Consider the following 60,948-nt stretch of genomic DNA (forward strand, 5'->3'; position numbering starts at 1 on the left):
GAGAGAGAGACACACTAGAGGCATCCTTGATTTCTTCCTCTTTCCCACCTTTTGTATGTAATCTATCAACAAATCCTGTTGATTCGTGTTCATAGTACGTCTAAGATTTGTTGTTCATCACCGCCCTCATCACTACCACTCTAATACAAACTATCATCTCTTGCCCAGACTACTACAAAAGCTTCCAGATTGGGCAAGGTTGTTCTGTTCTCGCTACATCCCACAACCTATTTTGTCATTAAACAGCCATACTGATTCTTTTAAAATGTAAATCAGATGGTATGTTTCCACACTCCTAATCCTTTCATGGCTTCCCATTATACTGAGCAAATAATAGCAAGGTTTTGTGATCTGAATCTGAGCTAGTTCTCTGACCTCTGTTCTGAGTACTCTCCCCCTTGTTCACTTTTCTCCAGGCACATTGGCCCCCTTCACTCATAAGTCCCAGGCTGGAAAATACCTCACACTCTCCACAGCCATTGCTATTCCTTGGTCAGATGTTCTTTCTCCAGATACTCACATACCTTCTCCCTCCCTTTAATCAGATTGCTGTTGAAAACACCAACCTCTCAGAAAGGTCAATATAAAATATCATTTTTTTCCTCTTACGTTGATTTATAATTCTTTATTGCAGTTACCAGTATTTGACATTTTAGTACAGTGCTCTATGTTGATTTTTTATCAGTCTTCCCCACTTTCCTACATGTAAGCTCCATGAAGTCAAGGACCACTTTTGATTACTTTTATATTTCTAGTGTTCAGAATAATGCCTAGCACACAGAAGACACTGAATAAACATTTGTTGAATGAATGAATGTAAACAATTAATGTGGATTTATTTTTAAGCCCTTACCCACTTGTTAGCATGAGAAAATATAAGCTAAATGACTATAATATCCAATTTCATTTCAACTTAGTCTGAGACAATACTTTTAAAAGTCCCTTTAATTTATAGTTCCCCATTTGGACAAAATACTAAGTCTTTCAACTGCCTGCCTCTATCTCTGCTTCTCCCCCTAAAAAGGTGACTAGGGATGTGGATGATAGAATGAGGCTTGCATATCCTTGTGATATACAGAGACAGGTAGCCCCTGGCTAAGAAATTTAGTAAGCCTTGTACCTAGAATATTTTCTGTAAATATTCTCTCTTGTTTGATACTTTCTTCTTCATGCTATCTCTATTTGATTAGAATGGAAAATATCACAATTACAAATATTTTATTATGTAAAAATAAGCCAAAAGCTATTTTTTGGTACATTAGAAGTTCCAGTCAGAAGTAGTTATAAGTTACATATTGTTATAAAAAATTAAATAGAAACTTTATGGTAATTTCTGATTTAAATAAGCAAGAACTTGAGTTGAATATGATCACAGAAATTGATTCTGCAGAAACTATTCCTTAAAATTTGATTTGTGAGTATTTAAACTTGTTTAGGCAGATGAAAAAAATCAGTATGCATTTTAGGGATTATCTAATGATGAATATTACTGTTTTAATTTTTTCTTCTTTGAAAAAAATGCGCAGAATATGCTACTATTGATATTTAGATCATCGAGCTGTTTTATGACCAAAAGTATATCAGAAAATTTTGTTCTGATCATCATTTGCTGATAGATAGATATTCTGAGTTCCAATTCAATGAAATGTTTTCATCTTAAGTAATGTAAAATGATTTATCCGTTGGAGATGAACTTTCCCCTTTATAATATCAAAAAAAAAAATCAGTCTTGCTTTGATAGATCAAAGTGGGGGACATATATCAACCCAGAAACAAAAGATGAGGCTGCTACAGTCCACATCATATTTGTTTAGATGGTGTCTCAGTCCATTCCTGGTGCTCTAACAAAATACCACAGACTGGGTAATTTATAAATAACAGAAATTTATTCCTCACACTTCTGGAGGGTAGGAAGTCCGAGATCAAGGCACCAGCAGATTTGCTGTCTAGTAAGGGCTCACTCACAACTTCCAAGATGGCACCCTTGTTGCTGAATCCTCTGGAGGGGATGAATGCTGTACCCTCACATGGCAGAAGGGACAGAAGGCACAAACTTGCTCTCTCAAGTGCTTTCATAAGGGCACTAATCCCAGCCCTTTCATAGGGCACAATGAGGTCTCTGCCTTCATGGCCTAATCAACACGTAAAGACCCCATCTCTTAACACTGTTGCATTGGGGATTAAGTTTCAACATGTATTTTGGAGGGGTACAAACACTTAAACCACATAGCAGATAGTGATTTGAGAACCAACTAAAACCATACCTTTTCCCCTCATGTAAGCAAGGAAAGTTATAAAAATGGGGACCACCAGCACCTAAATCTTGGTCCAGGAAAGATGACTGCCTACTGACAGCTTCATATATCCAAAATCATGAGATTCTTCTACCTTGGGACCACATAAAGGATGGTTGGTGCCATTCCCATTTTTTGCTGTGTTTCCATTACATCTAATAAATGGATTTTCATAAATTCCTACTAAATGCTATTAAAAAGTTCTTAATTCATATGAATGAAGTTGCTGAACCAAGAAAAATTAGAAAAGACTTTCTATAATTAACCCCCAGAAGCCACCAACAGCTAATAAATACATAGAAGTAATCCAGAAATCATGAGAAATATTACAGACTAGGGGAGAAAAAAAACAAGAGAACAAAAATGTGATTAAGTAAATGGGATTGAAGGAGCATACCTTGGCTTCCAATGATCTATACAAAAAGTTGTAGTACCTTTAAGGACTTTGAACAAAACAAAACCTAGCAAAATAACACAAACTATAAAGATAATTTCTTTTAAGACAGATGGCCCAAAGAATAAGGACTAACTAAAAAATTTTTTATAGTTTTCAATGTCTAAAATAATGTACTAAAAGTATATGTGAATTATTCGCCTTTGTTCTCATTAATTCCTAAAGTTGTTAGTAACAACTTTTAAAATAGTCTTTCAAATTACTTGAAAATTGAGTCACAGAATAAAGTAGTCATTTACAACTTCATAGACAATGCTATTGTTCAAATAAAGCTGAACTTAAGTCACACTACATAATTGGTCTTCCTTTGCATGAACTCTCTAAACTATGTGGTGTTAATGAAAATTAAGATAAAGGGTCAGTAATTCTAAAAAAAAAATTGTAATTGATAGTTTCCCCTAAATATATAACATAATTTTCTAAATATATTCATTAACTTACTAGTGAACTAGTTCTCTAATAATTTTTGAAATTTTATTTTTTTTAATTTTGATTTTTCAGCAGATTTACTATGGAATTTAGTTGGGGATTTATTAGGCTGGTTCCATAAATATCACTTACATGTATATTTTCACACATCATACACAAACTTATCTCAGATTCTCCAAGTGGAGCTCTTTATATAGAGAGTTTTTCTATACTGATATAAACAGATAATTTCAAATAAATATGTACTTAAGCAAACATCCAACAACATTGAAAAGTTAATTTCATTAAAATTACATATTTCATTTGAAATATATGAGTTTAAGAACTTCTAGCAGTTTTCTAAATGACAATATTATGCCTCTTACTATCAGAGAAGATGTTTGTATAGTGCCTATAGATGAATTCACTGCATTTAAAAAATTTTAAAGTAATATTATAAAATAAATTTTTATTTATCTCTAGTTTATCAATTTATACTTTTGCATTTATAAGAATTCTTTGAAGTGTAGTTTGCCTTCACATAAGAAATATGGCATATCAGTTGCACATTTCATTATTCTTCAATTTCAGCCTTATATTTTAATACTGGATAATGACTATTAATCTAAGGGGAGAATGAGTTAACTAAAATTATAAACTGATGGGTACATTATTATTTAGTATAATTAATATTTGTCAGGAAACAATTCTATTTCACACTGAAATAAGTATAAGAAAAATATAAGTTATATAATGTTAAGAATAAAGTTATCACATAAAACCTGTCATTATGCCGACTTACACAAATTTTATGTGGTCTGTGCCATGCTCCTCAAATTTTAACGTGCATAAAAATAGTTTAACAGAATGTGTTAAAATGCACTTTCTGACTCAGTAGGTCTAGGTTGGGGGCTGAAATTCTGTATTTCTAACAAGTTTCAGTGATGCCAGTGCTCATACACTATGTAACACAATTTGAGTATCAAGAAAAGATTCTAGGAAATTCCTAACACACTGTATTTTAATCATTGTAAATATTATCCTATGACAGGCCATGCTACTCTTCTAAATATTAATCCAAGTTGGTATTTGTGCTGGATGCAAGTTGGAGCAACTACCCAGCACACACTGATCCTTCCAGTCTCTTTGTCAGTATCAATATCAGTTCCCATCCACCTCCACCACTGCCATAGAATATTGATTCAATTGGAGACACCTAATGCAAGAGGACTACAAGATTCTTTCTGGATGATTATTAGACCTTAGTCACTTAATAACAGCCCCTCAAAATTATCAGGCTCCTGCTACCAAGGTCCTTAGATATGCCTTGTGCCTGCCTTTCTGAAGGTTAATCAACTCTTCTTTCAATACTCTTTCAATAAATCTTTCTCTTAATTTAAGATAAAGTTGGTTTCTGTTGCTTGGAAAAAAAAACCAGTGAACCTCAATAACACAAGTTATCAGAGAAAAGATCAAAATGTAATTATATAAACATCTCCCCTGAGATGAATACCACTGAATACTACAAAAAAGAGTAAGTGTTGCTGTGTTGTCAATAGAGTAGCCACTCTATTTAAACACCAGTGACTATTTAAATTTAAGTAAACTAAAGTTAAATAAAATGAAAAATTCAGTTTTACTGTCTCATTAGCCACATTTTAAGTGCTCTATAGCCACATGTGGCCAGTACCTGTCATATTAGTGCAGATACCCTTCACCATTGTAGTGCTATCCCATAGACACCTAGAGCCTGGGCAGCAGATAATTTAATTGAGGTCTATTAGGTATAGCAATGTCTGGAAGATTACCCACACATGGTAAGAAACTCCTCCATTGACTATTGTACTAAGATAAAACTTATAAACTATGTCTCTGCATTCTTATTTCTCTTTTCAGAAAGAAACTGTTCATAAACTACCCATTGCTCTAGGAATGCTATGAAATTCTTGACTAAATTTCTATGAAACTTTGGTCACTATACTGATCTAATTTGTTAGTCATTAGTAGGCCACATTGAGTTTTCCTTAACATGATAAAAATTAAGTCTAAAATGAGAATGATAAATGAATCAAAGAGAAAAACATTAAAGTATTGGACAACACATAATTATTCATTTAACATGAACATTCATATTAAGTAAATATGCTAAAATATTCATATTAAATAAGATATGCTAAAATGAGGCCATTCTCAAAGACATTAAAACAAATCAATCTCATGGAATCATTGCAGACTGATGAGGAGGTCCTCATAGATCATTCACCATCCATTAGTCAATGAAATCTTTCAGTGCTACTATACAATATCATCTTTGTATTTTATCTTATTTAAATCTGAAGTCATATATCACAATATATTTCTACATTAGCCACACACGGAAAGTAAAATATTACAATGTTTATTTTAGAGACTAAAGATGTACCATAACATCCCCCTAATGGGCATGTACTACTTCAAGTATAGCATCAACCTTACAAAGAGGAGGATTACCTCTGTACATATTAGTCTATTCATACATACACAAATCTGAATTCAGACTTATTTCTTTTAATCTTCCACTGTGTGCTTTCCAGTCACCTAGTTTACTTCCTATATAAGAAAGCAATAGCATCAAAATAACTACTCTTGGTTTTCTTATTTTCAAACTCTACTGCATCTAAGAGGCAATAATAAATTCTAAAAAAACCCTTATTAACAATAATAACAAACGTACAGCCTGTACCCACGTGTAAATGAATCATTGTAAGAATATCCAGAATATTCTGAAGTAAATTAATACTGACAACACCTATAGGCTGATGTGTTCCATGACAACTTAGAAAGCAATTCTTTTTCTGTGTAACATTTCATATAAAATATGCTCATTTTAATCCAACTTTTTTGATTAAAATATGTTGACCATTAATAGATTTTTGTATGGAACATTTAATAACCATACTACAATATAAAAAATATGTAAACTATGAAAAATTCTGACTTTGAAATTTAACTCTTCAAGCCTTTGCATAATGCAAAAAAGGAGAGTATAAATGATGAATTAACTAGTTGATAAGAGCAGCATGCTAATGAAACTTTGGTTCACTTATGCATCAGTTAACTTCAGTCTCTTGTATACCTCCAGAACATACCCTTAAGTCTTAAAACTGTGTGTTTGTGTCTCTATTTGTATATGCGTAATGTGCATGTGTATGTATATGTGTATGTCTGTGTGTGTGAAAGTGAGAAAGAGAGACAGAAACAGAGAGTGCAAGACAAAAAGTGAGCACACTGAATGAGGATAAATGATTCCGATATGAAGAAGAAAAGCTATGAGTACATGTGTTACTGACATTGGATCAATAGTATTGCTTATTTGAAAATGATATTTAATCATATTGCTTGTTAATTAAATTTCAACATCTTCTACATCTGGAGTCTATTACAGTCTCCATTGTATCATGTGCAATTCTATAATTGATAAAATAATTTTGGTAGGTCTTCTCAGCAAATTTACCAGTGCCAATTCCAGGAATTACACCAATCTATTTAATTCCATCTAGTTGCCCTGTGCTCTAAGTCAAAAAACTACATGAATTAAGCTGAAATACATCTTATTACCTTGATATAATACAAGTATCAAAGTGCTGCAGTGAAACAAAATACTCTCTTCCCTTTTGGAGACTGTAAGGAAACCAAATCTTATAGGCGGAGAGAGAATCCATGGGGGAAGCTCAGAATAGTAAACCAATACGGGTGGTGCTGCTCTGCAGAATTATGACCCTGTTAAGAGCAATTTCTCTGTAGAATATCACATAACTATTATCAATGACTGTTATACTTGTTCACATTACAATAGCTGCACTGTGTGACAAACGAAAAGCATATCTGTTTCAAGTATGCAATGTCATATTAAAAGACTGATGCTTTGCCATTCCTCAGCTATCTCATTTTTCTCCTTAAAGTTAAAACGTGTCATGATGTTATTATTAATATTTCATGATTACACTACTTTGCATTTTCCTAATAAAACTATTTAGTAGTATGTCTACTTTTTATTTATCACTTATACAAATTTTATTTCATACTGACGTCAATATGATTAATCAACACTATTTTGCTATACCACCATTACTACTGATTATAGCATTCACAAATATCCAAAGTAAGTTATTGCAAGGAAGCCAGTAGCAGGCATTTCTACTGCACCAAAATGCTAGTGTGTTTTTGTTCATGTAAATTTGTAATTTGTTAATGTAAATTAATACATGGACATAAATTAAAATGTTTTAAGAGTATATTTCAGTTCAATCTACTTAAACATGTTGAATTATAGTTGGTGAGCTGTAGAAGAACAAGATGGGAGGCTTTAGAGAGAAGAGAATGGTAGCGTGGAAGTACATAAAGACAGCAGTAGAAAACTAAGAAAGTTAAATCACAATCACATGAGTTTTTAATCTTAAAATCAATGTTCTTGTAGTAAACAGTCCCTTTTCCACTAGGAGGTGGAGGAAATGGGGGAGGAAAAATGTTTACCAGATGTTGGGTATTACAAACAAGGAAGGGAAGATACCGCTGCTTTTCTCTGCCTCTAGAACAGAGGTGCTATTCTTCTTTTTGAGATTCATTTGTTCATTCAACAACTATTTATTGTTCACCTATGATATTTCAGGCAATGTAATCTGGGATAAACTTACTATTCAAACTTCCTGATAAACATGAATTTTAAGTCCCTTGCTTTTTGTACTTACATATAATAGGTACCTTCTGAGTTCAACCTGTGAAAAATGTTTAAAAGGTGGATGAAACATAATGATAGAACAAGAACATCTATATAACTTTAAAAATATATAAAGAAACTTTGAATTCAAACATTTGACTTTGGAAACCAGGCAGAGAAGTGCTTGTACAGGGCTACATTTTCAGTTTGGAAGAACATCTACTCTGCCCATTTGCCACACCTGAGAGATGTCTAGGCTATTTACATACCTCATTAACAATTTCACAGATCTACAACCACCATAGTGATCAAAAATTCTTTCCTCAGGCATTTTTTCAAAACAAAATTTATATTTACTATTATGTGAGAAAATGTTAATTAGGAGAATAGTTGAAAGTATAATTTCTCATTTAGAGTCTATCAGAGGTCATAGTGTGGAAAACACATCAATGGAAATTTGTAATGATTTGTGCTCAGAGAAAAAAATCATCTTCACTGTAAAAATGATAATAATTAATATGAAGACAATTATTATATATCATATCATCTGTTGGCAGCTGGGTCTTAATATTTAAGAAAAGCTTCAGGTTTTTTTGGTTGTTATTGACTATATTTAAACTGCCTGTTTTCAGATACTGTGACCAGATTCAATAACCTTTATACTATGTTCAAAATTATTTGTAGATAATCTACATATTAGGATAATTAGTTAATAATTAATATTCCAGGGGCTATTTTGTGGTATTACACAAAAAGCAACATGGTGAACGTATTTCTGCTCTTTTCAACTTAGATGCTTTTCTCCCAAATTAGCAAAATTCTGTACTCCTCTTATTGCCTTAATGGAAGTAGATCACCTGGACAGCAACACAAAGAATACAGAAAATATATAGTAGAAAAAGAAATAGGTGCAACACACTTTCTCTAAAAAGAAAAATACACTATACCTGGAACCATAATAAAACTACACTAAGCATTTTATAAAGAATATAAGAAAGATGTCAATCTTTTTAGAAATATAACTAATAAATATAATGCTTAAAACTAACTTTGAAGACTTGGAGTAAGAATTACAAAAATTTATAAAACCAATATGGAACATAAGCATTAAGAGATACAACACAATAGCTAATGAATTTGGAAATTACAAGAAATGAACTCAGATTGACCAAAAAGAAGGCAACATCCTTACATATATCACGATAAATTTTATTGCAATTTCTTAGTTAAAAAAAGGAATCTGGAAACCCACTGCTGGACATAATTATGGTCCTAGTTGATTGCATAGTAAAATTTACATAGTTTTCATTTCACAGTGACTTCAATGGTTCTAAACATAAACATAAGTCTTCATAAATTGCAAATAAAAGAATCTTCCCAGGCATATTCAACAATCACCCCTATGTAATTATTCTGACAAAATTCCAATGCCAGGAGTAGAAAAACAAAATAAGCAGAAACTTCGCATAGATGAATGTTGTTCACAAGGCATATTTTTGTTTGGGTGCTCTATTACGTATGCATGCCTGGTCTCTTGTGAAACTAAAGCCTTATAAGAATGTCAAGGTTAGAAGTGAGGCTCTGTAATTTTCCATTAGTCATCTGTTAGTAGATTTAAGCAGCAGATTGTGTCTTTCAATTGGTTTACTTAGCTGGTGCCAAAGCCTGTTCAAATGTTCCCTGCATTTTGTTTACTTTTGTATTTGTGTCTCAAAGTACTGCTGCCAAGTATTCTACGAACCCTTTGAAATATTCCAATGAAAATACTTTGGTGAATGTCATGGGAATGATTATATTAAGAAAAAAGTTCAAGTAAATCTATAAGCAAGTGGGAGAAAAGTGTACTTCCATGTAAATCATTAATTTTTAATAATAAGGATAATAAAAGTAAGACACTGATAATGTACTATGTACTTAAAAGTACTGGGTAAGAGATGATTAAAAGCAGTAAAAACACACAAAACAGCAATAGGAAGGTAATGAGCACATTCAAAGCAGAAAGCAGAACAGCAATGAACCACAGAGGCAGGAAGAACAAGTCAGGAAAGGCACAGGAAGAACAAGGACTGAAGAATTCTGGCAGAGTGTTTGTGGTTGGATTCCCTAGCAGAAGCCATCAGTCCCCTGTTAAGCAGCCACTCTGGCCCATATGCCTAGGGTCATACACTGTGAGGCTAAAAGCTGCAACAAAGTGGCCAGCTGAACAAAAGGGCACGCTTGTGTGGAATTAATCCACCAACTCTGCAGGACACAGTTCTCATTTGTTTTTTCTGGTATCTTTAGTCAATTTTGAAGATTTTTCAGTTTTTACTTTTTCAAATATTTCTTCTGTCTTCTTTCTTTCTATTCCTTGGATCTCAAGTGGTTGTACACTAGACGATTTGATATTGTCCTACAAATGTTATTAATAGATACTCTTTTCCATTTGCCCCTGTTTTTGTTCTCTGTATTTAGTTTGCATAATTTCTATTGACCTGTCTCAAGTTTACAGATTTCTTCCTCTGCTGTGTCCAATTTGTTGATAATACTATCAAGTGGACTTTACGTGTCTAATATTTTAATTTCTAGTATTTCATTTTTTTAAACAGTTCCCATTTCTTTACTAAAATACTCTGTCTATTCATGCATATTTTGACTTTTTCTACAGACCCTGTAACATATTTATCATAGTGATTTTAAAGTGTATCAGTTAATTCCAAATCAGGGCCATTTCTGTGTATTGCCCATATTACCTATTTCCTGTTGTGACCATGGCTCATATTTTCTTATTCCTTCACGTCTCATAATTTTTATTATATGCTAGATATTGTATAAAAGAGAACAGTAAATAATAGGTACCTTAAAATATATCTTGCCACTTTTTCTACCTGTCTTGTTTGTAATGCTGAGTCAATCAAATCTTTGGATTTGCTGAAATTGGGTTTTGTTGAAGTTTTAATTAGATCCAGTTCACCATTTCTTTATACCTTATAGCTCATACCACTAAACTATCTGATATTTCTTAGCTCAGAAGCCCAGCTTCCACTAGATCCATGGGTTGTTCTCCAGTCCTGCCTGTCTTTCTGTGCCTCAGGAGAACGTTGCCCAGGCTTTGGAGAATGGCTGCAGTTCACTGGATAGAGGCCTGGAATCTACAAATAAATTTTTCTCACCAATCCTGCCCTGCACCCTGCCTTTAGCATACTACATTTGAGCACTAGGTGAAAGCCTTTGGGCAAGAGTTGGAGGATGGGTGCAGACTCACTCTATGACTGGAATGCCATGAGATTATAATGTATCATTCCAGCCCCACACAGCCATTAAACATTGGCTGTCTCCCTTCGCCCCTGTTTATGGTCCATTCCTCCTTCTTCTACTGTTTTGTAAGAGGTAAAAGCAGCTATAATACTATTCTTTTTTAGAAACTTCACATTATCTTTTGGATTTAAGTTTATTTAAACTTACTTGTATCTTCATCTCTCTGGTAAGTTTTTTTGTTTTTTTTTTTTAAGTCTCTAGCTTGTGTTTGCTGTGAAACGGAGAAATAGTCTCTTATAACTTACAAATCCTGATTGGACTTTGTGTTTTTCTTATTTTATATTCATTTCAAAACACTGCCTCAAGGATTTCTGGACCCAATTCTCCTTTTTTCAACAGCAGTGATGATCACTTAGAAAAAGAGCAAAAATATTCTCTTATTTTTGCCCTCAACAACTTAACTCATGGTCATCACTTGCGTTCATGTAGTAAAAAGCTACTTGATCTCTTTGTGGCTGTTACTTCACTTCTTAACTTTCATTATGTTGGTTCTTCACTCCCATAACTCAGTACAAATAAAATAAAATAAAATAAAATAAAAATAATTAAAAATGTGCAAAATTTTTAATTTGAGAAAGTAAGGTACGAGGATCACTTGAGGCCAGGAATTTGAGATCAGCCTAACACAGTGAGACCCTATCTCTACAAAATATTTAAAAATTACCCAGGTATGGTACACCTGTAGTCCTAGCTACTTGGGATGCTGAGCCAGGAAGATGGCTTGAGCCACACAGCTGGAGGATACAGTAAGCAGTGATTGCACCACTCCCTTCTAGTCTTGGCAACAGAACAAGACCCTATCTCAAAAAAAAGTGGGGGGGGAGACAAAATTTTGAACAGATACTTCACCAAAGATGATGTGATAATGGAAAATAAGTACTTGAAGAGATGCTTATCATCATTAACCATTAGGGAAATGTAAATTAAAACCACAATAAGAAACCACTACCAACTATTAAATCGCTAAAATTAAAAAGAATAACCATACCAAGTGTTGGTAAGTATGGGTCAATAGAAACTCTCAAACTCTGCTCGTGGCAATGTAAAAATGGTAACACTACTTTGGAAAATAGTGGTTACCAGTTTCTGGAAACTTTAAACATACATCTACCATATCATTCAGCCATTCTACTCCTAGGTATATTCTCCAAAGAAATGAAAGCAATATGTCCTTGGAAAGACCTGTACATTAATGTTTATAGCAGCTTTGCCACAAAGTGCAAATAACTCAAATGTCCATCAAGAGATGAATGGATAAACATATTGTGGTATATATTATTGGGAAATACTGCTCAGCAATAAAGAGATGGACTATTGTATTGGTTCTTGCACAAGATGGATGAATCTCAAAGTAAGCAGATGGAATAAAAGAAGCCAAAGAAGTGTACATAACACTGGACTACGTTATTATAAAATTCTAGAAGATACAAGTTAATATATAATGACAGAAGCCATGTTAGTGGAGGAGTGGCAAAAGTGCCAGGTTACTAAGAAACACAAGAAAATTTTTGCAGGTATGAATATGTTTACTGTTTGATTATTGCTATGGTTTCACAAATATATTTTATATTAAGCTTGTGAAATTGCATAAACATGTATGGTTTAAGATTTGTTAATTGTACCTCAATAAGCTATAATAAGTAAATAAATAAATAAATAACTCCTACCCGTTCTTCACCTTCTCCTAGGAATCTTCTTCAATCTTTTAGTACCAGTTAGATAGGCATACTTGCATCATTCATTTATTTTACCAGATATTAAAGAGAGGATATGGGAAAACTACCAAAAAGAAGAAGATAAATTCATTTGGTTTTCTGCAAAGATATGTGGGATCAACTGGTGTTGAGATGCCACAAGCAAATCCTATCTATCTATAATTCATAATTGTTTCCAAAACCACCTTTGAAAAGGAAGAGAAATAATTGCTAGCAAATATAACATCATTGTCATAATACTTGAGGTCTAAATAAAGCCATCTTTATCTATTAGGGTTTTATAATCAATTTCCTTGCCACATTAATCCTTAGCTATTTTACAGGCAGGGTTCCTAATTTGGTCTTCATAAACAACTTCAAGGGAATCTGTGAACCCTTTGAAAATGTATACAACAGATTTTTGGTTTTTTTTTTTTTTGCATGGCTCTTTTTATTTTCTTAGGAAAGGGAAGCCCATATCATATTTTAGATTATTAAAGAGATCTGTGACCTAAAAAATTATTAACAACACTGCTCTGGAATATATTTTGAATGAACTCCAATTTGCTAGATCCTGTTATCTCTTAAAAGAAGAACTTATGGTAGTATCATATGTGAAGTATTAAGATAAGATTTGAAAACAGAAAGAATAGTAAGATCCTAAAGCTATTGGGAAAGAATATGTGAAAAAAGTAGAAATGTCTGCACGTATATTTGCTTAAGACCCTTTTTCTCTAAGAAGTTTAAAAAGTTATTCTTGCTGCCTTTATCATTCTCTTCTATAAAAGTCTATAGCAATTATATTCTCTTCAGTCTTTAATATGAAGGTTAAGAGTTAATTTTATGTTGTTATATATCTTTCAGTAGTCATGTATTTTAGCCTTTTTATTTCAAGACAAAATTCATTCTCCCCAACTAAATACAGATATTCATGCCACAGTGGTTAATAGCTGAGGCTCTGCAATCAAAGTATCTGAGTTCTTGTTTTACCATTTGCTAGCTGTGTGGCCATGGGCAAGTCATAATACCTTGAATACTCTACTTAAAAAGATATGGGATAAATAGGCCGGGCGCGGTGGCTCACGCCTGTAATCCTAGCACTCTGGGAAGCCGAGGCGGGTGGATCGCTCGAGGTCAGGAGTTCGAGACCAGCCTGAACAAGAGTGAGACCCTGTCTCTACCAAAAATAGAAAGAAATTGTCTGGCCAACTAAAAATATATATACAAAAAAAAAATTAGCTGGGCATGGTGGCTCATGCCTGTAGTCCCAGCTACTCGGGAGGCTGAGGCAGTAGGATCGCTTAAGCCCAGGAGTCTGAGGTTGCTGTGAGCTAGGCTGATGCCACGGCACTCACTCTAGCCCGGGGAACAAAGTGAGACTCTGTCTCAAAAAAAAAAAAAAAAAAAGATATGGGATAATAATAGAACCTAACCCATAGTGTTTCTATAAAAATTAAATGAGATGATATAAACTACTTCATACAATATCTGGCACAATAAATTCATTCATTCAGCAAACTTTACCAAATTCCTAAATTTATTTTCATTAGAAATTATTATTATGACAACAACTCTATAAAAGATGAAATGAATGAAAAGCCACTAAATAGTTTTAAATTCTTGTTGGGGACAGGTGATTTTAACACATAGGGAGTGAGGAGGTATATAAGATCCTGCCTAAAAAGAAGAGTTCAGAGACATAAGCAAGAGGTTCAGAGAGATGATTTTTTTGCAGGATTTGACAAAGCCCAAAGCTTTTAAAAGGGAGGGCATGACAAAGTTGTGTCAATACAACCAGGATTTTACTGCCAGTAGGTCAGGTGGCTACAGGAAATGGTAGTTTTGCTATATATCTGGGAGCTCTCCCTGAAATCCAGCCAGAAAAACCTCAATTCTTTAAACCCAAGGTTTACAATGTAGTCTTTCCAGCCTGAAAGTGGAAAGGGGTGCTATGAAAGAGACTTATATGTTAACACCTGACAATTCGTGTACTTCAAAAAAATTAAGAAAGCACAATGATTATTAATTACTTGCCTATTTATAATTTTTAACAGCAAATTCCTAGTAATTTTTGCAATATGGCTGACTGCCATTAGGATTTGGGTGACTTACCATTAACAGAGATTAAAGAGAGAAATGGAATGAGAGATAAGGCTGTTTTCAAGATTTAATTTAACATGGAGGAATCGCTTAGGTTCAGCATCTGTGCTGAATATAACCAGAAATCATTGAGGAAGAATGGTCTTCTACTCTAAGTTATCCTGGATGGTTAAAATCACTGCCTTTATATCTGACAGCACACAGATTAGTACTGGACTCATGTCAACAGAAAAGAAGCCAAATTCTGTAAAATAATTATTCTGTAAAATAATTTAAATTTAATAATTTAAAATTATTCTGAGCCAAATTTGAGGACCATAACCTGGAGCCACACCCAAGACGCCTTGAACAAGTGGACTTGCTGTGGCTGGGTTACAGTATGGTTTTATACATTTCAGGGAGACAGGGATTACAGGTAAAAAGTCATAAATCAATACACAGAAGGCAGACATTGGTTTGGCCCAAAAAGCTGGGCCATCTCAAGGTGGGGGGCTTACACACTACAGGTGGGTTTAAAGACTCTTTGACTTGTAACTGGTTAAAAATTTTGTCCAAAGGCTTGGAATGTTTTAAGGAAGTCCTTAATCAGAGACAAGCCATATATTTGTTGTGCAAATTGAGGACTTGCAGGTTTGTCTTGCACAGCCTTAGGCCTGTTAGTGAGTTACAAACGATACCTCCAAGAAGGGAGTGGGGAGTGATGAGGCATGTCTGACTTCCCACCTCATGGCAGGCAATTTAGTTTTAGGATATCCCTTTGGCCACAAGAGGGTCCATTCAGTCAGCTGGTCAGGGGAAGCCTTAAGATTTTATTTTAGTTCACACTCAGAACTCAGGAAATCATTGTTAATCAAATAATTGGAAGGTTTTCAGAAAATTTTCCTTTCAAGATGTGCTTTAATGATGAAAAAGCAGGGTACAGGAGCAAAAGTACTAAGTATTCAATATCTTTCTTTAAAATATTTCTTTGTTATATGGACAGTAAGTGTGTCATGATAACATCTATTATAATATATACTGAGTGCCATGCAGATGTCAGCTCCTGGCTACAACCCTTTGAAATAGGAATTATTACTATCTTCATTTTACAGATAACAAAAATTAGGTATAAAGAAGGTTAAGTATTTTGCCCACTGGTCCATACCCGTATTTTACCACACATACAAAGATGAACTGGTGCCCATCCTACATAAACTATTCTCCAATATGGAGAAGGAGGGAATTCTCCCCAACACATTTTACCAAGCCAATATAACATTGATACCAAAACCAGGAAAGGATGCAACAAAAAAAGAAAACTACAGACCAATTTCTCTCATGAACATAAATGCAAAAATTCTCAATAAAATCCTAGCAAATCGTATCCAAGTGCTTATTAAAAAAATAATTCATCACGACCAAGTAGGCTTCATCCCAGAGATGCAGGGGTGGTTCAACATACGAAAATCTATAAATGTAATTCACCACATAAATAGAAGCAAAAATAAAGACCATATGATCCTCTCAATAGATGCAGAAAAAGCATTTGACAAAATTCAACACCCTTTTATGATAAGAACGCTTAACAAAATAGGCATAAACGGGACCTACCTAAAAATGATACAAGCCATATATGACAAACCCACAGCCAACATCATACTGAATGGGGAAAAATTGAAAGCATTCCCATTCAGAACTGGAACAAGACAAGGCTGCCCACTGTCCCCATTACTTTTCAACATAGTATTGGAAGTCCTTGCGAGAGTTATCAGGCAAGAGAGCAGAATCAAGGGTGTCCAAATAGGGACAGAAGAGATCAAACTCTCACTCTTCGCTGCTGATATGATGCTGTATCTGGAAAACCCCAAGGACTCAACCAAGAGACTCCTGGAATTAATTAATGAATTCAGTAAAGTCTCAGGTTACAAAATCAATACACACAAATCAGAGGCATTCATATATGCCAATAACATTCAATCACAGAACCAAATTAAGGACTCAATACCCTTCAAAACAGCAACAAAGAAAATAAAATATCTAGGTATATATTTAACTAAAGAGGTAAAGGACCTCTATAGAGAGAACTATGAAACACTAAGGAAGGAAACTGCAGAACATGTAAATAGGTGGAAAACCATACCATGCTCATGGACTGGAAGAATCAACATTGTTAAAATGTCTATACTACCCGAAGTAATCTATAGATTCAATACAATTCCTATTAAATTACCAACATCATTTTTCACAGACTTAGAAAAAATAATTATACACTTTGTATGGAATCAGAGAAGACCCCATATAGCAAAAGCAATTTTAAGCAATAAAAACAAAATGGGAGGTATTGATTTGCCAGACTTAAAACTATACTACAAGGCTATGGTTCTTAAAACTGCCTGGTATTGGCACAAGGGCAGGGACACAGACCAGTGGAACAGAACAGAAAATCTAAATATAAAACCATCCTCATATAGCCATCTAATCTTTGACAAAATAGACAAAAACATACTCTGGGGACAAGAATCCCTATTCAATAAATGGTGCTGGGAAAACTGGATAGCCACATGTAGAAGACTGAACCAGGACCCACAGATTTCACATCTTACAAAAATCAAATCACAGTGGATAACAGATTTAAACCTTAAATGGGAAACGATTAGAATTCTAGAAGAAAATGTAGGAAAGACTCTTACAGACATTGGTCTAGGCAAAGAATTTATGAAGAAAACCCCTAAGGCAATCACAGCAACAACAAAAATAAATGAATGGGACCTGATTAAATTAAAAAGCTTCTGCACAGCGAAAGAAACACTCATGAAAATAAACAGACAGCCTACAGAATGGGAAAAAATTTTCGCATACTACCCATCAGATAAGACTGATAACAAGAATCTACTTAGAACTCAGGAAAATCAGCAAGAAAAAATCAAACAATCCTATCAAAAAGTGGGCAAAGGACATGAATAGAAATTTTTCAAAAGAAGATATAAGAATGGCTAACAAACATATGAAAAAATGCTCAACATCCCTAATCATCAGGGAAATGCAAATCAAAACCACAATGAGATACCACTTAACTCCAGTGAGAATGGCCTTTATCAAAAAATCCCAAAACAACACATGTTGGTGTGGATGCGGAGAGACAGGAACACTCATACACTGCTGGTGGGAATGCAAACTAGTGCAACCCTTGTGGAAAGCATTATGGAGATACCTTAAACAGATTCAAGTAGACCTACCATTCGATCCAGCAATCCCATTATTGGGCATATACCCAGAAGAACAAAAGGCATTCTATAACAAAGACACCTGTACCCGAATGTTTACAGCAGCACAATTCACAATTGCAAAGATGTGGAAACAACCCAAGTGCCCATCAATCCACGAAAGGATTAGTAAACTGTGGTATATGTATACCATGGAGTATTACTCAGCTATAAGAAATAACAATGATACGACATGTCTTTGGTTCTCCTGGAGAGAACTGGAACCCATTATATTAAGTGAAGTATCCAAAAAATGGAAAAACAAGCATCCCATGTACTCACCAGAAACTTGGCTTCCCCAATCATCACCTAAATGCACATCGGGGAAGGATACCAATTGGATATCAGACTGAGACGGGGGGGGTGGGGTGGGGGGAGGGGATGGATGCATGCATGTTGCGCACCGTCTGGGGAATGGTCATGCTTGAAGGTGCTGACTCGGGGAGGTGAGGGGGGGGAGGGGATGGAGGTATGACTACATGGTGTATGCCAGCCGCAATGTCTGGAGAATGGACACGCCTGAGGCTCTGACTCAGGGGGATGGGCGGGACACGGACAATGTATATAACCTGAGGTTTTGTACCCCCATGAAGAGCCGAAATAAAAAAAAAAAAAAAAAAGTATTTTGCCCACTGTTACCTCGACTTTGTATGTTATGCTTAAAGAATTCATCCCCCTCAAACTTTCATCCAAACCTCCTGTAAAACCCACCGCTCTCCCCTTCCTAAGGGTGTATTAGGTATGTAGCCTTTGCCAGGCCCCTAGGGAGATAACAGACTGGAATGCAAGAAGGGAACTTACTTTCCTTATCCCTCTTGATAAGAAAGAGGCTTATTCCTCCTCGTTGTTCCCTAGGCAGATAAAAGAATGGAATGCCAGAGGGGAACTTATTTTCTTATCCCTCCCAGTTGTTTGAAAAGAGTTTATTACAGCTGCTGTTCTGGCCCAGTTGCTCACTCCCCCTGGAAAAACCCTCTATAAAACCCAAGGCACTCCCCTCTCCTGGGTGTGGATGCTGTTTTCGGCCTCCACCCATCTACACCCAGATGTTCAAAATAAACAGCATGTTGCTACACGTGAGGCTTTGTGTGTCTCCCTCTTGGCTCCTGTCGTAACAGTATATCCCTGGCTTATCCTCAGGCAATCTGACGTCTAAGGCTGTGATGCCACTAAACTACTTACCAGGATATTTTCCAAGAAAGATTCACTCCTATGTAAATTCCGGTACTTTGGACAAGGACTGTGCTATACCAGTATGTCTTAAGTTAAAGGATAAGGTTAAATGAGAGAATACCAGCTAAGTACTTCCTTTAGAAGTATTTTAAAAAACACTTTGTTTTTTCATAGAAAAGTAATATAAGTTAAATTACAGAAACACTTGCTAATTCAACAATACATATAATGAAGAAAAAACATACATAGGCTCAAACTACAGATGACTATATTTTGTATGTTTCCTTTCATTTCAAAGCAGATACATAATATTTATACCTATATGTTCTAAATGTGAATATGTAATACTTTAATCCTATTATGATACTTCATATCCTATCTAGTGGATATTGATTTAATTTAATGTTATATTATCACTCCTCATACAACAAAACATCTTTATAACATGATTTTTACTCGCTTTATGTAATAGAAAATCATTGCATGGCTATTCCATAATATAAGTAACTTAGTAATTCTAAGAAGAGGAGTGTCATACCTACACAGTCAGAATAAATTTAGGAAATTTTTTCTCCCATGATTCTGATTTGTTTTAACTCAGCTATTTATTACATTTTGATATTTCAAACAATGTTAATGGAGTATACCCCTGTCCGACCCTTTGGAAAATCGGGGCTAAACAAATGTGGCTGAAAAATAACAATTTAATCAGTGTCCCATTATTGACATTTAGTTTATTTAAATGGACACACCCGTACAAGGACACACCTTGTACAGAAATCTTTTTAGAGTTCTCATCAGGTTTAGGATAAATCTCAAAAAGTGCAATTGCTGAGCTCAACGATGTGAACATTTTCAGTAGTCTTGATACACATTGCCTGCCTGCCAGAAAATTTGAGTTTATATCTTCGACATAATTGTGTGCAAAGGCTCATCATCTAACATGTGGATATACAGTGATCATTTTAAACATTAAATTGTATACTGTTTTGATTTGCATTTCTTACTCTTAAGTATCTTCATACTCCATTGGCCAAACACACTGATCCTGTCAGAAGAGAGAAAAAAAATTACTATCCCCGCCTTCCTTAGTTACTATGTTATTTGTGACTATGGTAACAACGACTACCAAGGTTAAACTCTCCGAAGGCAATGAGTCTAGTCAGCCCTTGATAGTTATTACAGGCATCTGGTTGAACCCTCAAAACAACTCTGTATTGTTATTATTTTGTAAGTGAGACACGGGGGAAGACCAGTTGCCCCAACTCACAGGGATGAGTCAAGTCCTGGGATTTGAGCCGGGGTCTCTCCTCACACACCTGGAACTAGCCCCGGAGTTAAGGGGTGAGGAGAGGGACCATGTGAAAAAACATAAAAAACAAAACAAAAAAACAGGGCCCTTACGGCTTGCAGTTTCCTTCTAGTTGGCAACAGTTTCTAAACTAAACTAGACGTAAATTTTCTGCTGCCAGAGGCTCGTGTACCAACCGGTTTATTCTCCCCACAAGGACGAGCCCGTCAGCGACGACTCACAGAGCGTGACCAGGAGGCTGCTCAGCTGAGAGCCGAGTCACACGGTGCACATTTTTTCCCCTTGAAAAAGGAAATGGTCGGATTTGGAAAACAGGGAAGAGGGGATATTCCTAAATTATCCATAGCTAGAGTGGCCACATTTTACTTTGAAGTCTAGGGACGTGAAGGTAAAAGGAAACCCGAAAACACGACAGGACCTGCGCTTCCGGGCTTTAAGCAGACGGAAGACAGACGCATGCGTCCTGCGCGCTCCTCGGCATCTCCTCCCCCGCCCCCAGCCCGTCGGGGAGCGCTCTGCGCAGGCGCGGGCGCAGGTTGCTGCAGCGCCGGGCCTCAGCTGATGCTGTTGTTGACCCGCCCCTCCCCCGACCGAACTCCGCAGCTGCCCCGCGCTCTGGGGCAGTCGCTCCACCCCCAGCACCCGGGACTGCGGACTCCGCGACCCTGTCCTAGGGCCTTTCTGCGCTGAAGGAGCCGTGGACTGCGCAGCGCCCCGCGTGCCGGTGAGCGACCCCGGACGTGCAGTCCCCAGGTCCGTGTCTAGAGCGGGGCTGAGCGGCGGCGCCCTGGGCTGAGCCGGGCCTGACGAGGGGGTGGAGGAGGGGAGGCCGCCGGGGAGCGGGGCCCACAGAAGCCAGTGATGGAGATGCTGTCACGTCCCCCTACCCCGGCCCAGCCTCCTGCCAAGGAGCTCCTGCTTTTGGCCCGAGCCCGGCCCTCGGGGTTGGTTCTAGGCCCCCGACACACACACCTTGAACGCCAGGTGGCCCTTGGTTTCGCTGTTCTTGAATTTTCTTGTACTGTTCCTTGGATCTTATTTTTAACCTTTACAGAATAGACTTTGTGCTGGGTTTTGTTTACGGAGCTTTTGGAAAAGCGCTGGTTTCCTTCGTTTTCAAGCCCTTTCAGAACTAAAACCAGTGTCTGCACAGATCACGACCCACTTAAAATGGATGGAGTAGTGTGTATGTGTGTGTGTATATAAACACAGACACACATATATTACGTGTGTGTGTACGTATATTTTACCCCCCTCTCCAGACTGAATCTGAGATACGTGTTTGTTGGTAAATTAAGAAGAGACTGGTATAAAAACGTTGAGCACAGGCAGGAGGAGAACGTGGCCTAGCACCCCTTTTTAAACCGAGAAGTTTCCAAGAATAGACATGATTAAACTTGTCAGTTTTCTGAAGTAAATTAGTAGGGAAAGCAGGGATTCCAAGTACCTGACATAGTCTGGCACTTGTCCAAACCCCTACCTATAGTAGAATCAATGAAGGTAACTGTTAGATCAGAAGAAAAAGCTGGCCCAGACCAAGAGAGATACACCTTACACCCCAGCTGTGTTGACTGAGATCCCAGAAAGGGTGCTCCTGAAGCCTTGCTGCCGAGGCCCAGTGATCCCAGTTTGTCTCATGTTCCATGTAGACCCCAAGGTCACAGTGTATGGGAACAGTGATGTTAATTCACCCCTGAACCACCTGTGGCTAGAAAGGGTTTGTTTGGCTCAGACAGAATGTAATTGAGCCGTATTAAGATAATGCTTTTTTAGAAGTCATAAATCATGTGTGTTTTTGAATTTGGACAGTGTTTACATAGATCTTTTTTAATAGTGAAAAAATCTTTCTCATTTTACACTTTTAAGTTTGTGTACTAGTTGTATGGTTCTTATTCTGCTGTTTACACTATGTTTGCATCAAATGGATGGCATGCCAATTTTAAAAAGCAAATTTTTCTTCATATTATAGAATGAATTGAATTATTTGGAATGTCAGTTTTCCTTATTCAAATAAATGAGAATTTTTAAAAGAAATGTCTGTATGTCTACAATCTATTTTTAGGAACTGATAGAAGATATATGATCAAACTTAGAGTAAAATTGCGTTATTTTTAAATTTTGCATTCCTCTTTATTAACTTTTCTTCAGAATATCAGCAGATTGGATTATATGACTTTTAAGTTCTTTTCAGCCTTAAGATTGTATGACCTTAACTGCAATGTTACTATTTTACCTACCTGCAGAGGTTATTTATGCATTAGTATTAATACTAAATTACTTATTCTCACTTGGATTTTAAATTTATATTTAATTTTCCTCAGGTTATTTTGATACTATTATCCTAATATTTTGAGGTTAATATTCTAAATTTTGTTGCTTTGTGTTGGTAAATCATATTAAATATTTTGGAATATTAGTTTCCTAATTTTAACTCTGCCATCTGTTGAATGAAAGAAAAATCTGCATGATTTGGGATTTTTGAGGTATTTTTGTTGTTGCAAGTGTTCAAGTGTTGAAAGCAAGAAATCTCAGGATGGAATTGAAGATGGGAAGGATTGTGGATTTTATTTATCACAGCAGGGCACAAATTTTAAAAGTCTGAAAAGTACTACTTTGAAATTACCTGGTGATAAACCGGATACCTACTTGTCATTTGCCCAAAAGCCATTTTTGCCTTTATTATCAACTGGCTTAAAGGGATTAATAGAACATATGTGTGTGTGTGTGTGTGTGTGTGTGTGTGTGTGTGTGTGTGTGTTTAGAAAAACAAAGTCTGTACTTTTCTTTACAGAGAACCCTAAGGTGTAGACTTTTGTCAGATGTTAATGTTTGAAAGCCCATTCTCATTACTTGATAAGATATCATTTCATAATATTTTGTTAGAGAAACTCTTCTGAACTTTAGTAAATGGCTTCCTTGTTCAGACATCATTTTGATTGAATTCTAATCCAAAAAGTTGTTTGAACACTCTCTTGAAGTTCATTCTAAATTAATTAGGTTATTGTAGATATCTTATAGAGTTCTTGGTGTACTTTTTCCCTTGATATTTACTCTTAAGATTTTTCTTTTTTTTTAGACATGGGAAAGTCTCTTTCTCATTTGCCTTTGCATTCAAGTAAAGAAGATGCTTATGATGGAGTCATATCTTCTGACAATGTGAGGAATGGACTGGTTAATAATGAAGTCCATAATGAAGATGGAAGAAATGGAGATGTCTCCCAGTTTCCATATGTGGAATTTACAGGAAGAGATAGTGTCACTTGCCCCACTTGTCAGGGAACAGGAAGAATTCCCAGGGGTATGTGTTCCTGCATTGTTTTTCCTGTAAAGAATGACTTTAGGCATTTGTACAAATTTTATAAAACCTATGGGTCTAAGCAACCCTCTGTTTTAAAAGACTCTTAGTCTTAAAGTCAAAATTTCATATCAGAAACATACAAAAAAAATACATAAAAATATTAATTAAAGTTCCTAAAGCAGTAGTAACCATCTCACTACCTCCAGTATTTTTTGTTTCCCCACCTGTTGTTATAGCAGATACACACTGTCTCTTGACTGAAAACTTTTAGTCCTATTTGGTATCTATAGCGGTCATACCACAGTCACTTTGCTATTGTAAATAGCAGAAACAATTTAAGTAATTTGGTGACCTAATATTTTTAATTCATTATCTAAAGAATATTAATAAGCTGGCCATTCCCTAATCAGTTATTTCTGAAAGGAACTACATGAAGAGGTATCGTATATGAAGATGAGCCACGTTGGAAAAGAAATACTCAATCTGTGGTATATCATAGGCGAGGTCAGAGAGAAATAATTCCCTAGGTGCTGATTGTAGGCTACTTCAGTAGCAGTGGCAATAAGAAATAATAATGTTACCTTGTGCAGTTCTCATCTTAAAAGTTGATATGTGACCTTGGAGAGACCCTAAACTAACAGTGTAAGGTATACCATAGTCTCTGAGAAATGCCATGGGTTGGAGTTGGGGAAGTTTACATTTGAGATGGCCTTTGAATGTGATTGTTTTATCTTTGCAAGGATAGTAGCTGTTTGAAAATAAAAAAATTATTGCAATTGAAGGGATTGATGCACCAGGCTGGGGTGGGGAGGAAGTGTTTTAGCAGTCTAGTTATATTTTTGAGGTATTTTTTGGCAGCCTGAATATGGACTGTGGAAAGTAAGAAATCAAGGATGATTCCAGAGGTTTTTTTTGTTGTTGTTTTTTGTTTATGTGAGCAACTGAAAGAGTGGAGTAGCAATTTATTAAAATGGAGAAAAGGTGATTTGAGTATGTGTCTCAGGGGAGAGATCAGGAGCTCAGTTTTAGACATGTATGTTTGGAGATACCTATTTAACATGGAAGTGGATATGTTCAATAGGCAGTTAGTTTAAATAATTGTCTGGAATTCGAGTGCAAGGCCTAGCTTGGAGTCATCAATGTGTAGGTATACTTAAAGCCGAGCTGGATGATAGCACCAAGCTAGTCAGTGCAGATAGAAAAATGAGACCCTAGCATTGAACCCTGGGACACTGCAACATTTCAAGGTCAGTGGCATGAGAAAAAAATAGCAAAAGACAAAAAGAAAGTACAGCAAAAGTGGGAGGAGGAAATCACAGTGTCTGGTGTCCTGCAAGGTAAGTGAAGAAAGTGTGCCAAGGGAAAAATAGTGATCAACTGTTAGATCAAGTAACATGAAAACTGAGAACTGACTGTTGGTTTGGTGATACGGGAGACACCGGAAATCTTTAAAAGAGCAGTTTTGGTAGCTTGTTAGGTCATATGTAGCATATAGAGTGATCTTAAGAGCATGTAGGAGGAGATGATTTATATAGAAAGAAAATAGCCTTTTTGAGGAGTTTGGCTCTATAGAAGAGGAGAGAAGAAAAGTTGTAACTGGAGGGATCTATAAGGTCAGGAGAGAGATTTTTTAAAGATAGAGTGAATAATAGGTGTTTGTATGCTGATGAGAATTATCCATAGAGAAAACATTAGTAATGTAGGAGATGGGAGAATTATTAGAGTACTGTTCCTGAGTAGGCAAAAGGCCATGGGGTATAGTGCACAAGTGCAGACAGAGGAGTACTCTTACAGAGGAGCAAGGGTAGTTTATTTTAGTAATAAGAGAGAAAGTAGAGTGTGTGGACACAGAAGCAGGTAGGTGTGTAGATGTGATGGTAGGAGCTTGTGGAAGTTCTCTTTTGTTTATCACATGAACTAAGAATGAGAATGGAGAGAAGATATTAAAGGTTTGAAAAGACGGTTGAAGTTATTAAATTGTGGTCTTGGAGAGTCAGATTGAGAGACTGAGAGTGTGAACTTGGGAAATATGGTATGAGTCTTGGCATCATTAGGGCCACTTAAAATTAGTGATCTAAAATGAGATTGGTGAGTGTAGTTGTATGTTTTTCTCTATCCATATTTAGCTGTGTGGATATATACATACTGGCCAGAGGGTTGGTTTTAACCAGGGTTATAGTTTAGCCAAAGGAATACCACTAAACAAGATGGCATATGTAAACACACACACACACACACACGTATGTGTGTGTGTATATATATATATATATAAAATATTTATATAATTTTTTGTGGGTGTGATAGGGGAGCATGGATGATGTAGGAAAGAATGATAACATTATAGAAAGTTTTTAAAGAGAATTTTTGACTATCTGGTACTTTAGTAGTTCATGTGAAGAGCCAACTTCTGATAAGATTAGAAAATTGGCATTTTTAAAGTTCCATTTATCTGTTAAAGCTTCTGGATATAGCTCAACCCAAAAAAGAAATTATGGATTTTGAAGTGACTTTAATATGGATTGGGGTGTGACCTGAAAGGGCTTTGAAAGGCTCATTACGTAGGGGCTCTTGAAGCTTTAGACTTAGTATTCGTCAGTTTGGGTTTTCAAGGAGGGCAGTGTAAGAATCTCTGCAGTGATAAAGGTTTCAGGAAAGGAAGATAGCAGTGTTTCTTCTGTGTCATCCAGATAACCAAATCAGAGTCTTAATGGAAAACAATGGAGTTGAAGGAAGGCCTGATAAATTCAGATCTTCCGAAAGCTGGGACTTTTTAGATTTTTTCCACTGGAAGGAATAGTAATGGAACCCTCATTCATAATACTATCTTTGATTAGCTAGACATCTAGGTATGAAAACACAGTGTCTTCTGCGGATAATTTTTGAAAGACTTGGACAGCAGTTTACTAAAGGAATGAGATGGGAAGCAGATGGTATTCTGGTCTTCACAAATCAGATTGTGATAGGGTACCACTATATTCTTAATTAATCATGTTAATAAATTTCTAAACCTATTTCTTTCACATTTAGGGCAAGAAAACCAACTGGTGGCATTGATTCCATATAGTGACCAGAGATTAAGGCCAAGAAGAACGTAAGTGATTATAAGACAATGGCAGTATTTTAGGTTTTATTTTCATTTTTTCTATTTTTTTTCAAATTACATATGAATAATTCTGGTTAAAACTATTAAAAGGAAAAATGCTGTCAGGTTGTTAAATTATGCCATCATATGTTTTGTGTCATTGAACAAACAAAACAAGGATTCCTGGTTGGGGTAAGGTCTTGAAAGCAGCATGATATCTGTATCTTCTCAAATCTATTATTAAAACAGATCTAGAATAGCAGTAGGAAACACAAAATACACATCATTTTCATAAAAAATGGGCAATAAGGTGTTCCCAGCAGCCTCCGAATAAAAATGGATATTCAGACCATGATGATAGCAGGGACTCAAACCTGCTTAGCAGCTATGTGGTAGTTATGAAGGGAAGCAAAAAGGGAGTTCCTGAGGATCCTAAGAGCCCTGATTCACAAAGTAAATGCCCTGTCTCAAAAGAAGAGGATCCCATTCTGAGTACTTCCAGCAAATAACTTCCAAGAATAACCTGCTAAAATGAGAAGACCATGAATGCTCTATCTTGGAGAGAGTGTAAAAAGGCCACAGAGATCCACTGAGGGACCTTGAGGGAATCAGAAGGAACTGGACCATCCTAAGTCCTCAAAGACCTTAAGAAACATCAAGAAAAAAAAAAAAAAAAGGAAAGCCCCCACAAAACTCTTGCAAAAGAACACAGACATATCATAAGGAAAAAAGCTGTTGGGTAGAATCCAGTTTATACAGGGCAAGAATTAGGAATAAAAGAGAAAACGGGTTCATACTAAGGAGATAATCTCAGAACTATGGATGTGAATACACAGAGACCATCTTTTTTAACACTTTGTATAAAAACAGAGGATGGAGCCCTTGAGCAGTGAAGCTAGGAAAGCAACCCTGACATATCCCTTTACCCAGAATGGAACCTTTTCTTAAAACTACAAAAACTCTTCTCATTTAAACATGAGCAACAGGAAAGCATTGTAATAAACCATCATACAAAGATACTTTTTAAAAAGTCAGAGAAAATGAACTGAGCAAAATGCTGACAGATGATAAAAGCATGTGAGAAAAGCAAATGAAAACTTTAATATTATGGAAGCTATGACAAAACAGCATAAGAAAAGATGAAAAGCTCAGAAATGAGATAACTAAACAATGCAAGAATGTGAAAAGAGTTTACAGACCTCTAGAAAAAATTAGAAAAAAAGATTTCCACAAAACTGGAAGAACGCAAGTACAAATACATTCCCTAGAAAGTACAATAAGGAAAATAGAGGATAAAGAGGGGGAATGACAACATAACACACACAAATTAATGAAAACGATTTGAGAGAAAATGATACAGAAGACAAAAAAAGAAAATTGAACATGTATGTAATTGGAGCTTCTGAAGGAGAAAATCAAAGGAGTAGAAGTAAACAAATACTGAACATTAATTCAAGAGCACTCCCTGAAGTAAAAGAAGACAGGAACCTACGTATTAAAAAGACCTATAATCCTGAAAAAAATTAACTAAGTCTAGTGAAATGTTTGGACTTTGAAGGTTTAAAAAAAAAAAAAAGCAACAAAATCCTCTTTGAACACCCAGGTGAAAGGATCAATTAATTTATAAGAAATAGAAAATAAGATTGACATGCTACTTCTTGACCACAAAAAAGTGAGAGGTAGAGTAACATATTAAGTAACCAGGGAAATAAAATGAACCAAAGACTTTATAAGTAGTCTGACTTTTTATTATGAGATGTATAGACAGATATGAATGTGAAAGAAATTAGGGTTAATCCTTTTATAACCTGCTAGTGGGAAGGTTTTTCCAACGATTTAGAGGCTAGAAGTGATGAAAGGATAAACAGATAAATTTGACAAATACTAATATAAACTTTTAAAGAATGAAAATAAAACCTTAATTGAAGTCAAAATACAATGGTAAACTGCAAAGTAGTGTTTGCAAGTCATGTCACAGACCGAGGGCCAATATCCTTACTCTATAAAGGCTTTAAATTTTGAGAGGAAAAAGGCCAACCACCAAAGGAAAATAGAAGCTAGTTCACAAAAAGGAAATGCAAATGACCTTTAAACATTTGAAAAGATGTTCAATCATGCTCATAAAAGAAATGTAAATTGAGTCTATAGGAAGATACCATTTCTATGAGATTGACAAAAATCCAAGCTTTTGATAGCATATTTTGTTAGCAACACTGAGTGAAAACAAGCATACTCATGCCTTGCTAGTGAATGGGAATTTGGCATTAGCTAGCCAAATTCCATATGCATTTTCTTTTTGGCTCAGGAATTCTACTTTGAAAAATTTATTCTAAGGACAGTTGTCAAATATAGTAAATGACATTTGCAGAAGTTATTCACTGTGCCAATGTTTGTAATAGCAAACAACTAGAAACAATGTAAATAACCTGTAATCGAGGACTGGTAGAAAAAATTGTGCTACATGTACACAGTAGTAAAATGGAATGAGGAAGAACAGTATTTTACTGCAGTGTAATACAGAGTATGTTTTTATTTGAAAACACACACCAGACATACACACAAACAATGGAATGATAAACCAAAAACTAATAAAATTGGCCACTGTCAGAGTTTGGAAGGGAACTTGGAAGAGGGAACAGATAAACAAGTAAAAGTCTGTGTGTGTGTGTGTGTGTGTGTGTGTGTGTGTGTGTGTGTGTGTGTGTGTGTGTATTGTCTGGGTTTTAGAACCCTGTACTTTTTTTAATATAACTTAAAAGATTAAATCAAAAGTTAAAAACAAAGCAACTGCTAAAAATTGAAACAAAAGGAAACAAATGATTTTAACTGTATATCAAGTTGTTAACATAAACACAGCTGAAGGAATTACTTTAAGTGACTTGAAAACATTGTGTTTTGACTGTTAATATCTAGTAAGATACATTCTAAATGGTAAAGAGAACCAGAACAAATTTTAAACTGTTCTCAATGGTTGCATGATTATGAGTACTGTTGGTATAATTTTGAAATTTTATATGTAAAGCAAATAAGTAATTATGGAAATGCCATTAAGGAATAAGATTTTCAGCATAAGAGCAAAGAGTAAAAATTCAAATAAATAGGATTTTCTAGTTCCAACCAAGATGTAATAACAGAGACTAGATATACTCTCCCACCTGAAATAACTAAAAGCACTGGACAAATACATGAAACAATATTTTCAGACATTGGATATCAAGCAGCACAGGACAGTGAGTCTTGAGAAAGGGAAAACAAAGGAGATAAGCCCTATGAGTGTACCACCTTACAGTCTGGAGAAAGATTCCAAGCTACAGCACAAGGAAAAGAACTCAGGCAGAACTCAGCAGTCTCCCTCAGTTGAAGAAGTTGAGCTGGGATTCCAGGAAATCAGATGACTAGAGTTACCAAGACCGAGTACCAGCGGGTAGAGAGCTGCAGAGGGTACTTCTGAGTCCTGATCAATATATATTATATGTGTAAGGAAAGTACCTGACGCTGTGCAAAGACCACCTAATAGGAACGAACAGACTAATCCTCAGAGCTCACACAAGGCCAGGAATAATTGCTGTTTCTCAACTTGTAGTAAAATTATAATACTTTGGGAACAACTTTTGGTCTTTGTTTACAAATTGAGTGGGTTGTGGTAAGGAATTTAGAAAATATTTATTAATTGTTTTTCTCTATATACTTTAGCTATGTCATTTAATCCTCAAAACCTATGGATTTTAAAGCAGAAAAGGAGTAAATTGCCTTAAACACTGCAGAGAGGAAATGGCAGAAATAGAATTCTAACTTGACTCCAAATATACCTCACAACCTTCACAACTTCATCAGGATTCAGTTGCTGTCCCTAGAGCCATAAGAAAAAATATTACTGATGAATTTTGTAATGAAGATCTATATACTTTGTCAGTGAACTAGCCAGTTTTTTATTTTGGATGAAATGCTACATAGAATGTTATTTTATTGTCCCACCAGGTTCAATAATATTTATAACTATAAACTTGCAGTGCAGAGTAATTTAGAACCCTGACTCATATAGTCACAACTAGGGCTGATTTATAGGCGCTAAGCACTCTAAATAGATTATGGTGGGCTCACCCACCCATAAGTAATTAAAAATAAAACAATGCTAAAATATAGAAACTCCAACAAAGTTCAGATTTTTTATTGTGATGATTTTTAAACTCTTTATACCTTTTTAGGTGTTTCTGTGTATTTTAGCTACTATAAACATTTGTTTAAACTACGTATTAGGAACTCAGTAGTGATCGCTACCCTACTCAGGTTGAGAGAAAGTCCAAAGTGAGTGAGTGGGAACTGCTTTGTTTGCTCAAGACGACTGTAGCAGTAATTTAGCAAAATTTTTTTTTTTGCTTGTTTTATTTTGTTTTTTGGTGAACCATTTTGCTCTCTTAACTTAGCAACTTAAAATACACAGAAATATTTATAAAACATCTTCAGGAAGCACTTTAATAGCTGTTGTGAGGCATACAAAGATTAAATTCATCCATGCATTTAGAATGGAGTTGGTGGGGAGGAGAGAGTGGAAGAAAGGATAAAATGAAAATTTTTTCTATTACTAGAATATAAGGAAAAGATAAGTAAGTGACATGCAAGACTTAGAAACAAAAAGGGGTGCTTTAGATTTTCAGTAGAGGACTGTATATTGGAGAGGTCAGAAAATAGTTCATAAAACTCTAGTTTGGAGGTTAATCTTGAAGAAAAGAGGTAATTTCCATCTATGGAGATTGGAAAGAAAAGAGGAAGAGATGGAAGAGATACATTTTAGGGTAGTTAGAAGAATGGCAAAGGTATATAGCGCTTATTATTTTTCTTGTTTTATACCTGCATGTAGTTATCTCTTTTCTTGATTTAAAAACAACAGTGTGACATCACCTTCAAAGCAGGGTTGACCAGTGTAAACAATATTTTTAAAACCATACTTAAATACTTTAGGATAAGGAGACTCAGAAAGGACTGGTCGTAATCAGTGAGAATCATTGATGCAGCATGTGGGTATGTCATTAGTTTTAAGAGCTTCTCGGGTGGTTCTGATGAGCAATCACTGTATGGGATCATTTGCAAACTCACATGAAAATTCTGCTTCAATGAATTCAGAAGGGAGTCTTGAAATTTGTATTTGTGTAAAGCTCCTCAGCTTGGCTCTAGTATGAAGACTGGTTTGGGAATCACTACAGTAAATTTCTATCACTTATATAAGGCTGAAATCCTAGTCTCCAAAAAGGTGAATTATCCTTTTAAGGAGAACATTTTAACACTTAATAGACTCAGAACCAACCTTACCCTACACTTCTAGAATGTGAAAATTTGGTAAAATTATGCATGTTATACATGTTGCTGGTATAACGTATGGGGGAAAATTCAAATTGAAAATATATTCTCTGAATGTTGCATTATGTAATTTTTGAGGCACATATATTTAAATACTCCCTTTTCCTTTTCAGAAAGCTGTATGTGATGGCTTCTGTGTTTGTCTGTCTGCTCCTTTCGGGATTGGCTGTGTTTTTCCTTTTCCCTCGCTCTATCGACGTGAAATACATTGGCGTAAAATCAGCATATGTCAGTTATGATGTTCAAAAGCGTACAATATATTTAAATATCACAGTAAGTACAAATTTATATGAAAAATATTTGGCTTTTTCCTTTTATCTTGTTAAGCAGTACCTTTGTCCCTGTTTAGAGAATGTTTGTTAAGTGTGACACTGCTCAGTTTGCTTTGTGTATACCTTTGCTATATTGATCTTCTCTACCATTTCTGGTTCTGCTAAAAATGGCAATTAATAAATGCTGGCAATTCTGTGTATATACAATAATTTAGTATTTTAAGATGTTTTTAATAGGGTACTATAAACTAAACAACTAATTGCTGGCAAAGAAAAAAAGTATTACAATTTACCTTTCAACATTTAACTCTGAATAGCTCCTAGCAAGGTATTAACAGTTGATGTGATTAATGTTATAAATGTAACATTTTTATTTCCTTGTATTTTGTGACATACAATATTTTGCCATCTTTGACAGACCAATTGTGTTTAAAAATAAAGTACAAGTGGCTAATTTCTCTGTTATAAATTAGTATGTGTAAAAATGTCCTCTGTGTTTCTTAAGACAGTGTTTTCTAAAAGGACTGTATAGCCTCTCCACTCTTGAAACCAAAAAACAAAGAACCCAGAAAATGTCTTCTACTTGTTTTATATTACTATGTTAACATTTGTTTGAAAAGAACATGGTTTGCTAACCACTGCATTAGGGAAAAGGAGAATATGTATTAGTCATGCCATTAGTAATCATTTATGGCTTCAGGTCTGAGTTGTGTATCTCTGTGACATGATCTGCTTGGAAGAGTGATGTTGGACTTAGTTTTCCTTGCAGAGTTAGATGATAGGGTTAAGGTTAAAGTAGAGATGTCTGTGGTTATGGATGGGAGGAGGGAGTTTTAGAGGGACAGGATGATATGTTAAAGTAGAATCACTACTAAATTACAGGAAAAAAAGAGCTCCCATGGATCCATTTATCTTTATTGCTTACTGTCAAAAGTTGCCAATCTAAGAGCTTTAAAAAAAATTATATGGAAAAATATATATGTGAATAAAACATTCATAACACATTGCTAATTGTAAATTGTTTCATATGACCAGGGAATTATTGTTGGGTATTTTCCCACTTTAAAAGCCCTTTGGAATAAGGAATGTATTGTCCTTTCTCTACAACGTTTAAAACAGAGGCCAGATTTTTTTGGTCTACCTCCAAAGCCTGTTACTATCACATACTCTAAATATATAATAATAAATAATAAAAAGCCATGTGACATTATCTTTTAAATACCAGGAAGTATATTTAAATGTGAATATTATATTTTTATTGTGTAGGAACTCCCATAGTTTGGGATACTACCACTTAATTACATTGAGAAAGACTAAACATTAAATAAGAAGTAGGATTATTATTTAGATAAACATTAAACTTAACTAGGTGATAATAAGGTACGAACCTGAGTTTCATGTAGGTTCTCTATCAGTATTTTGAAATTATATTGAATTATATTCATATAATTATATTGCTTTTGTTTGTTAAAATAAGTAGTGTATACTAGTACTACTTCTTTTTTAGTAACATTTATTGTCATTCTACTTATGAAAATATTTAATTATCATTAAAGACATTTGAAAACTCCTATAATGTATAAAGGTTTTTATTTCCACTGCCTAGACCAATGTATGTATATTTGCTAACTATGTATATGTAAATTCATATACACACATACATTTACAAATGTAATCAAATATTCTCATATGTAATATATAAAAGATACGTATATACACACATGCACACATTTTAACTGAGATCACACTACCTTCTTCCATATTAAATGGTGACATGTAGTCTGTTACATGACTGTATAATAAAATCTATTCAACCATTTTCTCTTTTTTTTTTTTAATTTCAGAATATTACAAGGATACAAATGTTTTGGTTACTTGGATTGCTTTTGTACTTCTTGAGACAAAGTTATAAGGGTGCCCATCCCCCAGATGGTGTACATTGTACCTGTTAGGTTTGATTTCCCCCATCCTCACCTCCCCCTCCCACCTGTGTGATTTCCACTGAGTTTTACTTCTATTTATGCTCATGAGTGCTGTTCAGTTAGTTGCAGTTTAATAGTGAGTTACATGTATTTGTTTTTCCATTCTTGTGATACTTCACTAAGGAGAATGGTCTCCCATTCCACCCAGATTGTTACAAAAGGTATTAATTCATTTTTTTTAAGGCTGACTAGAACTCCATGGTATACATACACCACATTTTGTTAATCCACTCATGAATTGATGGTCACTTGGGATGATTCTACATCTTTGTGATTGTGAATTGTGCTGCAATATATATTCAAGTATGAGTGTCTTTTTGATAAAATGACTTTTTTAAATTTGGGTACACACCCAATAGTGAGATAGCTTGATCAAATGGTAGGTCTACTTTTAGTTCTTTGAGGAATCTGTGTACTATTTTCCAAGGAGATTGTACTAGTTTGCAGTCCCACCAACAAGGAATAAGTGTTCCTTTCTCTCTGCATCCACGCCAGTATCTGTTGTTTGGGGACTTTTTGATAAAAGCTATGCTTACTGAGGTTAGGTGATATCTCATTGTGGTTTTGATTTGCATTTCTCTGATGATTAGTGATGTTGAGCATTTTTTCATGCATGTATTAGCCATTAGTCTGTCTTCTTCTGAAAAGCTTCTGTTCATGTCCTTTGCCCACTTTTTAATGGTGTTGTTTGATTTTTTCTTGCTGATTTGCTTGACTTCTTTGTAGATTCTGGTTATTAGCCCTCTATCAGATGTATAACATGCGAATGTTTTCTCCCATTCTGTAGGTTGTCTATTCACTCTACTGATTGGTTTTTTTTGGCTGTGCAGAAGCTTTTTAATTTAATCAAGTCCCATTTGTTTATTTATTTTTGTTGTTGCTATGATTGCCATTGGGGTCTTCATAAATTCTTTGCCTAGACAGATATCTTATCTATAAGAGTTTTTCCAACATTTTCTCCTTGAATTCTTATAGTTTCATATCTTAGGTTTAAGTCAGTTATCCATCTTGAACTATTTTTAAGTGGTGAGAGATGTGGATCCTGCTTCAGTCTTCTATATGTGGCTATCCAATTTTCCCAACATCATTTATTGAATGGGGATTCTTTACCCCAGTGTATATTATTGTTTACTTTGTCAAAGATCAGATGGCAATATGTGAATGGTTTTATAACTGAGTTCTCTCCTCTGGTCCATTGGTCTGTGTCTCTACTTTTGTGCCAGTACCATGATGTTTGGGTTACTATAGCCTTGTAGTATAGCTTGAAGTCCGGTAACAAGATACTTCCAAATTTTTTTCTTTTGCTTAAGGTTCCTTTGGCTATTCAGGCTCTTTTCAGGTTCCAAACAAAGAATTAGTTTTTCTAGATCTGTGAAAAATGACATTGGTATTTTGATGGGGATTTCGTTGAATCTGTAAATCACTGTGGATAGTATGGGCATTTTAACCATGTTGATTCTTCTAATCCATGAGCATATGTTTTTCCATTTGTTTACTTCATCTATAGTTTCCTTCCTCAGTGATTCATAGTTTTCATTGTAAAGGTCTTTCATATCCTTGGTTAAATATATTCCCAGGTATTTTATTTTCTTTGTAGCTGTTGTGAAAGGTATTGAGTCTTTGATTTGATTCTCAGCTTGACTGTTCTTGATGTATAGAATTTCTACTGATTTGTGAACATTGATTTTGTAACCTGAGACTTTGCTGAATTTGTTGATCAATTCCAGGAGTGTCTTGGTGGAATCTAGGATTTTCTGGATATAAGATCATATCATCAGTGACATATCACTTGATTGCCTCTTTCCCCATTTGGATACCCTTAATTTCCTTCTCTTGCCTGATTCCCCTGGCTAGGAATTCCAGAACTATGTTGAATAGAAGTGGCGACAGTGAGCATCCTTATCTTGTTCCAGTTCTGAGTGGAAATATTTTGAACTTTTCTCCATTCAATATGATGTTGGGTGTGGGTTTGTCATATATGGCTTTTATAATTTTTAGATAAGTTCCATCTATGCCTATTTTGTTAAGAGTTTTTATCATAAAAGTGTGCTGAATTTTGTTGAATGCTTTTTCTGCATCTGTTGAAATGATCATATTATCTTTCTTTTTTTTTTTTTTTTGCTATGTTTTTATGGTGACTCACATTTATTGCTTTGTATGTTGAGCCATCCTTGCGTCCCCTGGATGACGCCCACTTGGTCATGGTGGATTATTTTTTTGATGTGATGCTTAATTTGGTTTCCTAGAATTTTGTTGAGACTTTTTCCATCTGTATTCATAAGGGATGTTGGTCTATAGTTTTCTTTATTTGTTATGTCCTTTCCTGGCTTTGGTATCTAGGTGATACTGGCTTCATAGAACAAATTGGGGAGGATTCCTCCCTTCTTGATGTTATGAAATAATTTCTGTAGTATGGGTACCAATTTTTTGCAGATCTGGTAAAATTCGGTTGTAAAACCATCTGGTCTGGGACTTTTTTTTGTTTGAAGATTTTCTATTCCTGCTTCAATTTCATTGCTCATTACTGGTCTGTCCAGGATTTCTATTTCTTCTTGATTGAGCCTTGGGAGGTTATGTGTTTCCAGGAATTTCTCCGTTTTCTCAACATTTTCGAGTTTATGTGCATAGAGATTTTTATAGTATTCACAGATGATATTTTTTATTTCTGTGGTATCAGTTGTAATAGCTCTTTTTTCCTTCCTAATTGAGCTTTTTGGATCCTTTCTTTTCTATTTCTGGTTAATCTAGCAAAAGGCATGTCAATTTTATCTTTTCAGAGAACCAACTTTTTGTTTCATTAATTTTCTGTATTGTTTTTTTGTTTTTGATTTCATTTAGTTCTTCTCTGACTTTAGTTATTTCTTTTCTTCTGCTGGGTTTGGGTTTGGTTTGCTCTTCCTTTTCTTGTTCCTTGAGATGAATCATTAGATTGTTGTGTTGTGATTTTTCTGTCTTTTGAATGTGGGCATTTAAGACAATTAATTTTCCCTTTAGAACTGCTTTTGCTGAATGCCATAGATTTTGATAACTTGTGTCCCCTTTGTTTAGTTCAAGGAATCTCTTGATTTCCATCTTAATTTCCTGCTTGATCCAATAATCATTCAGAAGTAGGTTGTTTAGTTTCCATGACTTTGTGTGGAATTGAGTGTTTCTGTTGGAGTTGATTTCTAATTTTATTCCACTGTGGTCTGAAAAGATGTATGGTATAATTTCTGTTTTTTTGAATTTGTTGAGGCACATTTTGTGGCCTAAGGTGTAATCAATCTTAGAGAATGTTCTGTGTGCTGATAAGAAGAATGTACATTCAGTAGTTTTGGGGGTGGAATGTTTTGTTAATGTCTATTAGGCCCATTTGCTCTAGAGTCCCATTTAAGTCCAGTGTTTCTTTGTTTATTTTCTTCTTGGAGGATCTGTCCAGTTCTGTCAGTGGGATGTTAAAGTCCCCAGATATTACAATGCTGTTGTTTATCACTTTGTTTAGATCTAATAGGGTTTGCTTTATGAATCTGGGCATACCTATGTTAGGTGCATGAATATTTAGCATTATTACATCTTCTTGTTGAATTTCTCCCTTTACCATTGTATAATGACCATCTATGTCTTTCTTTACTATTGTTTATTTGAAGTCTATGTTATCTGATATAAGAATGGCTATACCTGCTTTCTTTTGATTTCCATTTGCATGGAATATTTTTTTTACATCCCTTCACCTTAAGTCTGAATGAGTTGTTATGGGTAGATGTGTTTCCTGGAGACAGCCGATATGTGGCTTGTATTTTTTTTTTTTTTTTGAGACAGAGTCTCGCTCTGTTGCCCAGGCTAGAGAGAGTGCCGTGGCGTCAGCCTAGCTCACAGCAACCTCAAACTCCTGGGCTCAAGGGATCCTACTGCCTCAGCCTCCCAAGTAGCTGGGACTACAGGCATGCGCCACCATGCCCGGCTAATTTTTTCTATATATATATTTTAGTTGGCCAGATAATTTCTATTTTTTTTTTTTTTTTCAGTAGAGACGGGGTCTCGCTCTTGCTCAGGCTGGTCTTGAACTCCTGACCTCGAGCAATCCACCCGCCTCGGCCTCCCAGAGTGGTAGGATTACAGGCGTGAGCCACCACGCCCGGCCTTAATCCACTCATCCAGCCTATGTCTCTTGAGTGGGGAATTCAAACCACTCACATTTATTGAAAAAATTGATAAGTAGGGTGTATTTCTTTTCATCCTGTTGCGTAGTACTTTATTGCTTTGTTTTACCTGTTGAGCTATTATTGTATATGGACTCTCAGCTTTAGCTTTTGGGTGCTTTTACACTGGTGATGTATTGTGCTGATTGATGTATAATGCAGATTTGAATGTTTCTTACAGGGCTGGTCTGGTCTTGACACATTTCCTCAGGGTTTGCTTTACTGAAAACATCTTTATTTCTTCCTCATATAAGAAACTTAGTTTTTCAGGATGCAGAATTCTAGGCTAGCCATTATTCTGTTCAAGAAGCCTGAGGATGGAACCCCAATCCTTTCTGACTTATAAGGTCTCAGTTGAGAAGTCTGCAATTATCCTGATGGGTTTCTCTTTGTAAGTTACCTGATGTTTTCGCTTTACAGCTCACGTGAGTTCCTCCTTTGTGTTAACTTTGCAGTCTGATGACTGTGTGTCATGATGATTGCCTCTTTGTGATAAATCTTCCAGGTGTTTGTTGAGCTTCTTATACCTGGATATCTGAATTTCTAGCAAGACCAGGGAAGTTTTACTCAATTATTCCCTCAAATAGGTTTTTCAACCGTTATGTGTTATCTTCTTCACCCTCAAGATGTCTATGATTCTTATGTTTGGCATCTTTACATGATCCCATGTTTTTTTTATTTCTCTGCTCTTTATCTTTGACTGACTTGTTTAATTTGAAGTTGTTGTCTTCATGCTCTTGAGATTTTTTTTCTTCTGTCTGGCCTAGCCTATTCTTAAAATTTTCCACTGTGTTTTGGATTCCCTTGAGTGAATTTTTCATTTCCAGACCTTCTGTTTGAATTTTTTTAATAATTTGATTTCTTTAGTGAAGTTTTCATTAATTTCCTATATTATTTTTGTGGTTTCTTTCTGTTCGGTTTTCATTTTCTCTTGCATTTCATTGAGCTTCCTTATAATCCAAATCTGGAATTCTTTATCTGTCATTTCGATATTTTAATTTTGGTTGGTATCCATTGATAGAGAGTTGTTGTTTTCTTTTGGGGGTGACCTTTCACTCTGATTTTTCATACTTCTGGAGTTCTTTCATTGATTCCTTCTCATCTGGCCTCTTGATCAAGGCCTGAGGCTACTGGGCCTGGCTTCTGGGCCTTTCCCCAGATCCCCAAAGATCAATCCCTGACTCTGCCAGGGAAAAGAGAGCTGGTCCCAAGTTGCCTGTGGGGTTTTAAAGCAGATTTGATGATCCTCTCAAGTTGCATCTGTCCTGCTGTCTTCACCTCTTCTTAACAGTGTGAATTGTGTTCAGTCCCCCAGCTTAATCTCTGATATAGGGGGTGGTACTTGTGAGTATGAATCAGCCATACCCCATTTGCTTGAGTTGGACAACGTTCTGATGAGCTATACAGTTGTTCTCCCTGTCTTTGATTGATATTCGTGTGAAAGAGCCAGCTGCCAAGATGTTCTTTTGTACCCATGGTAAAGTCTGGTCCTTCTTGTGGAGTACTTGAGTGTCCCAAGCTTTAGGACCCTGTAGCTCCCAGAGGATTGCTTGATCTCTACCACCACTGAGGTAGAAGAAGGAGCAGGGAAGTTTGTGGCTAGGTTGTGGGAGCCTGAGAGGCTTTGGAAAGCCTCAGCAGGGCTCAGAAGTTGCTTTACTGGGCACTAGGGGGAGCCACTGGTATGGGAGTCAGAACGAGCTCTCCAAACGTGGAGAGCTGTTCACAGGGGAGGGGCCTAAATGCTTGAGTGCTAAGGCCTCCTGCTGGGATCTTTCTGCCTTTACCTAGTAATGGAGTTTATTTGAGATGAGGTGATGCTCCACCAAATCGCCACTTCTTGGACCCCCACAACCCACTTCCCTCAGTTCAGTCCACGTGTGCTTCCTCACCACCCAAGTGCAGCTTTCAAACTCCCCCCGCCTTCTGTATGCCTGACCCAGCTAGCATCCGTCTCTGCAAAATGCCCGTGGGTAGCAGCTCCAAAATTGTGTATCCTGTTCCACTACAAGTCCTCAGAGGGAGAGTATGAGCCCCCCCTATCTGTAAGGACCTCACCCTGTAGCACGTGCCCGACAGAGAGAAATGGCCACTGTAAAACTTCTCAGCTCAAACTGCACTTCCAATTGTAATGATTGGGGGAGGGGCCGCGGCACCCGGTCAGCTGGCCGGCCTGAGGAGGAGGAGTTTGGTTGCTATGGAACCAGGGGCTGGGCTGTCCCTCTCTGAATGCCACACCCTTATCCAATATGATGGTTCTCCAGTAGGGAGGTTGTGTGCTCCTAAATCTTCATTCCTCAGCACCCCAGTACACTCCCCTGTTGGATATATCCATGTGGGCTTCCTTGCTACCTGAATCCAGCTCCCAGACATCTCCCCTGTGTCCCCCTGCACCCGTCTCTAGTCCTTTGTGTACCAGGACCGGCTTCCTTATCTGAGCAGCCAGCATGCAACCCCATGAAATGCTGGAGGGCAGGAAGTTCCCAAATTGCACACCCCTCTTCCACCACAATTCCTCAAGGGGAAGAGGTGTGGGTCTCACTCTCTGTGGAGACCTCACCCTCGTATGTACGCCCGCGGGAAAGAAAGGGCTGTTCGTGAACTTCTCGGGTCAGGCTGTGCTTGCGTTGTAATGGGTGGGGAAGGGGCCGCAGCTCGCCGTCAGCCGCAGCCCCGGTTGCAGTGGATGGGGAGGTGCAGGGTTGGAGGCGTCTGGATGGGAGAAAGCTGGCGCTCTCGCTTCTCCTGGCGCTCTCATGTAGGCTGCCCTTCACGGAGGGCCCAAACTCCGCGGGCTTGCAAGTTCCCCCCCGTATTCCATATTTGCCGCCATGCCTGGGCTCATGGAGGGTGGAAAAGCCTTCAGTAAACTCGGTGTCCCGCTGTTCACCGAAGACACATATTAGGGGGAGGGGAATCCCCCCTTACCCTTTCTCTGGGCTCGGAGCCTCACAGGGTTTAATCCTCGCTGATGTCTTCTCTTTATCTTCTTTCTGCTTGGCTTCATAAGCTTCTGCCTGGGGTTCCCGGCCATCTCTGATCTCTCTCTGTGATCTACACCTGAGCAGCGAGTCTTCTCCCATCTCTTGTGTCCTGTATCCTGCCTTCCCACGAGGATCATCTGACAAGGGATGTCTCTAGTTATCCATCTTGCCAGAAGTCTACTCAACCATTTTCTTAGTGGATGTTTAGGTTTGCTATTACAAATATTCATTCATAAAATGTCTCTGTGCTTAAACTTTGTTTCCATCATAGGTTATTTCTTTAGTATAAATTCGTTGAAACTAAATTTGCTAATTAAAGGTCATAGATATTTTAAGCCTTTGATAAAAAATCATTATTTTAAAGCTTATGATTGTGGTCCCTTTTTGTCTTATAAATTAAATGGATTCTCTCTCTCCTCTCAACAACAAAATGCCTGACCTTTAGTACAAATTTTTTTTATAATATCTTTTCTTTGTCTTTCTGAATGTTTATCTTTGTATTTCCTTTCTAGCTCTCAGTGTAGCTTTTTTTAGTTTTCATAAGTATTTCTGTTCTCAACTTCTTTGCATCATTGATCCCTTTAATAGTCTAGTAAAAGTTATGGACACTTCAAAAAAAGACATACCAACAGTATTTTGCATATACAGAGGGTTGCAAGATTCTCATAATCCCATTCCTTGATCTGCATCAGAAGATCCATTGACTTCAAATTAACAGTTTTTCCTATCATTTCTAGAAATTGATATGAATATTAAGAACCAAATAGATCAAATTTATATATAGGTAGATAAAGGTGATTTCTACTATGTTAGGGAATTTTTAAAAATATTTGTTTACATTTATAACTATAATTAATGTAAATGACTGTGTAAGTGTGATCATATAATTGCTGATCTCCAGCATGTCTTTTTTATCCCTTTAGACTAAAACTGTTTTCTCCTTTCCATTCATTCCATATTATATCTTCTTTTCATGTCTTGTTCCATATTCATGTTAACTTATATAGGTACAAACATGTTCAGCTTTATAAAAATGAGTATTTTCAAAAAAATATTTTGTACATATTTTCACATTTTTTATTTTCTCATTTGTTAATACCTTGTAGAAATCTTTCCTAATTATCTGTTTTAAGAGTTAAATCCATTCTTTTTGATGGCTGCATAATATTCTAGATAAGGACTTAATATAATTTATTCAGTCATTCTTTTTATGGGTAGCCATTTATTTTATTTTCACAGTGTATTTTTTGCCACTATAAAGAATACTGTCATTAACATCCTAATATTTCTATTTCTGTGGAATAGATGCTCAGAAGTAGGATTACTAGGTCAAAAGCTATCATAATTTTTATTTTAGTGTATGTCATGAGATTACTTATCAAAATGGTTGTGACACTTCACATATATACCAGCAATGTAAAAAGATACCCTTTACCCACATCCCTGACAGGAATGGAATTTGTTTGCCTTTTACAAACTTTACTAGTTTGAGGGATGAAAAACAATATTTCATTTTTACTTAAATTAACTTTTTCCTGACTATAAATGAATATGAGAATTTAAAAATATTTCTTGACCATTTAGATTTATACTTTTTTGATTGACTTGTTCATGCACATCCTTTGCTCTTTATTTTGTTTCCTATTATAGCTTTCTCTTTTTTAATTTATAAGGGCTTTTTGCGTATTATAGATGATAACCATTGCTATCTGTCTTATAAATATTTCTTCTATATTTATCATTTAGTGTCTGTTGATTTTATTTATGATATCTTTTGCTGTGACTGTTTTAGATTTTTTTATTTTTAGATTTAATATTTTTCTTATTTTGTATTGGCTGTTTTCTAAAGTAATGTGAAACAATAGTGAATTAGAAATGTAAAAGCTGACCCCAGCTGTTACTCAAGTATAGGAATGATGCAACCACATTTCTCTCTAATCAAACAGACTTTTTAATCTGTCTCATTTCTTTTCCATAGTGACCTGGTATAAATCTCTACCAGCGTATAAGTTAACGATTTCCTTTAAACAAAAAGCTTATTTTAAGTACTGTTTTTAGCCTTTTAAAATGTCATCTTTTATTTAATAGAATAGGAAACAGCTTACTAGTATAGTTTATGAAAAGATATATATTGAGTTAATAAGAATTTAGATGAAATTTTAAAATTGTTTTTATTGAAGTCCTGCTAACTAAGGCCACAAATACATTTTCTAACATTCATTTTTCCATATTCTTATACTATACATTTTCTGGGTTTATTATTTTTTTTATTTTGAATTGTTTATTTATTGTAGACGTATTATATACGTAATGCTCATGCATAAACGCAAATAACTGGTTCATTTAATGTTGACATTTTGGCAATGCTTTTCTTTCTCTTAATAAATGAAGCATAGCTACAGCTGAAGTAATTTTCTTTATTAATTATGAATAATATCTATATGCTTATTTTTAGCCAACCTTGTATATTTTTCTGCCTCCTTTCTTTTGTAGAATACCCTAAATATTACGAACAATAACTATTATTCTGTTGAAGTTGAAAACATCACTGCTCAAGTTCAGTTTTCAAAAACAGTTATTGGAAAGGCACGCTTAAACAACATAACCAATATTGGTCCACTTGATATGAAACAAGTAAGTCTCAGTCATGAAATACTTGGGAGGAGTTAAATGAGTCTCAACTTTTCATATCATGTAACTTTAGGGGGTGGAATATTTTCCCAAAAACTTAATTTTGAAATGTGTCCCGTATATATAAGATGGAATTGTAGAATCAAGCTTCTAAAGGGAGAGTTTTCTAACTCTTTGAAGTTACGAAGTATATCTGAAATATTTGATGTTTGATCCTATTCTCTATTGTGTCTTTTTTTTTTTTTGCCTTTCAGATCGACTACACAGTACCTACTGTTATAGCAGAGGAAATGAGTTACATGTTGTAAGTTCTAATTCTTACTAACTTTTTATTATTAAACAATAAAGTATATAGAATAAAGTATAAAGAATATTTTTTTTGAATTTCTATAATCGTATCAGTCAGAAAGACTACATTATGGAATATTCCTTCTGGCCTCTGATCATCTCTGTTCTTTTCTCTTTTTCAACATATATAACATTTATGTACATAAACCTATACACATAAAATTTATTTTTTTATTTTTCAGAATTAGGATCATATACACCATGTCACTTTTTATTTTTAGTTACTATAAGAAGCATATTCTCATATATTCTTACATTTGCTGATATTTTAGTGTAAGAAAACTAAAAGTGCTAATGATGTATGCTACTGTATTGGTTTACAGTTCTCAAATTTTTAACTTAGGTCTAAATGATTATTAACTCTTAATAGGTAAAATAATCAAACTTCTTGATAACTAGCAAACTGTTTACCAGAATTTCAAAAGGTGAGCAAAATGTATAAGTAATCTGTAGCCCATATTAAAGCAACCCTACAACTGCAGTGGTATGAATGCATATATATTTTTAGGATAAATTGTGAATATATCAGTCATTATTTGAAGTATAGTAAATGCTGAACCAACAAATGCTTGTTTATTATATATTTAATATTTTAATATATGAAGAATTTTAAATTAGTCACTTACAACTTATATTTATTTACATTTTAATTTCTTTGACAGTGATTTCTGTACACTGCTATCCATCAAAGTACATAACATAGTGCTCATGATGCAGTAAGTATGAATTTTTTTCAGGAAGAGCTATTTCTTCTTAACAACTTTAGATTTATAACATTGTCTTATAGCATACATGACATCTTTACAAATACCATCTCAATTGGATTTTAAGCCTTACAAGAATGCTATAAGGTCAAGTAAGTATTATGCCACTTTACAAATTAGGAAATGGTTTCCCAGAGAAGTAGTGTAGGATTACATGACTGCTAAATAGTGAATGTAGACATGACAAGAGCTCAGGAAAATTCCAAGGATTAAGATAAAGAGGACTGAGCATAACATTCATTTCCTTATTGGCATGTAAATTGGGTGTTATCTAAGCCAATAAAACATTGTTGATTATAGGTTTGGTATTTGGGCCATTTGCTGACATCTGATTAACCTTTTTTCTATAATGAAAGAACTGTATATTTAATTTTAAGCATATAATAAACTTCTATATTTTTAACTAAAGATAAGTATTTTTAAAAATTATGTTCATTGTCTGTAATTATTTGGATAGGGCTTGCTCAACTAGCATTTTTGTTGTCTGTTGGGGAAATATTCCCTTAGAGGACTGTGTCCACAATATTAAGTTATCATTAATCAAATAATCTCTCTCTGGAGAGAATTTTCATGTGTAAAAGTAGTCTAACTGTAGAAAATCTTTTAATATAGTTATTAAGTATTTCTCCTGACTTATTTTATCTTTAGGGTTACTGTGACAACAACATACTTTGGCCACTCTGAACAAATATCCCAGGAGAGGTACCAGTATGTCGACTGTGGAAGGAACACAACTTACCAGTTGGGGCAGTCTGAATATCTAAATGTACTTCAGCCACAACAGTAAAAACTGAAAGAGGTACATCTAGAGAAGAACAAATATCTATTGATATTTTCCATACTCATAAAGAGGAGTTATTTCCTAATAGGAGATCTTAAATTGAACAAACCTAAAGTTTACACTTCTATTTTAAGAGTACAGTTAAAAGTACGTGGACTTATAATTATTGCAAATCTCCACTCTGTGTTAATGATATATTTGTACCAGGATCTTTTACTTGAATCTAAATTTACTGATTGATTTTCTTCTACCCCCTCTCCAAAGGGGAAAAACTGAGACTTCCCCTATAGTAAAATAAACAATTACTTGAAAACCATAGTTCTAATCACTACTGAAAACATAATTTTAGTGATGAACATAATTTGAGAAATTTAATTTCTGAATGTTTTTATAGAAAATTACTGAAAGCCCTATTATTCATGGAAGACTTTTAAAGAATAACCTTTTTTTCCTGTTTTATAAATTCCCATTGTTACATGGTAGTATTTCAATTACATGATATTTTAGCTTTTAGCTAAATGTTTTTAGCTTTTCATTTATTGAAATTCTACTCATTTGCATGTTTTTGTCAGTCTTATTTCAAGCTAGTGGTTGTGTGACACTTATAACCAAAATAATCTTTGAAAAATTCCATAGCTAAAATTTTTAAAAGCCCTTAATCTTCCCATATTAGTTACACTTTTGTGAAATTTTTGTGTGATCTTCAAACAGTCATCTAATGTACAATATTGTAAATAAATAAACTGTGCATGGCTTTTATACAGCTTTAATAAATGTCAAATAAAGTGGTACCGATTCAAAATTAAAGCAAGTTGCTCATAAAAATAATAGAAAAATGAAATTCAGAAACCCATAGAATGGGAATAGGTTCCAATTACATGTTGGATCTGACGTAAAATAGATTTGAAATAAAGTATTTTGATTCTCCATTTTTTTATGTTGCTTTTCATACTAAAGAATGGTATGAAACTAACAACTATTAGGTACCCGCTTAATCAATTTTACGAATGTTTTACAGGAGGAAAGTATTTCTTTGATAGAATTATTCAAGAAATCCTGTCATTCAATGATGGTGGCTATATCGAAATAAAACCTATATAAAAATGTAATCACTTTGCACATCATACGGATATGATGCCTCTAGCAGTTACATTTTTAAAGGCTAGTTTTGGTTTTAATTTTATTTAAAATTGTTTTCAAAATGGATTATTGACTTATTCACTTGGCTGTTTTATATTTTCAATACCATTTTCCATTTTTGATCTTTTTTAGCATTTTCATTTACCAATTTCTAAGGACCTTTTAAATATATACCACAAAGTGTAGAGGCTATGTATGATACCAAAAAAGTAAGTGGGTTGAAGTTAATTTCTTTCTGTTTTCTAGTGACAGAAATCAGGTTTCCCTTTCCCCACCCCGGAAGTGCCTAACTTAGGTGTGAACCAGCCTATTTATTAGTTTGACTCTCTCAATGGTAAAACATAAACTTTATTTAATTGTTCAACTCTGCTTTTAAACACACTCAGGTCTTTTAGCTTTCATATTATTTTCTCTAAGTTTTCCTGAGTGAACATTTTAAGTTTAACATTTTTTTTTTATGACTTAGTCTTCTCTTTATCCATTGCTAACTCAGCCATCCTTATTACTGAACCCAAATCACCCTTTTAACAAAACCAATCTTTATTTTCATTTTTCCTCTGCTGTGTTTTCCTGACTATGACCATTCTCATTAAAACTGTACACTTCTCTAATATATTAATTTTGTATTTTTCAAATCATTTTCATTTCCTATCATTTTCTCATTTTGACATCATCTATGTCTATGTATGATATAGGCCCCCAATTTCTCCCAAATTTTCTAATCCTGTGACTTCAAAAATCACCTGTATCTATAGTAGGGCTTCCAAATCTGTTTCTCCATACCTGACCAGTTACCAAATCTAGTTTATTTAGCTAGTGAACTAGAGATACAGTACTTCAATAACTCTGTGTGTTAAATTTGATCATATCGTTTCTATTTTGTTCCCACCCTATCCTCATGTTCCATTTAGTTCAAAATCACCATTCATTTCTTCAAAATCATCATTTAGATACACCTCATACAAAAATCAACCCTTATTTACTTTTCCTGCATTGTGTCTTTTAACGTTGGGAAATTACATTGTATAAATTAAACAGATTTTTTCTTATGATTTGTGAATCTTACATCCTGTTAGAGTGCATGCACAGTATCTCCTGAAGTGACAGGAAAGTGGAGGGATCATTTAGTGACTCGAATCTTTCTTCCTTCATCTTTTAAATTAAGAACACTTTATTACATCTAGTTTCAGTGGAGTTTGAGTCAGAAAAAAGCTAAAATTTAAAATAAATTAAAAAATAGCAAAAGAGAAATAAGGATTGCCCATGACTATCAGAGAGAGTTAAGTAACTGCCAGAACAAAACAGGCTGCAAATTAATAAAACTGTGCAAACACATTCAGGTGAAGCAGAAGTATAGCCATAAAAAATCTGGGAAGAATGAATGAAGCTTTTAGTTTTTCTTAGGTCAATGTCCCATGTGGTTTCTTACATAAAATAGGGTAAGTATCAATATATTTTTTAAAATTGCTCTCAGACTTTATCCACAGGACATGATAAAGATGTTAAAAATTTTTTTCTGATACTTCCCAGAATGACTTGCTTTTAAGTTACACTCTTATAGACTGGTCATTCTAACCAAATCCAATACTATAACAAGCCTCTGTGTGTTGATACCATTTATAGCATGTTGGCCCTTTTTAGAGTTCTTTCATGTTTTTCATACATGATTTCCCATAGTCCTAGGAGTCAGTCAAAGGACAGTAATAGGATCCTCATCTTTAAGAAGAGTAAGGAGAGGCATGGAGAAGTTGAAGGACTGCTGAAGATCACATATTTAGTAAATAGTTTAATTGGAACCAGATCTAGTTTTTCTGCCTCCCATATCTGTGTTCTGTCATTTAAAATGTCCATTGGAAAGCCCAGCTGACTCAGGTTAGTATGATTAAAAGAAGAAAACTTTGCATAGCCAATAGTGACAATCAAAACAATACTGATGGACTAAGATTTTGGCAGCTTTAAGTTGCTATCTGAAATATTTTAAATGGGGAGTGAACACTTGTAAAATACTTTGGAGCATAATGTATAGCTTAATGTTTCTGCTAAAATTTAGTACTCCTTGATGATTCCAAGATAAGACTGATGCATTGTCAGAGTAAATTACTTATGAATAATATAGATATATTTGAGATTTGAAATAATAGTATGCAAATATTAGATACCAGATAAATTGCTTGAAATTGTTAAATGACTATCTTTATTATAGTACATAACATTTAAATGACTTGCGTGCAGTTTTTCTGTGTCTTTTTTGTTTAGGCCAATGAGTTAATTATTTTCTCTAAAAAAATGACAAGAAAATATAACTCACTTCACATCTGACTTATAGTTTGGAAATGAGAGTGCAATTCATAGGCGATGACTGTCAAAACACAATAAAAGTAAAATATTAGTAGACTTGAAACTTCAGCCTAGTGAATCCTTTGTGGTTCTGAGCCCTATTATTGCAAATAATTCTGGATATTTCATTGGAGGACATGTCCTCAACTCTCCTGTACCCCCTATTTTGTTTATTTGTTTTTTAAAGTTCTTAGAATAAACAGTTCTTTATATAATAATTATATTTTATTTAAGAAAATTGTTAGGTACTTTTTAAAAGATGTAAATTTTTAAATTTACAAATATATATCAGTCTTCTTTGATAAGCAATATCAATTGAATTTCAAGTTATTGGGTTATAAGCAAAAGGTTACTTACCATAATGTCATCAGGTAATGATTTTTAGCTCACAACATCTGGAGGCAGCAACTACTTGGCTCAAGTACATCTAAGAGTAATTAGTTTTATTTTTCTCTTTTTTGTAAAATCAGATTTTAAATGAGATGTTTATTTTAAACTACTTTAAGGAAAAAATATTGTGTGTTTCAGATGGTGGGGTAAAAAGACTTTAAACATTATTTCTTTAAAAATTATTTTTACATTAAAATAAAATATATTTGTGACATGCTCAGATCAAAAGTTAACTTCTATATCCCAGATCTACTTATTTCAAAATAAAAATTTTCACTTGTCAGTGGAAATTTCTGATTAGAACTAAAATTTATGTATTTTTATGCTTAGTCAGAATATAAATTTCACCGTGGATTTTTGAAATTTATCTTTAATTTGGATAAAATTAAGTGATACAAAGTTATAAGAATAAAATGGTAATTTCCATTTTTTTAAACTAATGTGATTATGTTTGTAGTTCCTTTTATGAGTGTTCAACACAGCTTCTCAATTGGAGAATATAGTGTGAGATCTGTATTTGACCCTAAAAATATTCTATAAATTAATTTAACAAGCATATGGCAAATTTTTCATAGCAAATCTAGCTCTTCTAGAAGGAAGTTGTTGCCTTCTGTTTAATTACATTAATTGAAATGTGTTTAGGAGAAATGTTTTCAGCATATTTTGTATACTAAAAAACAAAAGGAATTAGTATTGGGCCAATGGCCAAAAGGTACTATTACTACCATGTAGACTGTTACAGTTCAAATTGTCCCACTTCCCCCAGAATTTTAGAAACTAGAAGTCTGGGAGATACTATAGCCGCTGTAGTTGGGTGATTCTAAGTGCTGTCAGTACTTTCATCTTTTAATTATGTGAAATGAAACAAATGCCAAGTTGCAAAAGATGCAGATTTTGTTATGTAATGGTTGGTTTTAGGCATAAAATATCATGCCAGCCATGCCTCATGTGTTTTATCTTATATTTTCCTTCAGAACTAAACTAAAAAAGATTTTGGGAAATGATTTGAAATGCTTGCTCTCTTGACCCAGTTGGTCAGATATTTGAATGATGGTGTTACTAGATTCTAACCATTGATTCTAATTGTGGAATAAAGAATAATATAGAATGAGAATATGTTTGGACACTTAGTCCTTGTTTATATTATGTAGTGGCCTCCATCATGACACATTTATTAAATTTATGAACTAAGCAGTTCTGTAATTGTAACCACGGTTGCTATTCATGTAACAAAACGTGCCATGTAACAAAACATGCGTATGATAGTAGCAAATAGAAATGCCCCCAAATGCTATTTTTTTAATTCAGTTATAACTGTTACTCTTGTAATTGTGTATGACACAATAAAATTTGTAAAAATTTTAGCATGAAAAATAAAATTTGTATCATTCATGTATTTTGGTTATGCTTTTGAAATTCCCCTGACATAAACAAGTCAGTGTAGATAGTGAAAGTCTTAGCTTTAAGCTAAAATCCTTATAGTCCTTCCCTGAACTCCATGTTAGCATCATCTTTGATTTTTCTTCATCCAGTTAGTTTCCAATCAGTTCTCAAATTTTATCCATTTACCTCTGTAATATATCTGGAATCTATCTCATACTTGAAATCTCTGTTGCTATTACAGGCACACATCAGAGATAGTGCAGGTTTGGTTCCAGGTGACATCAATAAAGTGAATATTGCAATAATGCAAGTCACTTTTTTTTGTTTTCCCAGTGCATATAAAGTAATATTTATACCATACTGTAGTCTATTAAGTGTGCAATAGCATTATGTCTGAAAACACAATGTATATACCTTAATAAATAGTTTATTGTTTTGGGAGGCTGGGGTGGGAGCATTGCTTGAAGGCTAGGAGTTCAAGACCAGCCTGGGCAACATAGCAAGACTCTATCCCTAAAAAAATTAAAAATTAAAATTAGCCCTCCTGCCTATAATCCTAGCTACTCAGGAAGCTGAGACAGGAAGACCACTTGAGCCCAGAAGTTGAAAGTTACAGTGAGCTACTATCCACCACTCCACTCCAACCTGTGTGACAGAATGAGACTCTGTCTCTATAAAAACAGAAATTTTTTAAAATATTGCTAAAAATGCCAATGATCAACTGAGCCTTCAGTGAGTCATAGTCTTTTTACTGGTGGAGGATCTTGCCTCAGTGTTGATGGCTGCTGGCTGATCAGGGTGGTGGTTGCTAACAGTTGGGATGGCTGTGGCAATTTCTTAACATAAGGCAATGAAATTTGCTGCATCAATTGACTCTTCATGAAAGAGTCTCACAGTAGAATTTTTTTCATATTGGAGTCAATCCTCATAAACCCTGCCACTGCTTTATCAACTAAGTTTATGTAATATTCTCAATCCCTTGTCATTTCAACAGTGGTGACAGCATGTTCACCAGGAGTGCATTCCCTCTCAAGAAACCACATTTTTGCTCATCTGTAAGAAGCAGCTTCTCATTTGTTCAAGTTTTATCATGAGATTGCAGCAATTCAGTCAGATCTTCAGACTCCACTTCTAATTCTAGTTTTTTTCCTCCCCTGAAGTCTTGAACTCTTCAAATCATCCATGAGGGCTGAAATCAACTTCTTCCAAACTTCTGTTAATGTTGATATTTTGACCTCCTTCCATGAATCACAAATGTTCTTAACAGCATCTGGAATGGTGAATTATTTCCAGAAGGTTTTCAATTTACTTAGCCCAGATCCATCAGAATAATCACTTTTTTTGGCAGCTGTAGCCTTACGAAATATATTTTTTAAACAATAAGACTTGAAAGTTGAAATTACTTTTTGATCCATGGGCTGCAGAATGCAGGCATAAAAGCAACATTTAATCTCCTACATCTCCATCAGAGCTCTTGGGTTACCAGGTGCATCGTCAATGATCAGTGATATTTTGAAAGAAATAATTTTCTTCTGAGCAGTAGGTTTCAACAGTGGGCTTAAAATATTCAGTAAACCATGCTGCAAACAGATGTGCTATCATCCAGGCTTTGTTCCATTTATACAGCACAGGCAGAGTAGATTTAGCATAAGTCTTAGGGACCCTAGAATTTTCAGAATGGTAAATGAGCGTTGGTTTCAACTTAGTCACCAGCTGCATTAGCCTCTTAACAAGAGAGTCAACCTGTCCTTTGAAGCTTTGAAGCCAGGCATTGACTTTTCTAACTGTGAAAGTCCTAGAAGACATCATCTTTCAATATAAAGTGGTTTTATCTACATTGAAAATCTGTTGTTTAGTGTAGCCACCTTCATCAATGATCTTAGCTAGACCTTCTGGATAACTTGTTGCAGCTTCTATATCAGCACTTGTTGCTTCACCTTTCACTTTTATGTTATGGAGACAGCTTCTTTCCTTAAATGTCATGAACCAACTTCTGCTAGCTTCCAACTTTTTTTCTATAGCTTCCTGACCTCTCTCAGCCTTCACAAGATTAAAGAGAGTTAGATCCTTGTTCTGGATGAGGCTTTGGCTTAAGGGAAATTTTGTGGCTGGTTTGAACTTCTATCCAGACCACTAAACCTTCATATCTGCAATAAAGCTGTTTTGCTTTCTTATCATTCATGTGTTCACTGAAGTGACACTTTTAATTTTCTTCAAGATTTTTGCCTTTGCTTTCACCACTTGGCTAACTGTTTGGTGGAAGAGGCCTCTCAGCCTAACTCAGCTTTTAACACCTCTTCCTCACTAACCATAATCATTTCTTGCTTTTGATCGAACATAAAAGACATGCGACTCTTCCTTTCACTTGACCACTTAGAAGCTATTGTAGATTTGTTGATTTTAATGTTGGGTATCTTTGGGAATAAGGAGAGAGACGGGGGAACAGCCAGCCAGTGGAGTAGTCAGAACACACACAACATTTATGTATTAAGTTCACTGTCTTATATGGGTGCAGTTTGTAGTACCCCTAACAATTACAATGGTAACATCAAAGATTGCTGATTACAGATTATTATAACGGATGTAATAATAATGAAAAAGTTTGAAATATTGCCAGAATTACCAAAATGTGACACAGAGACAGGACGTGAACACATGCTGCAGGAAAAAGGGCATCCATAGACTTGCTGGATGCAGGGTTGCCACAAACTTTCAATTTGTTAAAAATAAAATATCTGTGAAGCACAATGAAGTGATGCCTAATAAAACAAAGTATGCCTGTACTTTCTTATTTTTTGCTGAAAAAAAGGCCAAGTCCTTTCTCTGGTGTTGAGAACCTTTTATCATCTAGCTACAGCCTAAATTCACAATAGTATTTCTTCTTCCTGCCTCTCATCTGTTTCCCAGCCAAACTGAAATATTTCTCATCCCTTAGAAACACACCTTTCTTTTATCCCTTTGCTCATGCTGTTCCCTTTTTCTTAGAAAATTATTTGACAATTTCTTTCACCCCCAATCCTATCTTTTTCAATCCTCAGCTCGAGTTTTCCACCCCTCCATCCCTCTGTCTCTGTCTCCCCGCAAACTTAAACATTTGGTGACTTTTTTCTGACTGTTTGCTTTTAAAGGAAATGCCCAATCACAAAGAAAATTTATTTTGGTTTTTGAACTCAAATGTTTTGTTTTGAATTGAACTTAACACTTTTTTTAAACTTTTAATCTACATTAATTCAAACAACTTTTGTCAGCTTAGAGTTAGTGTTTTAATTACTGTTTTAAAAACCTTATGTCAAGTAGCATGATCAGAAATTAGAAGAAATGTGCCCAAAAATATCTCTGTAGAAAAATAGGGAAAAATAAAAAACAAGATTTATTACTTAAGTATGCTCCACCTAGCCAGTTTCTCACTAGAGAAGAATCATTAACAAATGTATAAGGCCTTTTCTGGTAGATTTCTGTTTCCTTGATTAGTGGTTTTCAGAATTTTTTAAAGCTATGAAATGTATATTTTTAAACAGCCCTTATAATCCCAATATGTTACAAAATGTAGATGTTTTGATTTAGCGGAGAGCAGGAGACCTGAAGTCCTTACTGCTCATCTTTTTAGGGCCCCCTGAGCCAGTGGCTTTGAGTGGGGTGTACAGTCACTTCTTTAATGTTAACTTAGTATGTTTACCAAAACTGATTTGGTTTATGACTGAAAAATAATTTGTAACTGGGAAAATACAAGTTTAAATTTATATTTTATGAATAGCTTTGAAAATGATAAGAGTAAAACAAATGTAATTCCTAATTTTCTAAGAAGTGATTTTCCATTTTTACGTATATTTCAAATGTTTAGTTTTCAAAGCGAACATTTAAAAAAGAAATTTGAGACCTTGTACAAGGCATACCATCTAAAAATGATTTCATAATGAAGATTCCAACATTTATTTTCATTCCATGAATTCCAGATTCAATAATGGAATATATTAATAATAGCATTTTTTAACGTTACCAGAAAAGATAAAGTACCAAGAATCCTAATCCCAAATTTGCTTTAGATATTTAATTCTTAAATTTAAAGTGACACCCTCCCAAACAAACCAATTTTTATTATTGATAATTTGTTAACAATTCTTTCCACTGTTTACAATAAATCTAAATGGAGACAACATGGATATCTGTAACAACCTTTGTAAAGTTAAGATTAAGGTTAAAGTCATATTTTTCACAGAGAGTGTTTTACTCAAATGTAAACTTTCACATAACTGAGATGATCTAATTGTGTCCTTACTGGATAACTTTTGTGTTTTTTAAGTTAAGTGGTAAGGAATTTCCTAAAATTAAATTATTTGATATTTATGTCATTTATTACACTTAGTTTAAAAGCATAACTTTCAACCATTATCTTTTTTTCCTCCCAAAAATACTAGTTGGCTGTTTTATAAGCCTGTATCTGGTTTTAAAAAAAGAGCACTCCTGGACCATGGAAATCCGTATTCTTCTTTTTGTGCCTTTTCTCTTTTCCATAGGACCTGTCATCATGTAAAACACTATGCATAGCTGATTTATGTATTTATTGTCTGCATATTTATACTGAAACAGTAAGAGATCCCCGAGAGCAGGGATTCTTATTTGTTTCATTAACTATTGCACCATTCAAATTACTTATCACTCAAATGTTTGTCAAATACCATCACTAGATTTTTACAGAATCTTAAAAAATGTTCCATTATTTTCAAGGTTTTCATTTGTAATAGTCAATATGAAAATATTATTTAGCTACAAACTGGGCATTTCTTCATGTTACTTTACCATTAATGATTTCAACAGTAACATCTGTGACATGATTCAGAAAGAGGAGGCCAAAACATTACTGTCATATTAAAAAGTCAGCTTAGGCTTTATGTACATGACTACTGTCAAACTCACATTTTAATATATGAAGAAGATTGTATGAAAAGCCATGTTAATGCATTTATGTAGTCTGTATTTTGATACTATTTAAATTTTGAAGAGAGACTTATGGTTCTCCAAAAAAGAAAAAATAATTGAAAAAGTATGTTGTGCTATCAGGGAAAATTTGTTCTGTTCATATACAAGGCCATATACATTTACCTACCTTTTAAAAAAATTAGTGGTACTCTATAATCTTTGTAGTTGTTTAATATCTGTTAAGAAATATAAATGTAACAGACTTTAAAAAATTACTTCAGCAGGCAATGTGTTTAATGAAGAAAAGTTAATGATCAAAGTAATAGCTAAAATGTTAAGAGCTTTTTCTGTGTCAGGCACTATAATAAGCATTCTTTACATATTATTTTGTGTAATATTTATAGCTTTATGAGGTATGTAATATAATCATTTCTATTTTCCATTTTAAAAAACTGAGGCTTAGTTCAACTTGGGGTTTAAATTTTGACTTGATCTTTCAACTAAAAACTAAACTCATTGACAATGTTGGGGAAATGATGCATTGCTTGTGATCCACACTACTCTGGGTTTTAACTTAGTTGACCTCTATCATTTTAAGATTTATTAATGTCAAAAGTATTGTGTAAAGAGTACCACAAGGTCCCTTTATGAAAACTATTTTCATCATATTTTTCATAGTATATCTACAGAGCTAATCATGATACTTAGAATTGCAAGAATTCAAAACGTTGTGGTGATAGGTACCCAAAGTTTGAATCCAGTAAACTTCACCAACAACTATATACAAGGCACTGTGTTTGGTTATAGGGGATATGAGATGAAAGTATACAGTTCCAACGTCAACCTCAAAAAAAGACAACGTAATGGCTAAGAATAAAATGAATCCCCACCTTTATCTCTTGGACACTTTACCCTCTTCTACTCTTCAGTGTCAATTTCAATACTACTTTGGAGAACATCTGAAGTACAACCTGTAGCATTTTGAGGGGCTGATCTCTCCAATCATTGTACTGCAAATGGGTTACAGGTGTGCCAGCCCTCCGCAGGCCAGGTGACTGGTCATCTCAGACGGTGAGCATCCTTGTTAGTTTGTCCTAATGGGCTGAACAAATATTTCTGTGAACGTCACAGAGGATAAATGTTGGGAAGTGGCTATGCTTTAAGGAGATGATGAACAAACGAATTTCTCTTCATTAATCCTATTAACAGACAGAAAGTACTATGTGGCACATTTCCCAGACTTTGATTAGAATAGATTATCGTATTATTTACTTAATTTTTCCCTCAAGTCAACTCTGGGTTTTAACTTGGATCTGCTTTTATCATTTTATAACTTATCAAAGCAAATAATTTTTTAAACATAAACATATGTATAATTCAAAGCAACAGTAAAATAAAACTAACTTCCCTGGGCAACCATCTTACATACCAGTTCTGGCTGTGTAGGCATACTGATTTACAAGAAAATCAAAATGACTTTATTATATAGGGTGAGTCACTTGAAAGATTCTTTATAAAGCAACATGATTTCATATGCCAGAAGCATTTTTCACATACTCTTTTCATTCCTCAATTGTAGAAATACAGTATTCAAGAATATTTGCTCTCAGTGGTGAGCATTTTTATTTAGTTTATCTAAAGCTGTAGACAAAATAGTGGCAGCAAGCCACCACTTTAAATTGTTTTCCAAACTACCTACTTAAAGGTTTAGACAGTTCATTCTAATAGGATTCCAGTTGAGCTGCAGAGACATTTAGCCAGAGTATTTGGCTGTATACAGAATTAACTGAAACTCCTACTAATGTAAATAGCAGATATTTATCTTTATTTGTTTTGCAAGTCTAAGTTACTTTGTAGCTGAAAAGTTGAAGCAATAAGGCGGCCTAGTAACCATGTCTGTTTACTCTTTTTATGAGCAGTGAGGTCATAGGTAATGTCATCATGTGATTATTTGGCCCACCTGATTTTTAGCCCACTCATAGGTTTATGATTTTAAGGTTAAATTTTTAAAAATATGAGACTAACACAAGCCCACCCTCTGTAATTCAAATCCATTTATTTCAGATATCAAGCTTAATCAAAGTATCGAGTATGAATTTACACTTGACACAAATAATTTAAATAAAATGTGATTTTTTTTTTCTTTCAGATTGGAAAATACTAAAAAGATTTATATTAACCATTAATAGCACATGTGTGGAAATGGTCTTAATTGTGTACTCTTCTTTCAATTTCAAATATACATGCCTGGACCCAAGAACTCTGGTTTTAGGAATTTTTCTTTCTGGAATATTTATATGAATAAATAAGTAAATAAGTATGAATTTCAAATTTTAACATATTACAGTGAACATATACTGCAGAACATATTTCTCCTAATCCAAATTAATTTTTAAGAAAGGAAATATCTCTACTCAATTATAAAAGGAGAAATTTAGAATTAACTATTAACTAGTAACTAAAAAAAAAATCACTGTGAAATAAAAAAAAAAAAAAGACAGGATTGTATTAAAGGGAGAACATAGTATAAAATTCATATGATGAAATCCTAACTCTCATTGTGGTGGTATTAGGAGGTGGGGCCTTTGGTGGCTGATTAGGTAAGAAGGGCAGAGCCATCCTAAATGGGATTAGTACCCTTATACACGAAACTCCAGAGAGCTCCCTCCCACCATGGGAGGACTCAACAAGAAGACAGCCATCTGTAAACCACAAAGCAGGCTCTCACCAGACATTAGATCTGCCATTGCTTTTATCTAGGATTGCCCAGTCTCCAGAACTGTGAAAAATAAATTTTTGTTGTTTATAAGACACCCAGTTTATGATAATTTTGTCATAATGGCCCAAGCTGACTAAGGCGTATACTGTGATCATGAATGAGAAGATTCAATACAGAAAGTCTGTTCCAAAAACAGATTTATAAATTCAGCATTATCCCATCCAAAATCCTAACAAAAATGTTCATGCAACTTGACAAGCTGATTCTAAAACTTGGAAGGATAAATGTTACAGATTCACAAATTCAGTTATCTTAAGCAAAATCTTAACAAACAAAAATTGTCATGGAACTTGACAGGCTAATTCTAAAACTCAGAAGAATAAATGTGCAAGACTAGCCAAGAAATCTTTTGAAAAGTAAACTGAAATTATGGGTTTTCCATAGTAACTATTACATCATATTTTATAGCTATAGAAATGAAAACAGCCTAGTATTGACCCAGAAATAGAAAAAGAGGTTTAGGAACTGAATACAGATCCATAAGTCTCCCATTACTTTAAAGTTGGCCTTTAAAACTAGTAGGTAAAGACATACTATTTAATAAATGGTGTCTGAATTAAGTTAAATCCATGCCCCATATTGTTCACAAAAATAAATCAAGAGAAATTAATGTTCTAAGCCAGGGGTCAGAAAACTCATGGGCTGGCTGCTTATTTTTGTAAATAAAGTTTACTTGGGACACAGCCAGGCACATTCATGTGTTTATGTATTGTCTATTGCATCTTTCACATAGCACCAGAGTTGAATAGTGACACAACAATGACCATATGGACTAAAAATCCTAAAATATTTTTTCTTTGGCTCTTTAAGAAAAACTTGTCTGACCTCTGATCTAAGCATTAAAAAATAACCATAAAGCATTTGTCAAGGTGTAGAAAAATTAAAAATACTTGTATAACTTTCAAAGTTAGTAGTTGTTATTAATTATAGTAGGATAGTTACTAAATCAAATAATCCTAGTATCTCAGTACTTTATCCTAATAAAAGTTTATTTCTCATTTATGTTCCAGTCCTAAACTGATTGTTGTTCTGTTGCATGGCAGTCTCTTAGAATCATGAAGATGTTTCCATCTCTTAAAACAATGAAGACCTACCCTACCTCTTCTGCTCTGGCAAGCTAAACTAAGAAGAAAAAAGAGTATGAAGGATCTTGTGGGAGTTTTTTTAGGTTCCATTCCCAGACTAGCATAACTCATTTCTGCCCATGTTTCCCTTAGAGTAGCAAAGTTCTGGGAGAAATAAGAAAGTTGAATGTATCCGGAAAGAACTGTGTGAGTGTCCAGCAGCATTAAGCACCTGCTTGAGTTCGTTGTTATTAACTAAAAGTGAAAGTAATCAATGTATTTGTGCATTTCATTCCAGACACATTTAGTCCCCTATATTTGAACCCAGAGTAGCTGTAAAATAGATTTAATCATAAAATTAGTTTTGTAAAGTGAAAATGTTGAAGGAAGAGAGATACAGGAGTTAAGTGTGTACGCATTGGAGAGATTATAATCATCAAATTTAAACTGGATTAGGAGAGGGAAGTGTTATGGTGTGAATGTTTGTGTCCCACTCAGACTCACATGTTGAAGCTCTAACCCCCAGTTGATGGTATTTGGAGGTGGAGTCACAGGGAGGTGATTAGAATTAGATGGGATCATCAGGGGAGAGC

At 34.8% G+C, this 60,948-nt stretch overlaps 1 protein-coding gene across 4 annotated transcripts; it reads left to right on the forward strand.

Moving 5' to 3' along the window:
- The first annotated feature begins 21,173 nt into the window (after positions 1–21,173).
- TMEM106B (transmembrane protein 106B) lies at positions 21,174–60,638 on the forward strand. Of its 4 annotated transcripts, XR_006738136.1 has the most exons (10): positions 21,205–21,423; positions 23,747–23,968; positions 26,996–27,059; positions 32,519–32,678; positions 44,315–44,455; positions 44,707–44,756; positions 45,463–45,516; positions 46,213–46,363; positions 57,442–57,583; positions 60,302–60,638. XR_006738136.1 is itself a non-coding variant. In XM_045564316.1 (9 exons), exons 2-8 carry the CDS (start codon positions 23,749–23,751, stop codon positions 46,349–46,351), a joined length of 828 nt encoding a protein of 275 aa, XP_045420272.1. In that variant the 5' UTR covers positions 21,205–21,423; positions 23,747–23,748; the 3' UTR covers positions 46,352–46,363; positions 57,442–57,679. The 4 variants fall into 4 exon arrangements, 3 of the variants coding, with proteins under 3 accessions (XP_045420270.1, XP_045420272.1, XP_045420271.1); XM_045564316.1 differs by lacking the exon at positions 60,302–60,638 and having other exon boundaries at positions 57,442–57,679; XM_045564314.1 differs by lacking the exons at positions 57,442–57,583; positions 60,302–60,638 and having other exon boundaries at positions 21,174–21,394; positions 46,213–47,274.
- The last annotated feature ends 310 nt before the right edge of the window (positions 60,639–60,948 follow it).

This window comes from Lemur catta, chromosome 11 (genome assembly GCF_020740605.2).
Source record: "Lemur catta isolate mLemCat1 chromosome 11, mLemCat1.pri, whole genome shotgun sequence".
Classification (NCBI taxonomy): domain Eukaryota; kingdom Metazoa; phylum Chordata; class Mammalia; order Primates; family Lemuridae; genus Lemur; species Lemur catta.

What these genes read in the sequence shown, in the direction of transcription:
- TMEM106B (XM_045564314.1), top strand. Translation starts at nt 23,749, where the DNA reads ATGGGAAAGTCTCTTTCTCATTTGCCTTTGCATTCAAGTAAAGAAGAT. An exon ending in AACAGGAAGAATTCCCAGGG is followed by an intron (nt 23,969 to 26,995) that starts GTATGTGTTCCT and finishes TTTCACATTTAG; the next exon opens with GGCAAGAAAACCAACTGGTG. An exon ending in AGATTAAGGCCAAGAAGAAC is followed by an intron (nt 27,060 to 32,518) that starts GTAAGTGATTAT and finishes TTTCCTTTTCAG; the next exon opens with AAAGCTGTATGTGATGGCTT.